This window comes from Plutella xylostella, chromosome 20, assembly GCF_932276165.1.
Source record: "Plutella xylostella chromosome 20, ilPluXylo3.1, whole genome shotgun sequence".
Lineage (NCBI taxonomy): Eukaryota > Metazoa > Arthropoda > Insecta > Lepidoptera > Plutellidae > Plutella > Plutella xylostella.
The window spans coordinates 8279831-8335766 of NC_064000.1; the positions used below are offsets into that span (position 1 = coordinate 8279831).

A 55936-nucleotide genomic window follows, 5' to 3' on the forward strand; every position below is an offset into this window, starting at 1 on the left:
TACCTACCTATGAAGAAGTTTTTATTTCTACTGCGTTTTTTGTTTTATCTCAATTTATTTGAAAGTTGAAAATATATTCAGGAAAACCGCAGCAAGATTCATTGCAGAATTCTCTTTCCAATATCTTGTAGAGCAACTGAAAATATGAGGCTTCGTGTTTGGTCTTGAAAACGAGACGGGAGCAAGACAAAAATAACTTACGAGTACCTATCTACGAAGAAGAAAAAGAATCATAAAATTTCCTGTAGTAAAATTCTATGATGTGGATAGGATCTCTAAGATTAACAATGAAACATGTTTGATATTCAATGCATTTTTTATAATTTAAAATACAATAGCAATAACTTAACTTCGTAAAATTATAACTTTTATTTACCTATCAGCATAAATAGAATCATAATCAATAAAATACACATTGTATACGAAGAACTCACCTAGGTCATCGATTTTAGTATCAGTTAACAAAACATCATTAATTATTTACAACCCTAAAAGGCCTCCCAATATTCCATCATTATTGTTGCCTTGCACTTCTGCCTCCACTAAACCATCATCTTTCTTACAAACAAATTCATCAACAGGCTTCCCGTAGTCTTGTTTGATCATGTCAGCGGCTTTCTCTGCGATCATGACAGTCGGAGCGTAGGTCTTGGCACACGGCTGCACGGGTATGATGCTGGCGTCCACCACTCGCAGTCTGCTGATACCGTAGACTCGGAGTCTACTGTCTACCACTCCACCTGAAAGCAGATTTGAAGTTAATGAAACAGAAATTATCATTCGTAACGTTTGACTACTGGATACATGGATGAATGGATACAGTGTTTACCTCAGGGTAAGACATTTTGAATTCATACGAGAAAGGTAGGTAATACAAAAGGCCTCATCTCGGAATTATACATAAGAGTTATCAGCTTTTTGCTAACAATTTACAATTACAAACCTTTATCTCTTGCCGCCAATTTGCAAGTGCCCACAGGATGGAATGTGGTCCCAACAGTTTGCTTCACATAGCATCGCAAGTAATCGTCGCTGCCCTTTTTATGCTTCTTACAAACTTCTATATCTGGTAGAATAGCTTTAGAAGCTTCTTTTGCAAACGGGCTGGTGTCCTTCAAAGAATACATTTTCTTGAGGCCTGCAATAAGTTTTTCAAGATCCTCGTCTTGTTGCAAGTAATTATGGTTTATGGTCGGTGGATCTTGGGGATTTGTACTCTGGAGCTTCACATAACCTTTGGACGCTGGTCTCATCAATTGCACCAAAGAAAACACAATCTGCCGGTCAGACGTACTCTTAATAAAGGCGTTAGTCAGTGTCATATTAAAATTAAAATTGACGAACAAAAAGTAGAAGAATAATGGCGATGACGCTCCTCCTATTGCTGTAATATGTTGTATGTCTGGGACTGTGCCATTGCCTGATAGACTGAAAGCGCCGTTGACTACAGGCAGTGGAAACGTGGTTAGGTCCAGCAATGATAATGCTGACTCAACTGTCGTGAACAAGTTTCGTTCACCAGTGATTACCATCGGCACGAAAGCATGATCTTGCAAATTGAGTCCAACAGGTAAATTCGCTTTTACTGTTATGTTCATTGATTCCAAATCATCTTTTGGTCCAACACCTGATAGGAGCAGTACTTTCGGTGTGTTGTAAGTACCAGCTGATACAATCACTTCGATGTTAGCAAACAATTGCATTTCGTCACCGGAATCGGTTTCTACTTCAACTCCCACAGCAGTATCGTTTTCAATTATAACTTTTTTCACCAAACAGTTTTTAAGCACATACAAGTTTGGCCGATTTTGTATGGGTTGCAGATAATTCTGTGCTGTGCTAGCTCTAGTTTTATCGCTATTAATCGGAAAATCTTGAATGGCGCTGCCCATTTGGTCTTCTCCTATAAGATCTGGAAGCGTTTTCATTCCAATTTCTGCAAATCCGCTCAGAAGTTTTGCCTTATTTTTTCTAAATTTTGCATTTTCCTTTTGTTTTTGGATTTTTATTGGACCATTACTACAGTGTTGCTCTGCTGTTGGTCTGTCAAAGATCGTTGTATCAATTACTCCTTCCAGTTTCTTGAAGTAATACGTGACTTCATCCCATGACCAGCCTTCGTTGCCAAATGACTTCCAAGAATTGTAATCATCCGGGTTACCTCTGCAAGACAAACATACAGCGTGTAGCGGTTGGATAAAAAATGCGGACAGAGTAGGTATTTAATGATTGAATCGATCGAATTGATACCTGATAATAATATAATATCCACAATATTTGTATACTAATTCTTTCTAGTAATATAAAAGTAACTAATCGTCAATTGTAATTATATAGTCTAATAATATAATAATTATATTTTACCTTTCATAAAGTAAGTGGTTAATGGAAGAACTCCCGCCCAACACTTTCCCGATGGTGAGAGAAGCCTTCTCCAGGTTCAAGGCATGAGATGTGTCGTTGGTGCGTTCATTGAAGTAGTTCCAGTCTTCAGCTGTGTGCGTGATGAACGGAAACGTTCCAGGAATCTGAGCATGATTAAAATACAACTAACTAGTTACAAGTAAATTTATAATGTTAGTGGACAAACGATTCGATGGAAATCTAAGCCTCATACAGCCACCACCGTGTCGAAGGTTATTGGTCCAACGGGCTGGGGGGCATCCCACGCTACGCTTGCCTGTTCATGGTCTCGACTCGAGAACGAGAGTTTTATGTCTTTAACCTCCTGAGACCAAAAATTTCGTTTGCTTTGTCTTAACCTTGTCGTGGGTCTCCACATTAAGTCATCGTATGAGGTCTCTGGGTTTCTAGAGGAATTAAAATACATATAATACCTATAGTGATGTAGAGACTTACAACACTAAACAGCGAAGGGTCCCCGCCAGCCTCCACGACTAGCACACGCCAGTTCTTGACTTCAGTAAGTCGGTTGGCCAGCACCAGCCCCGCAGTGCCGCCACCAGCTATTATGAAGTCGAAGGTTTCACCATCTGAAAGCAAAAGTATTGTATTTAAGGTTATAAAGAGAGATGGATGAAGTTATGCTGATAATCCTGAGTTCCGACTCTCATCTTGCCTCCTTTCTTCTGAGCGTTACTCTAGCCAGATAGTGGTAGAGGGTGGCCGGTAGCAGCTGGTTCAGAAAAGGTGAGGACGGCACTGCAGATACCCAAAATATCCATAACTGAGGTACAATTATCTACTATCTACATATGATATTTTGGTGGTTGGTCTGTCACCTCGAAAGTTAATGGAGGGCGGCAGATGTACACTCATATCACGATCTTCACTAGGTAGGTACTGCACATTGGGAGATTGGAATTGCATTAGCATGGATAGGGCGTAAAACGTGGCAGTTTTGGAAAAAACGCTCTCAAACGGAAGATTGTGATTTATTTATTTTCAACTGGTGTGGCTCAACTAGAGCTTGCGTTCTAACTACATAGATGATGTGCTGGTATGCTCTCACCTCGCACACTGGCGGAGGGCGGCCAGGGCTGCGCAGTATAGTTGAGGGTCGCAGCCAGGAGTTGCACGGTGTGCAGGATGCTGGTCACTGACAGCGACGGAGCCGCGGTCAGAGTGCCGCCCAGCTCCCCCAGGAGACTCATCTTCTAGAGTAGGAGGCGTCAGGTTAGAAATGTGACCCTTGACACCCTGTGGCTAGGTGACCACTATGGACACATTAACAAATTGAAAATCCTTAGGCCTAGTTTCACCATAGTCTGTTATGGACTGGTGAACTTAATATTAAAACATGTCTTCCTGTCAACCCGCAGAGTTAATCGATGTTGTACCTATCCATGAATCGACTATTTATAAATTGAATAAATTTAAATAAGTAAGAACCTATATCTTAGAAATATGGAAGAAGAAAGAAGTTATACGTATTTTCTCAGTAATTTGAAACAAAAGTAGGTTTCAGAAAAAAGAGAGATAGCTTAGACAATACTTACAGTACGTACGGGGATTGTGCAATGAAAAAGTGCAGAAAGGTAAAAGTAATATTTATATATCAGGTACAAACGTAAGTTACTGCAGTTTGATAATTAACATGATTTGTTTGTGTAAACGAGAAGTACAGATATTATGTCATTTTTAATATACAGGGTGCATAATAAGGCACCCTACAGTCTCTTATCAATAAATCATTACCTTTTAGACCTAACCAAAATACGAAACCCTGGCAGAAAATAAATCATCAGTTCCTGTTATAAATTCAAATTCAAATGTTTTAATCGACGTAAAATTTGTCGATAATCATAACATTACTCTACCACCACTCCACAAAGGCTTCATCATTAATGAGAAAAGAAATGGCGATATAACTAATATACATGTAGATAGGTAATGGTTAAATAAACATTACAATAATTTACGGACACTGAAAGTTCCGTGCTGTTGAACTCCACCAACAAAATATAATATCAGACTCGTCATCAGTCACCCAGTAATTTTTAATACATACCGTATCGTTACTGTGCCTCCAGCATGTCATATTGGTATATTTGTTTTTGTTATTAATGATAATAAAAAATAAATTGCAGTATTTAATATAAGTGTACATAATGAAATTATGTCACAGAACGAATAAAAACAAGGATTTGTAGGCTTAGATAGTGTCAACAATAAAGATAAGTGAGCACCTTAGTACAGTCTGCCAACGCAGATATCTGACCCCTACCTAATACAATGTATGTACTGGAGAGGGGTCAGATATCTATGTGGCAGAATATACAAACAGAGCACAGCCACAATCTTGAAATAGCGCTGCTACGCTTGGGTACCTTAAAAATCTATTTTGTTGCTTTAAGGTTGCCTGTAAGAGATCATAAGCGATAAGGCCGCCTATTGTACATTCTTTCTAGTTAAGTATTATTGGTTTTTGTACGTCGGATTTATGTGGTGTTCAATAAAGTAATATTCTATTCTAATCTATTCTAATTGTACTTTAGTACCTACTTCATAATTTGAGGGTAAGCTAGAGTGAACCTAAAACTCTAGATTTAATATTTACTGAACAAAAGGTGAAAACGTGCCGTCGGTACATTTAGAGAGCACTCTATTTGAGTACGGTGTGAAATAAAAAAAATATGCATCACACAGCCTCATACTAATTCAACAGGTAGTTTATAATTTAATTTAAGTACTGAGGCAAAAACAGTAAGTGCTTAATAATAAGTCCTCTTTTAGGTCGTTTATTTTTTTACACTTATGCTAAAGGGAAGATCTCACTGAATTTTACGTAAGTACTTATACAGCATATTATGAAAAACAGAGGGTTGTGGTGCTCCTTAAAAGAGGGCTATGTCCAGTGTAAAGTTAAGCTGACTAGTTTATCAAATAGATACAGATTGCAATTACAGTCTACTTTGAAAATTATGTAAGTAGGTAGATCTTAGGCTTCTTACAAGAATGATATTTGAGATAGATCGGAGATAAGCGGTTCTCACACTGCCCCGCATCACGATGCGTGTTGCGTGAATTGTATGCACGCATTTATAGGTATGCGTTGAACTGTGCGTGTTTTCTATACTAACGGATATACTTACAAGCAACGTTCGGACACGCATTCTCACCCACGAGATAGCGTGAGAACCGCCTTATCAACCGAGAACAAATATTTTTACATTTTTCAAGTCACATTTCCAAACAAACTAAATCAAGTTAAGCTTCCCGTTCCCGCATACAACAAGTTTATCACGGTGTTTTTTTTAATAAAAATTAAACTGCTTCTTTCAACAATTCTTCGTGTTAATAGCCTCGGGCAGGCCAGCGCCGGGCGTCCCACATTAATAAGACTTTATCTAGTTTCCTAGCGAGAACGCTCGTTTTATCTCGCTTCTGTGTTGGTGCTTATTTTTCTCCAAACAAGAAATGTTTTAGGTGGGGAACGGCTTAGGAATTTATTGCGGTTTCAACAACATGTTTAGATAGGGTACGAGTATTCACAAAACAATGTTTAGTGCCGAATACCTATATCTGAGTGCTTAAGCATGTTGTTTCCAGAATACATTAGTACTTACTTATTTTTTAACTTTTAAAAACTACCTACTACTACTACTACTACTATAATAGTTTAATACTACTAGTATAATAGTCACGATGGGACTGTCATCGTCACTACATAGTGTACAAAAGTCCCTATAAATAATTAAGATAAAAAAAAGTTGCCAAAGTTATCACATTTTTTTTTTTTTTTTTATTTTTTTTTTTTTATTTAATGATCGGTTTATTTTAAAACAATTTAAACGAAATAATTTACAATTACAAACTAAACTACCTATATATTATACAAACTAAACCTATGTACATAACTAAAACTATATATAGAAGAGACCTTCTAAGCCTGGTCCCTGTGGGAGGGTTCCCAACACGCTGGCGACATTGCCCCGCTGGATCGCCAGACTCAGGCGCTGGCGGAGGTACGCCCCGGCTCGTTTGTCCCCTGAGACGTCTGCGAGCCGGGAAGAGATCTCTTTAACCAAACTTTTGGCATCCGGACCCCATGGCCCCATCGTTTCGACGCCAAACGGGAGAAATAGGTATGTGCTGTCGAGCGACCTGTATTTCTCCCGTTTCAGGTTTTCAGCAGTACCAGCCGCCGCTCCCGCCGCCCTGGATGTGTGTGGGACGTGTGACGCCGCCAGTGTGTCGACGCACGTGGCATCCCACACTAGCGGCCTCCCGTGTGCCCAGGGAATGAGCGACATCCCGTCGGGCCTCTTTCCGTCGTCGCGGATGACACCGGCAGGTTCCAGCACCGCCGGGGTGTTGACTGACACAAGGGCCCGGCGCAGGATGTCGTTCAGTGCGGCGTGGCGGGACAGGCGGTTAGTTATCACATCAGAACAATTTAATGGACCAGCGAGCTATCGGCTAGGCATCTGACCTATATTATTTAGACATACAAATATTTTAGGAATTCCTGAAAACACTATTAAATTAATTTGTAAGTTTCCAGAGTTACTTATTCCCATTTACGTTGGTTCGTTTAGTGCTTAGTGAATTTGTAGTGAATAACTTTTTTCGTTATTTGTATGGCCATGTTTGGAAATAAAATAGATATATGCGCTGGTCCAATACGTTCTGACGTCAATAAGATATTTTACGATAAGTTTCTAGGTATAACTATAAAAAAATACGTGACTGCTTAACTGCATTTTCGTGATGCTAAAAATAATTAATAAGTACCTACCTACGAATAAATAGTATTCTATATAAATCTATCTGCAGTCAATTTTCACCTTTCCTCCCTAACAGTAGCAGCACCATGGTGCTTGGAGACGCCCTGGATCCGGTGGCTCCAGTAGCTTCTACCTTCACTCTGCTTCAGACTGTCCAGCTGCTCGCCTCGACAATGAACTACACCAGGCAGAGAGGACCCGACAGTGCCAGTGTTACTAGTGAGTAAATAACGGTTCATTGATAAAATAGAAAGCAAAGAGGAGGTGGGGTTGGCACAACCGAACATTAGCGATTTACTTTCCTTAAGAAGTAGGTACGTACCTTGTAGGCCGTGCTCAAACCAAAGTGACTGTAAGCCGCCGAATGTGAGCAGGCTTACTATGAAAATAAAGTTATTTTTCGTTCACAGTATACTGACAATACGCTTACCTTGCCTAACAATACGACGCCAATCGGCATTCGCGGAGCGTAGTGGCTATGTATATCAATCAGCCGCCGAATGCCGCAGCGTCTACGCGTACGTCTAGCGTAATAACTTATTGTAGGTTATGTGAAGAAAAAAGCGAATATGTATGGAAACAACAAACTGCGTAACGTTCGGACACTATCGGCGGCTTACAGTCAGTTTGGTTTGAACACGGCCGTAGACTGGATGTTTGACCGGCGAGCGACGCTGCTAATGTTGGTGGCGATACGGTAGCTGACATTCCTGATGACTGTTCCAGACGGGTCCACCTTCGACATCATAATCGTGGGCGGTGGCACGGCGGGGCTGGTGGTGGCGAACAGACTCTCAGAGGTGCAGGACTGGAGAGTGCTGGTGGTGGAGGCCGGAGACGACCCGTCGCTGGTTTCTGGGGTACTTCACTGTATTAATTCGTCTCTTGCACTGTATTGCAGAAAGCGACTATAAGCTTATGTCTACCTCTGCTTTGCTTTGACAGCATATGGACGTAAAGAAAATGATATTTTAATGCCGACATTAGCTTATTGTTCCTTTTTGCAACTCAGCATTAGATGATTTTCTTTTTTTTTTTGTGTTGTCGTTTTTCGATTGTCCTTCGTTACACCAATCTTCACCAGTCAGTCGTTAGGGCGCACTACGATACAAATCTATGTAGTCATTTCATCATATTTTTTGTTCATAAATACAGATATGGTAGCCATTTTGGTCTTGATTTACTTATTATAATATTTTTTTTGTAGAAGTTATACATGGTGTTTCAAAAGTATAGTATACAGAGTTTCAATGGAGAAGAATTTACTTTCGAGAATTCGCAAAAATCGCAGACCAAAAGTTGTTCAGATTGACCCCCCGAGTCTCCCCCTTTCGGCTTAGTATACCACTTTTGAAACAGCCTATATAAAGGCATTTGTTTCCAGATCCCCGGTCTGTTTCCCTTCCTCATCCGGAGTGGCGAGGACTGGGGGTTCCAGAACGTGTACGAACCGGAATACGCACAAGGACTCAACAATAACACCTCTTATTTACCGGCTGGGAAATGTCTGGGGGGCAGTTCTAGTATCCACGACCTGTTGTACGAAAGGTTAGTATTTTTTTAACCCCTGGCAAAAATTTGGGGTGGTTATATGTTTAACGTATCTGTTTATGTGTATCTGTATGTGGCACGCTAGAGATTTGTAAATGTTTTGCTGACACGAATATCGGAGACGGTGTCACAATTTTAAAGACATTATCCTAATCCTAATTAATATTATAAATACGAAAGTAACTGTGTCTGTCTGTCTGTCTGTTACTCTTTCACGCCAAAACGAATGAACGGATTTGAATGAATGAATACATACGGTCTAGACCCTGGGAAAGAACATAGGCTACTTTTTATCCCGGAATTCCCGCGGGAAAACTTTTTAAGGCGAAGCGAAGCGCGCAGGAACAGCTATTTTACTATAATTCTCAAAGTAATAAAGCACATTATAGGTAAAGGCTATACTCTCTCTCTCTCTCTCAGCCTTCCGTAGTCCACTGTTGGACATAGGCCTCTCCTAACGATCGCCACCCCAAACGGTCACCCGCCATCTGCATCCAGCGGCTTCCCGCTACCTTCCGCAGATCATCAGACCAACGGGTTGGGGGGCGACCGACACGCCGTTTGCCGACACGGGGTCTCCACTCCAGAACCTTTCTACTCCAGCGGTCGTCGGCTCTGCGGGCTACGTGGCCAGCCCATTGCCACTTCAGCGTGCTAATCCTTTTGGGTATGTCGGTAACTTTAGTTCTCCTGCGGATTTCTTCATTACGAATCCTATCTCGCAGGGACACGCCTAACATAGCCCTTTCCATAGCACGCTGAGCAACTCTGAGCTTGTGGATAAGCCCTTTGGTGAAGCACCACGTCTCGGCTCCGTAAGTCATCACTGGCAACACGCACTGATTGAAAACTTTTGTTTTCAGACACTGAGGTATGTTTTCAGTGAAGATGTGTCGTAATTTCCCGAACGCTGCCCATCCGAGTTGGATTCTACGAGCTACCTCTTTATCGAAGTTGGATTTACCTAATCGGATCACTTGTCCTAGGTAGGGATACTGATCAACAACTTCGATGGTGACACCTCCTACAGTTACGGGCGATGATGAAACATGTTCGTTCGACATGACCTTTGTCTTGTCCATGTTCATTTTCAGCCCAACTTGTTTAGAGGCATCATTGAGGTCTGTGAGCATTTCGCCCAACTCCTCCAGCGTTTCCGCCATAATAACTATGTCATCAGCAAATCGTAGATGAGAGATATATTCGCCATTGACGTTAATGCCCAGTCTTTTCCACTCTACAAGCTTAAAAACATCTTCCAGTGCACAGGTGAACAGTTTCGGAGAAATAACATCTCCCTGTCTCACGCCCCTTTGCAACTGGATCGGTTTTGTGCTATGTTCGTGTAATCGAACTGACATTGTGGCAGCATTGTACACACATCTCAACACCTCGATATAGCGATAGTCTATATGGCACCGCTGAAGGGATTGAAGCATCGCCCAGAGCTCAATAGAATCAAAGGCTTTCTCATAGTCCACAAACGCTAGACATAAAGGTAGATTATACTCCTCGGTCTTCTGTATAACCTGCCGAAGCGTGTGTATGTGATCTATGGTACTATAGCCTTTTCGGAACCCGGCTTGTTCGGGTGGCTGGAAGTCGTCGAGTCTTTGCTCGAGACGATTCGTAATAACTCTCGAAAACAGCTTGTACACATGGCTCAGAAGTGCAATGGGTCTATAATTCTTCAATAGGGCTTTGTTGCCTTTCTTGAAGAACAAAGTCACTACACTTCTGCTCCATGCCTCCGGGCTTGTGCCTTCGAGTATGACGGAATTAAACAGCCTATAAAAAGGCTATACGCACATTAATAATTTAACATTAGAATGCCTAGCACGGGGCGCTAGACGCGCACTTCCAGACGTGACAAAAGTTTAGAACAGAATAGAATACCTATATATTCTTTATTTGTACACAAAAACATGGAAAAATTACAAAACCCGTCTCCCGCTCTCTCGAGCGATGTCAGTGAAAGCGACGCAAAACTTTTGTCCCGTCTTGGCGTGCGCTTCTTGCACCCTGTGCTAGGCCTTCAGATTATGTATCTAACATAATTTTATTCACAGAGGCAACCCAGATGACTACAACGAATGGGCAGCTCTCGGCAACCCAGGCTGGGATTGGGACAACTGCCTCTATTATTTCAAGAAACTAGAAGGAGTCGTCGACCAGAGAATCCTTGAAAGACCCACGGCTACAAATCACTGCACCAACGGCCCTTGGAATATCCAGGCCCAAAAAGTCAATAGTCAGTTTGAACAAATTAACTCGATTCTTCTAAGCGCCTTCAGAGACATTGGTTCTCCTACACTCTCTGACCTTATTCAACTACCTCAAAACGGCACTGCCGTTCCTGACTTTACTATCACTGCCGAAGAAAGATTAAGAGCCAGTACTTTCCAAAGCTATTTGATACCAATTAAAGATCGGCCAAACCTATCTGTTCTGAAAAATGCCTTCGTCACACAAATCATTATTGTAGACAACATTGCAGTGGGAGTAAAAGTAGTTCTTGATTCTGGCGAAGTCATAATCATAAATGCAAATATTGAAGTTATAATAAGTGCCGGAGTTTACAATACGCCAAAACTACTTCAGCTTTCTGGGATTGGACCACGGGAACACCTGGAAAGGCTCAACATTACAGTAAAGGCTAATTTGCCTGTAGGTTCTAATCTGACAGATCACGGGTTTGCGCCTTTGGTCATAACAGGCAATGACAATGCTCTGACTGCTGCCGAAACAGTCCTGTCTCTTATTGATTTAACCTCTTTCCCTCTGCCAATAGTATGCGGAGCTTTTTATTTTTCAGAAGAAGGCACTGTACCAGATATCCAACACATAACATCGGCAGGAGGTGCCGCTTCCCCACTATTCCTGTATTTATTTAATGTTAAATTCAATTACAACTTAAAGGTTACGCTTTCATTCATTAACGCTACTAAAGACCGACAATTAATATACTCACTTGTACAGCTGATGAAGCCAGATTCCACCGGATATGTCAAGATAAGGAGCACAGATCCTTTTGACGACCCGATTATATCTCATAATTATCTCAAAACAGGCGATGATTTGATGAAGCTTACGGCTGGGTTGAAGAAAATAGCAGAATTGAGAAATGCGCCATATTTTAGTAGGACTGACTCAAAGGTAGTCACACCAGATTTGGATGAATGCAGAGCGTTCGAGAAAGGAACTGATGAGTATTGGGTGTGCTATGTGAAACAATTAGCGAGTACGACTTACCACGCGGTCGGCACTTGTAGAATGGCTCCACTAAGTAATGGTAAGAACCACAAAACAGGTGGTAAGAACAGAGGGTATTTTTTATAATCATTTGACGTAATTCATTCATCTAGAGTGGCTTACACCAAAAAGTTAATTTAATACTCATACTCATTAAATGCATTACTTTCTGTAATTTGTAATTTATTTTCTATCCAATTTGCGAAATTCGTAGAACAAAGTTTCAGCTCTCAACTCAGCTCACTATTTCACTTTTACAACAGCCTGTATGAAATGTATGTAATGACCCCTGCTAGCCTTACATATGGCGTAAGCAAACGTCAAAGAGTGACAAAAGTTCTTCGTCTTGACATGCGCTTCTTGCGCCCCGTGCTAAACCTTCAGGGTCTCATTATTGTTAGGTAATAATTGTAGACAATTTGTTTCCACTACCTCAGATAAACAATTTAATGTTTATCTGAGGTTAGATTATTTACTGCAAAATATATTTATGTATGTATAATATAGGCTTCTGACCACCTAAATCACTCTCTTTCAGCTTACTTTTACACTTTTGACACACCCAGTAGGTACACCAACCGCACTAGGCCAGCGTGGTGGAGGCCTAAAACCCTTCCTTGGAAGGAGACCCGTGTCCCAGCAGTGGGGACGTGATGGGTCGTGATGATGGACACCCAGTACAATGACCCCTGATTGTTTCAGGCGGCGTAGTAGACAGCAGCCTGAAGGTCTACCACCTGTCCCGTCTCCGGGTTGTAGACGCCAGTGTCTTCCCGACGCAGCCGTGCAGCAAGACCTGCGCCCCCGTTGTGATGGTGGCTGAGAAGGCAGCTGATATCATCAAACTGGATCACGGGAAGAGGGTCGATGAGTTCGTCTGTTCACAAACATTGGATTAACGTGTTCACAGTAGCCAAACTGTTAGCCCGTTTACAGTGAAAAATGTTGTGAGCGCAAAGCTAGCAAACAACACTCGGCATACTAAACCGACACGCTGCTAACTTAATCGGCAGCAAACAGCTTTCTTACTGGGCATTCAGTTTAGATGTTGTATACCTACTGTGTTAAAAAAATATGCAATCTTTTGCCTGTTCCAAAGTTGGCGTTGCATTTTAAAACTTATTTTTCAGCTCGTGCTAATGTCACATAACATCATAAAAAAATAATATAATTATAAACAAAAGAAACCCGACTGCACGCTAAAAAGATGAAAACAAGTCTTAATGTTAATGGAAAGTATCGTAGGCGGGGACCAGCAGAGGGTTCACCATTTAGCTGAATGTTACTTAGAAAACGGCCTTGTGTGGCGGTCAAGTTGGTCCCCGCCTGCGATACTTTCCATTAACATTAAGACTTGTTTTCATCTTTTTAGCGTGCAGTCAGGTTTTTTGTTTGTTTATAATTATATTTTTTTATTTGTAACTTTTTAGTTGTTTTAATTTTATGAAATTTTACGTCAGTAGTTGGGTTTTAGTTCATGAACATTTTTTATTTCAATAATTTTGGTGTTGTTATTTAAATACCTACAATATGCATATTTTTGTAATATGCAAATCAAGTCCTTTCATTTGATACCCCACACGGCATAGTTGGTTTTTTTACGATAATCACGTTATGTCCTCTAGAGGGCGCTATGTTAATTTTAACGTAACGTCACATAGCCTGTAACCATCGCGCCATCAATACGCTTCTAACGATACCTCATACATCAAAATCTATCATGCCGAAACAGACAAACATACATACATACATACATATTACATACATACATACATACATACATACATACATATTACATACATACAAACATACATACAATCGAAAAACTTTACCCTCCTCCTTCGGCAGTCGGGTAAAAAGAGTTACGATAAAAATAAATTTACTCTATTTTACAATGAAATTTGATTCAAAAGTCTTTTTGGCAACCTTACTTAGACAGGACCCGTAGTATAGAGCTGAAAGTTTCACAACAAATGTCCCCCAGCACAGTGTAGTTAGTCGGTTGAGGAACAAAACTATATGCTAATGAACCGCAATTGCTAGTTGAATACGGAAATTAATTACTGCACTGACTAACGGTCGCGGATTTACAATCCTTCATGAGACATCCCTTTGAATTATATTATTTGGTTGTCTGGTAGAGATTGCTATGAGCAATAAGGCCACCTTTTTGTACTGTTCTTATTTTTAAGTTTTATTTTGTATTGTTTCTGTTTTTTTTGGTCCAAATAAAGAGGATTGTATTGTATTGTATTGTATTGTATTTGTTATAATAATCACTGGCATTTCCGCATAAGCTTTGTTTTGATTTTTAAGGGATTTCCGGAATAAAAAATAGATAGTCTGAAGACCTCATAAGTAACGGAACTTTATAATTTAACTTTTTCCTTTTTTTATCTGTAGGTAAACTTTTTTTTTGTCATTTTCTTTAAGTACCATTTAATATATAAGTAATATCTTTATAGTTAATAGTTCAATAATTTTCTTTATCGGTTCTGTAGTTATGCTATTTCCAAAGTAGGAAGTTACTGATTTGGGTGCTAAACATAGGTACTCTTACTTATTTATCATGTTTAAAACATTCTGCTCTGATCTGCATCAATTCTGAATATTGTCTAAGTACTTTAGGTCTTTGGGTCCTTCGCTGCTCGGCTAGGTATACAGTGCAGTTACTTAACTAATATATACCTACGTAATAAATGTTATGTTTAAGCACCAATTCGTGGTTTCAGAAATACGCTGCGAGTCCGACTGTTGAATGTAAAGGGTAGAAATTCTGGGAATAAGCCACTGCGACCAATGCAATGCACTCCTACACAGGGTGTTGCAAAAAGTAGTCGGTATTTTTAGCCGAAAGTTCAGGATGACCCCTAAGTTACCCTTTTCAGGGGGTTTTCGTGATTGATAAGTGAAAAATATTGCGCTCTTGGTTGGAGATAGGCCTTATTAGAGTTACTACAAGGACATAATATCCTCGGTCCAGTGGGATAAAAGGTGTCACGCACATGTCATCATCATCATCCATTTTCAATAGTTATGTACAGTTCTCCCATATTAATAATGCGCATGCAAATCTTCGCAAACTGTCGTATTCCCGGAAACACCCGAATCAGTGCCTTAAACAAAGCACTTGCATTTTGATCCTTGTTCGAAAGAAATAGTAGTCATTATCATGTGACACATAATCGAAAACAATTTGGGCGGTCGGTGGCTGTCACCGATCAGTCAAAGGTCTCAAGGTCAAGATCAGTATTACTTTTGTGGAATTATAAAGAGCTGCAATTACACATCGTTCTTGTTATTTTTTTCAAATGTGAATTTAATTTCAACTTTACTTAATTATTTTTGACGACGCCATATTATGAGGCACATTTAAGAATAAAATATACGTCACATTGATAGGCTTCACTTTGCCAATAAAGCCACACCCAAAAGACCAAGTTTGTAATTGTAATATTATTGTGAATGATCAGCGCTGTAAATACTTTTGAACTGAGATTTTAATGTAAACCTGTGTTTGAAATCCATATTTCTTCTTCTAACATAAACCTTGTGTTATTCACATCTTATTTCATCCATATTAACACCAGCTTGAGTAAGACATTTGAAAAGTACTGTAACATTTTCGAAGTAAATTTTAATATTTTATGACAATATTATGAATTATTGACTCAAATTTCGTTACTGATTAATCAATATCTCTTTTAGCACCAAACACATAAATCTTAAAAAAATGCATGAAGAAAATGCACTTAACCACTCTAAATACATATCGTTTTCTGGCGCTCGGGAAAACGACCGTTGCCGAACAAGTGCGAAGATTTCTATGCGCATTATCAATTTTGGGGAACTGTAAGTAATCACTTTCCCCGTTTTGCTACATTCATAGATGCCCATAGGTTAGGCTTTACAATGGCACCTTTACATTATAATAATGGGCAAAAGGTCCTATTCAGATTTTGACAGTGAAAAACATCCACAATTTATTATAAGTAGTGAAAACCCTTACGGTGAATCCTGTCCATACTTAGTACCTACATACATAATATTTTATATTGAATATTAATACGAGGTATAAAAACGAATAGTATAACATTCACAAGGTATACGCCCATATGATATAAAGTTATTAAGTATAACGATCACTGTGCATAACAGACGAAAGGTATAATTACTAAATACATAATTTCGTAAAGGATAACGTTCAAAAACTATAAATTCAATTGATATATCGATTAAAATGTATAACGTTCATAATATATAACGTTTATAACATATATTATTCAACGGATATAATATCATTATGTATAACGAACAAAAAAATATATTATTATTGGAGCTATGTTGGGAGACGCTCCGCTCCGCTTCGCTGCGCTCCGCTTTGGTTTCGACGAACATGTGCACCTAACACGCTCCTCCTCGCTTTGCTCGTCGTCGCACCTATCTTTAGGTTTTGGTGCTAGGGGGTTTGACGGCGTTGGGTAATTAAACACAGATTATGCGATATGAGAAGAACTTTATACAAAATTATAGTATATATTTTAATTGATATACGTAATGTATGTTATACGAATTGATATTAGTCCTTGTGAGTGTTAGTTATTTTGATTTTATATGAAATGTACGTTATACCAATTGAATCTTATACCTTATGAAAATATAGATGTTGTTGTTATACGTAACGTTCATTATATGTTGTGAACGTTATTAATGTGAAATTATACATTTCGTTTTTATACGTCGCAATACGCACCCAATCAGTTCAGCCCTTTCTGAGCTACGCTAACACACACAGTTACACAGACACACAAATACGTTAAACTTATAATACCCCTGTTTTTTGTCGGGGTTAATACCTAGAAGGCACGTACGGGTACGTACATTACCGTGTCTGTTTTCACTCAATCGTGTAAATCTTTCACCAAATATTATCAGCAAATCTGTTAGAGTGTAAACATTTACACACATCCATTTTAAAAGTGTTTACTGATGCGTAAAATATCCGTTTTTTAAACAAGCCACATACAGTACCAACGGCAAGTACCTATGCACCGTCGTCGGGTGCAGGAATATCAAATACTTATAATTAGGTATTTGGTCAGTCTACAGTCAGCAAAAGATATATTTTATACGATAAGACCGCCATTAATTATTTTGTGTGTGTGTTCAAATAAAGAATATTCTATCTATCTATATGTCGCAGGCATCTGGTTGAATATCTTTTTTGGTTGAATGACTAGCGCGTTCATTGGATGGCGCTATTCAGTTGTATGCTAAAGGACAACTCGTCAAGTGGTTGAACGTAACATTCGACGTCTTGACTGAACGTCATTCAGCGAAGTCGTTGAATGGGATATAGCCGAGTGATTGAACCAAAAAGTAGATTCAACCAGATGTCTGCTACAGATACATTATAGTTAATCATTTGTTAGTCGTATACCTCGAAATCAAAAAATCCTTGTAGCTTTTCACCTATTCGCATTTCGCCGCGATATCAAAATTTCTGAATAGATTTTTACTCTTGTAGTATAATTTTTGATCGCTACTGACAATTGTCTGAAAAAATCATAGTAGATTTACTTTCCTGCCTGCCTTCACTGTAGTCGCTTTTCACCTTGATAGATATTTGTTTGTAATGCATTATTAGGTACATATCGCGATATTTCTTTTACACTACAACAATATGCGACCCAAATAAGATGCGACATAAAATACTTACTTGCTATTCAAAATATATGCAGCTTAATAAATAAGCTATTGATAATACATGCTACATAAAAATTTGCTACTGTTGTAAAAATCTGCTAAAAATATATGCTAGTAACAAAATATACTACCGATATTATACGCTACAACAAGAAATGCTATCGCGGCGAAATGCGAATAGGTGAAAAGCTACAAGGATTTTTCGATTTCGAGGTATACGATTAACAAATGTAGTTAATGTACCTACCTACTTATTGCTTATCACGATTATTGTAATTTTACCTAAAGATGGGTATGAGACAGATTCAAGGACTTTTGTCCCTTTGGGGGGGATAGCTTCCTGCTATACCATAACATCATTACTTCAAACTTTGAACACCCTATATAGTTATAATTATATCGACCCTTCATGCACAGTAAACCCGGCGGTCTAGTAGTTAGAGTGCTGATACAACTCTAGTGCGGAAGGTTCGAAACCTGAACCAAAACCACCTAAGTTAGTTCTCAATTCTTGAATAATCATGTAAGTACCTACATACCTAAATGCTGTGAGTCGAGAGACACAAGAGATAGTCATCAGCATCACTAGACTTATTATTTGCTAGAAAATTGCTTTCGGAGACTTTCGTGGGAATGAATCCAGTTTTACGGTTGTATAATGGTTTCAAAACTGTGTTTGTGACATGAGACTCTAAGCTCTGGGTGCATACAACAGGAACAGGTGGTACTTTTATTCTATTCTATTCTATTGAGAGAAAGAGAATAGGTGGTGCTTCACTCGAGTATACTCGTTTTGTGCTCTCCACTGGATTTTCAATGTGCGTGTTGTTTGTGTCACGTGCCTGTGAAAAGGTATCCTTGAGTTTGCTACTTTTCATAAAAGTATTGTAACATAATGAACTGATTTTAATGAGGTCTCTTTGTCTCATACGTACCTTCGTTACTGGTGTAATTAGTAATTACTAATTAGCCATGTTGAATTTGTTATTCTTGTGGTTGTTTAACATCGCATCGGTTCGAATATAACTTAATTTGTTGAACCAGATGTTTTTAACTCAACATCTAAAATTGCCTTTCCCGGGTATGATAGAGGGAACGTCCTGACCAAAACCCGATTCTAGTAAAACAACATACTTATCATATATTCAACACAGAATACAGGATGCACACCTAATTTCACAAAGTATAGAAATACTAAATAAGTTATAAAATGTTAGTTTTGCGGTCAGTTTCATGCCGCAGTTTTACCCTTTAGGTACAAAACCCTATAAAAATAAACCATGTTGAACACAACATGAACCAATAACAGAATATAATAATAATAATATTAAAGTATATGTGGGGAAATCTCACGCGGGCATCCGACCCCAAACTAGCCAGAGCCTGTAATATGGGTATGACATACCTATTTTATAAGGCTTTTGGCAGTCTCTTCATAAAATATGGAGCATGAACGTGTGTCTAAGATTTAATGGAGAATTGAATTAAGTTTAGGGTTGTTATAAATAAACCATTTATAACAACGCTATAATGCAAAATACCCATTAAGCGATGTTTATTTATTTTTCTCTGTATACAAATAGAGTAATAAATGTTTGGTACACGTCTTTAATTAGCAGAACCGTGTCAACCACAACCACTGCGTCCCGTTTCCCATTATTCCAGTACAATGCCTCTTTGAAGTTAACACATTCCAACTGGGAACAGACAGAGCAACAGGGTCCGAGGTCTTCTGTGTTTACACACGTATGTGTAGCGTCACGTTACAACCCTTGGGGAGAAAGACGGGTGTATAGTAACTTCAGGTGTGTAACGACGTTATTACGTCTGTAAGGGCCAGTTTTTAACTCAACCATTGGTAAAAAATCGTAATGAATTATTTAATCCCGAATTCTAATTTTTGCGCTTATTTTTATCTCTAAAAACGGGGGTTTTAGTATGTGTTTTCAAAATTTACAATCAAATTTCAATTCTGTGATGACTCGACACGTACTAAAGATGCGTCATGTCAAAGCCTGAACTTACACTATTATAAATTCTATTACAAGATTAGATGGCAGACATAACAATTAGGTACTGACTAATTCGCTTCTTACTCCTCAAACACTACAGAAGAACCAATTACGATGATTAATTGTGCCAAAATTTCGTACCACGAATCGCGTTGACTTATAATTATTAATTAAGAGCGTTGTTCTACTGACAGTACCGTGAAATAATAAGAAGTTGAGGCGCTCTATTCAGGGCTTGCGGATACGTTTGCCAAGCGTTTTCAATGCGATCGTAATCAACTGATAATGCAACCAGATTGAGTTGTGGTTAGCATTTTGTTATTCCGAAGCTTCGGAGCGCTGCGAGATCAATATCTCGTTGTTTTAAGCGTACCGATTGCGTGAACTTTTTTGTTAGTTCATACGCCGATTAATACCCGTTTTTTCATTACTCGGTTAGATCGTAACGAGGGAAAGGCTGATCAATTATACGTCATCTTCATATTGAATTCTTGACAGATGTGTCAAAGGTCAAGCAATATTCCCAGGTTATGCTCTAACCCACTATGGCGAAATTGGCTCTTAGAAAGGGATACCCTAGCGACTATGACATAACATTGTTTACAACGTTATATCCAGCAAGCTAGCAAGTACCTAGTGCGATTCACTTTGAAATCGCTGGGTTTTCACGAATAGTAGTGTCGTGATAGTCAATTGTTTATTAGATTTGCACAATGCCGTTGTCGCTGTGATGACAGAGACCTAGCGGTGCATTATTAAGCAGGGGGAATGTTTAATGCAACAGGATAGAGTCGTGGACAGAGGAGTAGTAGGTATTCAGAAATATAGTTTTCGTGAAGCTAACACAATACAATCGCAGTGGCACTCAATATTCGGGATGAATTTTGATCAGTGATTTACGAGAAGTATGAATTCCCATCCTGAACAATAGCAGTATCAGTCTACTAGCTCGTGGTGCTTTTAAAGGTAGATCAAAATAAGAAAAAAAAGGTTCAAATAATAAGGTACCTATATTTTTATAAAAAATATTGTTAACTTATTAAAATCATACATTACATTGGGCATTTGAGATATCATGATTGAAAATCACTTAAATGTAGGACACATGACAGATGAATCTACGTGCAAACCAGACTAATTAATTAGTAATTATACACATAAAGGACGCAAGAGGTAGATAAATGCACGTAATTATTTAACCGTTATATTACTTTTAAATACTTCATTATCTTCTTCTAATAGAGAGTAATATTGAAACTTAATGTGCTAATTCACTAGAGTTATTAATTACTTACACTCAATACCTCTGGTCATCATCAACCTTCATCCCATTCCCACAACCCTCGACCTCTTGTATCGAGTTCGCCAACACCAGATCCTTGGTGTCCGGCAGGAAGCAGCAGAGAACAGCCGCCAGAACACCCATACACGAGAACACGAGAACAGATATCCACTCCACGCCCACATTCACGACGAACGGGGAGATGATCGCGCCACATCGAGCCAGCATCGAGGCGAACCCTAGAGCTGAGTTTCTGATCACCGTCGGGAATAATTCGGAAGAGAACATGTACATTTGCATGATAGCCGTAAAAGCCCCGACTTCGCCTATAATGGCGAAGGCGAGAGTCAGAGATCTCTTACTGTGGAGCACTAAGAACAGCAGTAGAGAGACAGCGGATGCGCATATGCTGATGATGACTCCAGCTCTACGGCTGAAGAAATACGCTCCGAAAGTGCACAGAATCAATCCAGGGCCCAATGAAGCGGCTGACAGCATCACATTGATGTGAAGGTTTCCGTGCAGTCTTCCGATGTACTGGTTGACGCCAAAATACACGTGAGCTATGCAGAGCCAGATCAAACCGGTCAAGATGGTGTATTTACGGATCTGAGGCGTCTTGAATAGGTCAGCGTAGGAGCCCCGATGGTTTGAGGATTCTTCGTAGGATTGTCTCTCTGCTTGATTTATGATCTCGTTGATGTTTATCGTTTGCATGTCGTTCCTGGAATTGAAATAAATTCACTGTAAGGATCTAGAGGAAAACGTAGCTTGGGATGCCCTCTGGCTGGACCAAGAACCTCAGACAGGTAGCTAGTAGTTGCTGGATAAAGCTGCTGACTTTCTCGACACCACCAAAGGTTAACTGGTAGAGAATGCTACTAGCATTAAGTTCGCCTTTGTACAATGTTTTTATGTGCAAAAAAGAATTTATAATAATAAAGAGAGGCTTATGTCCAGAAGTAGACGATTACGGGCTGATAAAGGTGAAGCGTTTAGTATCTGACTCACTTGCTAGCGATATGCATAAGCACATCGATGGCTTCCTGCCTGCGTCCCATCGTGATCAGCCATCTTGGAGACTCTGGCAGCAGCCAGTGAAGCGCCACCGCCGACACCCACGGAACTGACGTCACCAGCTGAAGATACCTCCAGTCCCTCACGTAGTACGCCACAATCGGTACCACCATGTAGCCCAAAACAAAGGAAACCTCTTGAAGACCCATGAGGTATAATCTGAAGGACTTCCCGCTGAGCTCGACGAGGTACACGTAGGTGCAGACCAGGGTTCCTCCGACGAAGACTCCGGTCAGGAGGCGGAGTACCAGGTACAGCCAGAAGTAAGGGACGGCTGCTGATGAGGCCACGGCCAAAGCTTCCAACGTGAGGGTGATGACGATAGCGTTTTTGCGGCCGTATCTGGAAGGTGTTGAAAAAGACAATTAGGTGTAGAGTCAGATGTCTCATTTCTCAGAGCAAGGGACGTTTTTTAGAGGCAATAAAACCCTATTGTTATTTTAAAAATATTAAACAGACTTCGAATCAATAGCAAGAAGGTTTAATGAATAATTTATTAGATAAACAACAGCATCTCCTCACCTATCAGAAACATGGCCAAACACTATACTGCCAACCAGCATGCCCAACTGCAAAGCCGAAATAGCCAAGCTGGCCCAAGGTTGGCGGTCGCATATCAGATTCCATGTAGTCGTTACTGAGCTAGTAATGTCTCTGGTGTCATACTCTGGGTTGCTGCATGGACAAACATTTGTCAGGTTGTTGTCCAAACATCTGTAGTCGACACCAGGGATGAGGAAGACCACGTTGTTTAGTTGAAACTCCGTTGGTAGTCGACTCAGACTCACTATGAACAAGAGCCAGAACTGATAGCGACCGAACCGCCCGATCGCTTGCTCTACAGGGTCCAAAGATATGTTGAGATCTATAATAAATAATTATAATGAGTGGAGAGTAGTGGTGTTGGTACTTACCTACAAGACTATTAAGATTATTTATTACCTTTGTTCACGGTACCAATCACATCCATTGTTACAAGTTGTTGTTGTCACATCCGTTGTTGAAGGTTTGGCTCCTGTAGATAACTTTAGTTTTATTTTATTTAATTTAGGTTTGCCACCGTCTCAAACAACTACAAACTAATGTCATAAATTAATCGAACATTGCCACTTTATTGTACAAATTGTACCTAAATACCTACTGCTAACTATAAAAATAACCATTTAACAATACAAATGTTTATAAATTGAATCTTCATTGAGTGAAATGTTTAATAGATATGTTTGTGTACGCACATTTTGGCTAGGTAAAAGTAATAGACATAAGATTACATTTAATTAGAGATAAGTATTCATTAATTACAATACCTATAGGTGAAACTATTTCGGTTCTACCTTTTTTGGCATAAGATTTTTTTGCCTAATCTCGTATTGCATAGTAACGTTTGGTCAAAGTCTCGTTACGCCGAAAATCGTATGGCATAAATCTCGTTTAGTAAAAAGTTATTTCGCATAACATTGTTTAGCCTAATAATGGTATGGCCAAATCTTGAATAGCCTAATAATGCTATGGCATAGGTTTATACAAAGTAATAATATTCGTTTGGCTTTAAATTGACGGAGCGTCTCCCTACATAGCGCAAACTGGTGCCTTGTATTGTTTCCGCTGTTTGGAAAACGCTCCGCTCCGCTTCGCTGCGCTCCGCTTTGGTTTTGATGAACATGTGCACCTAACACGCTCCTCCTCGCTTTGCTCGTCGTCGCACCTATTTTTAGGTTTCGATCTCATGGGGTTTGTAATAATTATATTGGTCGTTAACTTTCGATTTTTTGATCATACAATATCGTGATTTTCGGGATGTAGGAGAAAAATACCACAATTTGTACATTTACTACATACTTAATATATTATTTATTAAGATAACATTAGGAGAAACAAGATAATACATAGATATAGACGAACATAAATTTGAGCAAACGAAACTTAGGTGTTTAAAGATTGTGCCTAAAGAGATTTAGACGAAACGAGCCTTATGCCAAATAAGTCTTGGCAAAGTGATGGTTCGGCCAAAAAAGTTTAGACCATACGAGTTATGCGAAATGAGTTTTGGTCAATAAAGATTATGCCAGATGAGCGGAACCCAACTATTTCTTAGGTTGCACCCACACGAGTCACACGACCGACTTTTTGTAGGACAGAAACATCGTAACCGTAGGTTAAGTACTATAACTAATTTAATATAATATACTTCACTATTATTTCTTAGCTCTTGAAAAACTGTTAATCTCTTAATAGCTGTTAGTACTTAAATTGTAAAATTTTGATTTATTTACAAAATAGGAAATCTTGGTTTGTCTAAGTAAAACACGGTCTACTATAGAAGTTTCTTCCTAGGTTGTGCAGATTGTATAGATCCATAATTATATGCATACAATATGATAAAAGTTATAACTTATTATAAAACAGAATATTTTAACAATAGAACAATCCTAATTACACCAAAACAGTAGCCGAATTCGACATGAAATTATAACCACGGTCATTTTAACAATAGAATACCTAGTTTTGCCTATAGGTGTAAGAATAAGGTATTGCAACAATAACCATTTTAGAGTTCCTGACAAGGAAATTTCAAATTAAAAGAAAATTTTAATGGAATCTTTAGTGCAAACGTTACTAATTATTACACTCACGGCCTCACGGGGCAATGAAAAGGTTCCACTGAGAAAAACACAAAATTAATCCTAAATGAAAAAGACTAGCTTAATGACTTCTTCTGCAACATTGAAGCACATTTAATAGAGTATCAGGATACTACCAACTAAAAACGGTAATATTGTATCTAAATTGTAAATCAATGTTTGAAAAAATTGGGTATTTTGTTGATGGCATTTTGTGAGTGGAACTTTTTCATTGCCTGTGAATGTATTTGTACAAGCTGTAACAAGCGGGGGGAACATTTTCATTGCTCGATTGTGTAAGTACCTAATATTCCTTATAACATTCGAATAAGGGAAGTTTTTGTTTGTATCAGATGTCTTTCCCCGTGAAACAAGGTATAATACCACTACTATCTTCGTTTGAAAAATTGAACTTTTCATTGCTCGTGACGTGAGTGTAGTAGAGCCGGCGAGTTCTCGAAAAGCTTGTAAACTCGCTCCGTGTCGTTGAGCTTTTAACTAAGTACTTGTAAATCCGATTATTGTAGAAAAGCTGCTCGAAAATAGAAAACTGGGCTAATTCACAAGCCATTTTCTGGTGTATTGGCCTGTAAGCAATGTGTGATGTGACATCATCGCTGCCATATTGAACTACATACTGTTGCGAGCATCTTTGTGTTTTGGCATTTTTCATACTCGCATTATAGCGACATCCCTATTGATTGAGCAAGTTGGAAGACTTTCCGCGTCTGTCACCAATAGAGCCTTAAGTGCTTAGATTTTTTTATTAGAAAACTACATATTAGTAAGGGCATAATTCAACAACGACTGATTTCACCATCATTTTAAAAATATTTGTTGAATGCGGAATGTTTCTCCGTAGGAAATGGTACTTACGGAACCTATCGTACGTGAGTCTGAATCGCACTTAGTGTAGCCTTACTTAGGTACTTTATACCTATCACGTGACTCAGCCCTGACTCGTGAGTCTCGTGACTAAAGTACCTATCTATAGCAGTATTAGCAGTTGGCAGTAAATGAAGTAAAAGTATATAAATACTTAAATACGAAATGAAGATACACACATAATAATCAAGCATATTATTATTACTGAATTTCATCCACAAGTTTTGGTAAATGACACAGATATAAGTGGAAAGTATAAGTTACGAATAAAGACACGGTAAGTAAGTAATATAATTCAAAATCATACTTCATTGAGAACTCAAGTGATAATGTGTAATGAAATGATTCTTCTTACATGAGCTTTTATGATTTTATAGAAACTGTTGTATTTAGTCAAGTGTTGTAGGAAATGGATAGCCCGCGCATAAACTTTCAGCTTAACATCGCTATTTTCCAAAAACCTCATGCTTGGTAACTGCGTAGTTACATTCCTAAAACATTATTATTTCATAATTATTATTCCAAAGGAAATTTCCAATATTTTTTTACACTCCTTAATTATAATTTCAATAGCAAATGATTAAATATTATTCCTTCACACTGAATTAAGTAGGTATATTTGGCGGCCAAGGCTGCGACATCGGAAGTAAATTTAGAAAATATATATAAATACGACCTCCGCTTTCATCTTTCACAATCAAATATCTTTTCACTTCTGCGTATAGAAGACACCTTTTACTTCCTTACACTCAATCTGTAAGTATTAATTTCAGATACTTATTTACAAATTTAACAACCTACTTATTCTTGTGCAATAGTAACGAAGACACGATTGATGGCGTAGCAGTTATGTACTTACTGATTCGCGTGCCAACCGTCGTCCCAGGTTCGAATCCCTGCCAGGGACTGCGATCATGCCTCGAACCCTGGGTAGTCGTAGTCAGCGACTGATGCTTATCTGACTGGCTAATCCTGTCACCGGCTCTAGTGTTTGGAAATTACAAAACGTGCTGCAATACTTAGTGCCAATTTCACCATTCTCTGTTAGAGCATAACCAGGGAGTAGTGGTTAACTTTTGACACATCTGTCATGAATTTTATATGGAGATGACGTTTAATTTATAAATCAATCCCTGTCGGTTAGATAACCGAGAATGGTGAAATTGGCACTTAGTGAAACATATAAGTACCGGTCAAAATCATAACCCTCCTTTTCGCTTCGCCGTAGTCGGGTAAAATTAAAACATACCTTCGTGTCTCATACTATAAATATCTTCTTTACAAAAATATTTAAGAAACCTGCTTATTACGATGGTGCTAATTTACTGACAGGTATGTGTATGTGTGTTTATACACATACCTAATGAACATGAAAGTTAAAGCTCCATGTTCAGACAGGCAGTAGGTACTTAATTCAGTAAGTTACCATGATCATCAGTCCTTAATAGGCTAGTTTGTAACTATACAGTTGAGTTGTAGCCTAAATGAAGCCTTCCCGATTGAGACGTTATTACCACCTAAGACATTGTAATGGTTACGCTGTTGGTTTCTCAATAAATAGACATGTAGGTACCTACCCCCGAACAATATCCGCCTCGCTTTCTTTGACCGTAACTAACCCTGGGTAGTCATAAGTACTTATACGAAGTACCTAAGTATTAGGTCCTTACATATGAAATTGGCGTTTTGTCGTACTGGCCACTTTGATCTCAAATATTACCTTTATGGTTAGGAATTCCAAATTCCAATTCATACAGCTATTTACTCATGCATTTGTGTTTCAAACCCCCTAATTCATTTGTTCTTTCTTCTTTTTTTTTTTTCTTTGTGTCACTCTGTTTACAAAATGGAAAACTTGAAATATCGCGTTATTTACGAGTATGAGTTCCACCGTGGCACCAGTGCTGCAGAAACGGCTCGAAGGATTAATGATGTGTATGGTGACGGTGTCGCAAAAGAAAACACAGTGCGTGTTTGGTTCCAACGTTTTCGTTCTGGAAATTTCGACCTGCAGAACAAGCCTCGTGGACGGCCGGAGACCAAAGTTGATAATGAAGAATTGAAGGCTATTGTGGAAGCGGATCCATCGCAAACCACGTCCGAGTTAGCTGCAGGCTCCGGTGTTAGTGATAAAACTATTCTAATCCACTTGAAGTAAATTGGGAAGGTGAAAAAGCTTGAAAGGTGGGTACCTCATGAATTGAGTGAAGCAAACCGACAAACGCGCGTCGACTGCTGCGTTACGTTACTCAATCGGCACAATAATGAAGGAATTTCAAATCGAATCATTACCTGTGATGAAAAGTGGATCCTCTATGATAATCGGAAGCGCTCATCGCAATGGCTGAACCCTGGCGAACCAGCCAAATCCTGCCCTAAGCGAAAATTGACTAAAAAAAAGTTGCTTGTAAGTGTTTGGTGGACTAGTGCCGGTATCGTTCACTACAGCTTTCTTAAATCTGGCCAGACGATTACGGCAGATATCTATTGTCAGCAACTGCAAACCATGATGGAAAAGCTAGCTGCTAAACAACCGAGGCTGGTCAATCGCTCTAGGCCACTGCTGCTTCAGGACAACGCTAGACCACACACTGCACAACAGACGGCTACCAAATTAGAGGAGCTTCCATTAGAATGTCTTAGACATCCACCGTACTCTCCGGACCTTGCTCCAACAGATTACCATTTTTTTCGCAATTTGGATAACTACTTGCAAGGAAAAAAATTCAACTCCGATGGGGCAGTCCAAACCGCCTTTAAAGATTTTATTGATTCCCGCCCGAATGGTTTTTTTTGTAAGGGGATCAATGAACTACCTATGAGATGGCAAAAGTGCATACATAGCAATCCCAACAAACATTTTACCCTCAGTTACAGCTATTTTTATAACTTTAACCTGTATAACTGTGTTATAATTATCTCAGTTCTAACATAAAGCGATAAATATGAGTTAACAAATGAAATTAGTGTTAACAGCAGGTTTAAGTGTTAAAATGGTATTAGTCAAAGCAATTATAATGAAGATGTTATAGGTTTAAACTGTTTCTAGAACCTAAAGCTATACAAGAGTGCTCACTGACACCTGTTAACACTTATGGTTGTTAAGTGGTTTCCTTTAATACTCATATAAATCTTTAGGTGTCATATTGAATTTAGGCTGCAGGAATTGGTTATAAAAGAGATTTTGTCAAGAGTGCAGTAAGACAAGATTCTTACAGTGTTGGAAAACTCAACAATGCAGTTTTAATCTTTAAGGTTAACTTAACTTACGCTTATTGCGTTAGGCAAGTAGACTGTAAAAGTAACGGTGTTAAGCAAGACTGTGCGGATCGACTAAGACTGCATAATACCCTTGGCTAAGGGTGTTCTATTTCAAAAAGTGTAATAGATGACTTAGGTGAGTCTATATGTCTTAAATGTAAGTTCGCCATTTGCATTGACGACCTAACCTATAAATTGCTGGGATAAACAATATTTTGCTTTAAAATACTTACTTATTTATGTGAATTTTGTCATTCCAGTCATGCCAATCGATTTATGAAACTAATGGACATACAGCAAGGATACAAAAAAATACAAAATTGAGTCGTCTATTTTATATTTACTTATGTTTCATTTGAAATCCTTAATAAATTCGGAGCGCATTAAAATTGAGGTGGGAAATATGGTATACATTACAGTAAAATTACAATGGCATGTTATTTTCAATTCACAAAACATGTTAAGTCAAGTAAATATATTATATTTACTGTTATTTAGTAATGATCAATACTGTCACTCTAATACTGTCGCGTATGATTGCTGTTGACACTATTATTTTCAAAGACATACAACTTGTATGGTAAAAGTGTATTCGAAAAACGGTAACATACTCACTTAACCCTTTTTTACCAAACAAATAAGAGTTAGGGAGTCAAATAACCATTCAACAACTACAACTATACCAGTAAAAGTTCTAGCTGAGAGGGATTAAACGCTCTTCTATAGTAACTTTAGCACTTCAATGACACCGTACTACAGGCTTTCTATAACTTAAACACTTCAATGACACCGTTTTACAGACTTTCTAAAGCCTTTACTCTCAAAATCGTGGGCCTCTTTCGTGGTTATAAGTGAGTTAGAGCACTCTCCTACACTCTTATACAGCTGCGGCTGTCCCATTTTAAAACACAGTAACAGCCATGAGACAAAATGTTCAGGAGAGCCAAAAAACGTTTTGGTCCCTTCATTTCAATGCCCTGGTAAAACTATGATAGATATCTGAACAAATGTAAACTTAAAAGAAGCGGCAGAACCTAGGCTTTACATACAATACTATTTCATTTAAATATGACTAAAATTGTTGCTGCAATGCACAAAAGAAAACACTCACTAGGTTTTATATGGTTTTCTCACCCTAAAACCACCCTCACTGACCATTTCATAACCTAGTAAGGGCCATTATTTTTGTCATTTAAGACAAGTTAAGTATATTGAAATTGCAATAATTGCGTAATAATTTCATTTTTTATATGTTTGGGATCCTTCACATATTATAAATCCAATTTTGCAGCACTTTTACACGACGGCACTATAAGTAATAGCTGAAATAGGGGCATATTTTTATGTTTGTTTTTTTGTTTTATGTAAATGAATTAAGTAGCCATATTAAGAAGGCTCTAACATGAAAATTATTTATGGCTGCCTTCAATTAGACAATATTTGCTAAATTTCTATCTAAAAATCAGTTTTCTCTTATTTATAACTTGTTTTTTTTTGGTTTATGCAAAATAGGGCTAGTAGAAAAGGTTCTGACGAGAAAGGTCTCTATGGCTTTTATAAAGAAGACAAAATTTGCTTATGTTCTACTTTTAATTCAACTCTCTAGGTCTCATTGGTGCAAAGATACAGGTTCTGAAATGTCTGATATTTTGTTCGAAAAAAGTGTTAGTAATAATGTATGCCATTTGTGACTTACTAAAATTAACGGACGAAAATTGTCCTTTGCTGACCATTTCAAAACCTAGTAAGCGCCATTGACCATTTTAAAACCTAGTAAGTCATTTTCACTTACTGTGTTTTAAAATGGTTGGTGGCTCTTACTATGTTTTGAAATGGTTTTCGTGGCATTTTTGATTTCGCAGGGTGGAGTTACTAGGTTTTTAGAAATTTTATTTTCGTTTCTAAGCGGTTTTTTGATATTCTGACAATGCAGTTTTGTGCGGAATAGCCTAAAATAATGTATAAATCAAAGACCCGTTTTTTTTTAAAGTTGGCGGTTACTGTGTTTTGAAATGGGACAGCCGAGCTATGTCTTAACACTTTAATTTTCGAATGGAACCATTATACAAGTTATATGAGAGTTTTTTTAACGCTACGATGTTAGTTGGGATGGTACATACTTTGATTAATTTAATACATTTCATTAAAAAAAAAAACGACTTTATGTTCCTCCTATAGAAAACGCCAATTTCATATAGTAAGGACCTAATACTTATTACTTCCATGCTAATTTGCCTGGCTAATCCATTCTCCGTAGTTTTTTTGTAGATGATGTTATTGCAATACAACATCTGGTAAGGAATTAAAATAAACTGCGACGTAAATACATTTAAACTATTTCCGTATAACATTGTATGTCATTGTTATTGCAAGAACATGAAGATCATAATATTTATTGCTAATTCCTTTTTTGTACGCTATCGTACGTATCCGTCCATTGGGAACTATTAGGTCTACATAGGTGTTGAAGTGGTACGACTTCACGAATTTACAAGGGTCGTAGAACAAAAGTTGTTCAGACAAAGGGGGAAAGAGAAAGGGGGTGACTGACTCAGGGTGACCCCCTGAGTAAGTAACCCTCTTTAGGCTTAGTATACTATCAGCCTATAGCAGTCCACTGAGGACTAGGCCTCTCCCAAGCGCGCCACTGGATGCTATAATATATATTGCTATCCACATCCATTCATTACCTAACAGCCATCTTTAGCAAGTCGTCACCCTATCTACCCGGAGGGCGTACGATTGCCTAATCGTGGTCTCCACACCAGAACACGTTTACCCCATCGGTTATCGGTGCTTCGACAGATGTGACCAGCCCACTGCCATTTAAGCTTACTAACTCGGTCAGCTATGTCGGTGACATTAGTTCTCTGTCGGATCACTTCGTAATTTTGTAATACCCTGTATAATTCTAAGGTATTTAATGACTGTATCTGCAGTAGGCACAGCTGCAGTATTATAATTAGAATAGGTACATTTCTTACACAAATTTTCGTTACGGTACTACGCGTTACCATAGGGCAAATATACTTAGATACTTACGTCCTTTTTTTAATTACGTTTAAAACTTTTTATTTATTTTGTTTACTTACCTATGTTTGTGTTATTTCTGTGTGTGTTTGAAATAAATGAATTTTCTTTCTCTCTATCTTTTTCGTTCAGTGAAAATAAAACACGTCTGTCGTGTATAAGTAAAGCAGACCAGCAGCTACAGGGCTACAGATAGGTATAATTTTTTTGTTCAGGTACTAAGAAATTTTCTACATTAAATTGCGGTATAGATGTTTCTTCGTAGTCGATAAGCCAGTCGTCGGCCAACAGTTTGTCTACTGGGGATGCTGTTTTACTAAATTAAGGAAACATGAATACTTAATACCTAAAATGATGCAATAACGACTATAAATAGGCTGATTGCTACGCCAATTTTCAGTACCAAATCATATTCTGTGCCTGTGATAAAGTTATTAGTGTAAGTTTGTGAAAAAAAATCATATTAAAAATAACTTTACTCTGCCATTGTCTACTAGTATTTTATAGCGCGAAAGTTTGTAATCCTATCTTAATCCTATAGACGGATGGATATTTGTAACTCTTTCACGTAAAAACTACGGAACGTATTTTGATGAAATTTGGCTACAGCTAACTAGTATCGGCTTAAGTAGGTACTTATCGTCATCATCAGCCTATTATAGCAGTCCACAGCTGGACGTAGGCCTCTCCCAAAGCACACACTGCGATCTATACCTTCCAGATTACTGATGTATTCCTTATTGTTTCTCCTAGACAATGGGACTCCTAGGAGGCGCACTGGCCCCGGTGGCTCCGGTGTTCTCGACCAAGACCATCCTGCACACCGTACAACTGCTGGCCGCCACCCTCAACTACACCGCGCAGAGTTGGCCGCCCTCCGCTAGCGTGCGAGGTGAGAGACCAGCACATCATCTACTATGTATACTAGACTGTACCAACAGCAACCATCACATCATCTATGTAGATACATACAAACCCTAGATTGTTTGTCACCGACACGCTACGAAGATGTAGTTAGATCGTGCTACAGTACCTACTTGGCCACCAGCATACTATTACAAAGTGAGTTATACATCATCAGCCTGCAATAGCCTCTTCACTCTAGACACTCTATCCCTAGCTTTTACCTTAGTTGTGGGTACCAGCCTTTTTTGAAACAGCCGCTACCGGGCACCCTCTACCACTAACTGGCTGAAGTCGTCAGCTCAGGAGAAGGCATACGAAGCGAGGATCTCAACCGATAGTAACATACTTTACCGTTTTACGTCTCCCTATATCATCTTAAATATCATCTTTACTTTCAGATGGTGAAACCTTCGACTTCATAATAGCTGGTGGCGGCACTGCGGGGCTGGTGCTGGCCAACCGCCTCACCGAGGTGGCGCACTGGCGCGTGCTGGTTGTGGAGGCTGGCGGGGATCCGTCGCTGCTCAGTGTGGTAAGTGTACTTTTTTATACTAGAAGACCATTAACTATATGTAAAAAAAAAACACGCACTCACGCCTTGTACTAATGTACTCCCTTGCGGGGTAGGCAGAGGTGCATTGCTGCACCCACTTTTCGCCAGAGTGTCATGTTAGTCCCAATGTAATAGGGGGCCGGCCTATTGCCATTTTACGGGCACATCCAAGACCCGAGAACAAATATCTGTGTTTAAACAAATATCTGCCCCAGCCGGGAATCGAACCCGGGACCATCGGCTCAGTAGTCAGGGTCACTAACCACTATATGTATATGTGTTTTTAACTGAACAGCTCGAAGGAAAGTTTCTGTACCCTATATCGGAGTCCATGAAAGCTTCTTCAGCTATTGCTACACCCAGGCTTGCTACTCCAGTTTTCTCGGGAGCTAGGCTGGCTGAGCTTAAATCAAGGGGATATGTACAAAGGTTTCACTCGAGAGAGCCACGTACAGGAACTTCGCCCCCTCTCAGAATAGAATAGAATAGAATAGAAGGAGCTTCCTCGAGTAACGTATCTGATGCTCCCAGGCCGGTTATATAGTGATTAACGACTAAACTGGTTGGCCAATCTTAGCTAGCCAAGTAAATAGTCTAACTGTAGTGTTTGAAACCAATAAGCTAAGAAAAGAAAGAATGCTCGCAGCGAAGCCTTTTCTATCGTAATAAATTAACGTTCTTGTAATCCTCAGATACCTGGCACGTTTCCCTTCACCGCACACACTCCTGAAGACTGGAACTACTTCAATGAGCGCACCAACGACACGTCTCATGCGTTGAACCTGGAGAAGGCTTCTCTCACCATCGGGAAAGCTTTGGGAGGGAGTTCTTCAATCAACCATTTGCTTTATGAAAGGTAGAGTATATTTTTTTATGTATTAGCATTAGTTACTTATAATTTTATTACATTGAGCCTGCTTGCCACGACGAAATAAAGATATCTAGGAGTTTGAATTTCTAGTAGTTACCTTTGGAGTTTATGTATGTCGAGTCTCGACTCTCGACGATGAAATCTAGATTCAGTCCATCTAGCTCGCAGTGGAGTAGCGTGGTTTGAAATAGCTAGAACTTAAGAACGGTGCTTAGACCGTAAAAACCCTAGAAAGACCGTTTCAAAATCAAAATACGAAAAAAACATTTTTCCTTTCTTTTGCAGAGGAAACCCAGCGGATTACAACTCATGGGGAGACCTTGGCAACGAAGGCTGGTCCTGGGACGAAATCACCTATTACTTCAAGAAACTGGAAGGAGTCATTGATAGAAAGATCTTTGACAGACCAACAGCAGAACAACACTGTAGTAACGGTCCCATAAGTGTTCAAGAGCATAAAGCTAATGCACAATTTCAAAGGGATAATGCGAAACTACTACAAGGATTTGCCGAAATTGGAATGAAAACGCTCCCAGATCTTATAGGAGACGACCAAATGGGCAGCGCTACTCAAGATTTTCCAATTAATAAAGACCAAACAAGAGCTAGTACGGCACAAAATTATCTTCTACCCATTAAAAGTCGACCGAACTTGTATGTCCTCAAAAACAGTTTAGTGACACAAGTTATCATTGAGAACGATACTGCTGTAGGTGTCAAAGTAAAAGTTAATTTGGGAGAAGAAATACAATTATTTGCTAATGTCGAAGTGATAGTATCAGCTGGTACTTATAACACACCAAAAGTTCTGCTATTATCAGGTGTTGGACCCAAAGATGATTTAGAATCAATGGGTATACAAGTTAAAGCGAATTTACCTGTTGGACAAAATCTGCAAGATCATGCTTTCGTGCCGATGGTCATCACTGGTGAAAGAAACATATTCACGACAGTTGAGTCAGCATTGTCATTGCTAGATCTGACTACGTTTCCACTGCCTGTAGTTAACGGCGCTTTCAGTCTATCAGGAGAGGGTTCTGTCCCAGATATACAACACATAACTTTGATTGGAGGAGCTTCATCTCCATTATTCTTCTACTTTTGCCTCGTCAACTTTAATTATAATTTGCAGTTGACTACTGCATTTATTACAAGCACTTTGACCAGTCAGATCGTGTTTTCTTTGGTACAATTGATGAGACCTGCATCGAAAGGTTATGTGAAGCTACGGAGTACAGACCCTAATGATGCGCCGATAATTAATCACAGATACTTAGAAGAAGAAGAGGATGTTGAAAGACTTGTTGCAGGGCTAAAGAAAATGTATACTCTGAGGAAGTCAAGTCCTTTTAAAAAAGAGCGCTCTAAGGCAGTACTGCCACGAATAAAAGAGTGTGCGAAGTATAAGAAAGGGAGTCACGACTATTTTAAATGCTACGCAAAACAAACTGTAACGACCACTTTCCATCCGTTGGGTACTTGCAAAATGGCTGCTAAAGATAAAGGTGTGTATAGTATCAATACACTACTTTCAGTTAACTAATACAAACTCATCATCATCAAATCAAAATCCATTCCATGGCCGTCAAACATACGGCTCCGTAACCAAACTCAGAAGCGTCTGAAAACACGATTCATCCAATAGTTTCTACAACAACCATCTAAATACCTGAATCCACTTTATTAGTTTTAACACAGCGATTTATCTTTCAGGTGGAGTAGTAGACAGTAGACTCCGAGTCTATGGCATCAGTAGACTGCGAGTGGTAGACGCCAGCATCATTCCCGTGCAGCCGTGTGCCAAGATGTTCGCCCCAACTGTCATGATCGCAGAGAAAGCCGCCGACATGATCAAACAAGACTACGGGAAGCCTGTTGATGAATTCGTTTGTGTAAAAGCTGAAGGGTGTAAAGGTGTTGTGGAAACTGATGATGAAAATAGTCATGAGTCAGTTTTACGTGGCCTTTTCGGGTGAAATTGTTGGTTTTGTTGTTAAGTTGTGTTCGTTCTAAGTTTAGGAGCCATTAGTACAAAATAATGTAAGTGTTAAATATTTTTAATATACTTTTAAAATAAAAATGTAATGAATACAGGTATTGTAATAATAAATTATAAGTGTTAAATGTTTGAATTTGTTTGTATTAAGTATATTTAAACGGTATTCATAAGATTCCGACCACTCTACTTACTTAATATAAGTAAATAAAATGATTATAAAACAGTTAATAATTGATGTTTTGTATCGGATACGCTCCGAAAACTAAAGTATTGTACTGATTCCTACAATTATTTCACCAATCTATAATACTATCATTGAGTTCTATAGGCTACTTTTTATCGCGAGACTTCTTGTCGCTAGTCTTCTTGCTCCGCTTGAGGCACGATTTGAGGTGCACCTGGGCCTTGTTTCGACTGAACGATTTTTATTTAAAATTAACAGTAACATTGATTATGAAGAAGAATAACAAAACAACTCTCCCAAAATTCGCAAGGGGAATCAAGTCGATTAAAGAAAATCTGTTGCGCATTTAGTACCGTAAGTAACTGTATTCAGCTAATAGCGTCAGTGTTCTTGTCTTGTGTCTTCTTGCTTCGCTTGAGGCACGACTTTTGGTGCACTTGCATGTTGTGTCGCTGCGTGAACCGCTTGTCGCATAACATGCGACTGAACGGATTTAGATGAAATTTGACAGTAAAATTGCTTATTAATCAGAATATTACAAGGGCAACTTTTTGTCCCGATACTCGCACGGGCACACCTTTTATCGGAGCTGCAAAGTTCGCGTAAAACCCGGTCGATTAAACAAAATCTTGCGCATTTAGTTCCCTACGTAACCGTATTCAGCTGCCAACGTCAGTATTCTTGTCTTCTGTCTTCTTGCTTCGCTTGAGGCACGACTTTTGGTGCACTTGCATGTTGTGTCGCTGCGTGAACCGCTTGTCGCATAACTTGCAGACGTAGGGCTTCGGCTGGCCCGTGTGTCTCTGTGGGGGGAGAGAGAATGGAAATATTATAACATCATGTTATATAATATAAATGTATACAAGAAAAAGCTTGAAATAATGTTACAAGAGTTTAAACAAAAATTTACAGATTTATCAGGTGTTTGACAGCAGTTTAAAAACTGTCTAAGGGTGTCTTGCACAACAAAGTTAATTAAAATTAAACATATGACCTCTTCCTCTGACATACTGTTTAAGTTTCTATTCTATTCTATTCTCTGTGGGGGTGTAAGTACCTGCACCTGGCTCTCTCGAGTGGAACCTTTGTGCATATCCCCAAGGTCTAAACTGCTTTCCTAAGCTTGGACCATTTCCCACCACGCTGGTCCACTGCGCGTTGGTGGGTTCACATATCTAGATGTGCTAAATCTAGATATGCAGGTTTCCTCACGATGTTTTCCTTCACCGTAAGAGCGATGTTATACATTGTACTTAAGTTAAAAGAACTCATTGGTACATGTCAGCGCCGGGATTCCAATCCGCATCTCTTGCGTGAGAAGCGGGCGCTTACCCGACTGAGCTACCACCGCACCCCGACGGAGCTACCGCCGCACTGTTTAATTTTAAAGGACGACCGATTATCGGTTCCTCGACAGACACAGACTCACCCGGACGTGTATGGCCCTGTTCTGCGCGCTCTTGAACACCTTCTCGCAGGAGCCGCACGGGAAGGCGCGCTGCTTCTCGCTGAGGTGGTTCCTCATGTGGAGGGTTATGCTTTTGGGCTGAAAAAATAATAATAATTTGTGTGAAACATAGGTCAGGCAGGGGCCATAGTCCTTCCATAGTCCTAGTTACCTAGTCCATTTAGCACCCCCTTCCATAACCCTGTTATTAGTTTTCTCCGTATCCTACAATAGTCCTGCACTAACCGGGGATTTTCCTTGGATTTACTTCTATAGTCTAAGGCCTAATTTCACACCATTCGGTTAGGTTAAAAATACCTCGGTTTGGTTACATTTTGGACCGTTAAGGTTAGTGAGTGTCCCACCATGCTAAATCACGGGGTTAACTCCCTTGATCGGGTGATAAACTTGATTGCTGCTGTGGGGTTCCGCTAAGACTTGGTTAAGACCGGTAACCAGGCAACGGGTTATTTACTTGTCACTCATTCTGTCAAGATTCAAGATGGAAAAATGAACAGAACCTTTGATAAACAATATACGAACTAGATGTTGTGTGACAAAAAAATGAAGCGAAATACTGGCTGGATTTTATATAATGTCAAACCGAGATAAAAGTTTAAATTTAATGTCCTAACCTAACTTGGAACCGCAATATAGAAACACAAATTGATGGCCCTACCTGGAAATCGAACCCGGGATCCCTGGGTGATGAAGCTGAGCTTCTACCACTAGACCACAGAAATAGATATAAGAAGTTAAACCTAATGACTTAATGAGAACTATTGAATTAAGTGAAAAATCTTCTAACAAAATATTTTAAAATAAGACCTTAGTTAGAAATTGAGGTGTTATTTGTTGAGTCCTTTCTTTTGCACTGACACTCCATTTAGTTCGTTGTATTGTTTTTCAAAGGGCATGCCGTAATGATATTATTTTCAATGACGGATGTCAAAAAACAACCTCGATAGAAATAGTAACCATGGCAACCTCAAAACCAAAAAGTTTGATTGTTTGAGTTTGTTTGATATTATAGAGACATAGACACCAATTTCAATGAATATGACAGAATATTGAATGAAGTGTGAGTGAATGATTCACATAATGCTTGATTTATGAATGGTCTATTAGATTTTCGTCATGGGACTCATCCAATTAACAAGGGTAATAATCCTTAAACGCGTCGTCAGCAAATTCGTTATTGTGACTGTAACTAACAGAATCATGAAAAACCAGGTCTAAGGCCTAATTTCACACCATTCGGTTAGGTTAAAAATACCTCGGTTTGGTTACATTTTGGACCGTTAAGGTTAGTGAGTGTCCCACCATGCTAAATTACGGGGTTAACTCCCTTGATCGGGTTATAAACTTGATTGCTGCTGTGGGGTTCCGCTAAGACTTGGTTAAGACCGGTAACCAGGCAACGGGTTGTTTACTTGTCACTCATTCTGTCAAGATTCAAGATGGAAAAATGAACAGAGCCTTTGATAAACAATATACGAACTAGATGTTGTGTGACATAAAAAAATAAGCGAAATACTGTCTGGGTTTTATATAATGTCAAACCGAGATAAAAGTTTAAATTTAATGTCCTAACCTAACTTGGAACCGCAATATAGAAACACAAATTGATGGCCCTACCTGGAAATCGAACCCGGGATCCCTGGGTGATGAAGCTGAGCTTCTACCACTAGACCACAGAAATAGATATAAGAAGTTAAACCTAATGACTTAATGAGAACTATTGAATTAAGTGAAAAATCTTCTAACAAAATATTTTAATATAAGACCTTAGTTAGAAATTGAGGTGTTATTTGTTGAGTCCTTTCTTTTGCACTGACACTCCATTTAGTTCGTTGTATTGTTTTTCAAAGGGCATGCCGTAATGATATTATTTTCAATGACGGATGTCAAAAAACAACCTCGATAGAAATAGTAACCATGGCAACCTCAAAACCAAAAAGTTTGATTGTTTGAGTTTGTTTGATATTATAGAGACATAGACACCAATTTCAATGAATATGACAGAATATTGAATGAAGTGTGAGTGAATGATTCACATTATGCTTGATTTATGAATGGTCTATTAGATTTTCGTCATGGGACTCATCCAATTAACAAGGGTAATAATCCTTAAACGCGTCGTCAGCAAATTCGTTATTGTGACTGTAACTAACAGAATCATGAAAAACCAGGTCTAAGGCCTAATTTCACACCATTCGGTTAGGTTAAAAATACCTCGGTTAGGTTACATTTTGGACCGTTAAGGTTAGTGAGTGTCCCACCATGCTAAATCACGGGGTTAACTCCCTTGATCGGGTTATAAACTTGATTGCTGCTGTGGGGTTCCGCTAAGACTTGGTTAAGACCGGTAACCAGGCAACGGGTTGTTTACTTGTCACTCATTCTGTCAAGATTCAAGATGGAAAAATGAACAGAGCCTTTGATAAACAATATACGAACTAGATGTTGTGTGACATAAAAAAATAAGCGAAATACTGTCTGGGTTTTATATAATGTCAAACCGAGATAAAAGTTTAAATTTAATGTCCTAACCTAACTTGGAACCGCAATATAGAAACACAAATTGATGGCCCTACCTGGAAATCGAACCCGGGATCCCTGGGTGATGAAGCTGAGCTTCTACCACTAGACCACAGAGGTAGATTCAAGAAGTTAAACCTAATGACTTAATGAGAACTATTGAATTAAGTGAAAAATCTTCTAACAAAATATTAAAAAAAAAGACCTTACTTAGAAATTGATATGTTATTTCCCGAGAAGTTTCTTTTGCACCGACACTCCATCTTGTTCGTTGTATTGTTTTTCAAAGGGCATGGCGTAATAATATTATTTTCAATGACGGATGTCAAAAAACAACCTCGGTAGAAATAGTAACCATGGCAACCTCAAAACCAAAAAGTTTGGTTGTTTGAGGTTGTTTGAAATCACAGAGACATAGACAACAAATTTCAATGAATATGACAGAATATTGAGTGAAGTGTGAGGGAAATGAGTGAATGATACACATAATGCTGGATTTATGAATGGTCTGTTAGATTTTCGTCGTGGGACTCATCCAGTTAACAAGGGTAATAATCCTTAAACGCGTCGTCAGCAAATCCGTTATTGAGACTGTAACTAACAGAATCATGAGAAACCAGGTCTAAACAGGGAAAATTCGCGGTTTGTGTCACATTTCATATAGATTAATGTTGTCAAACGGGCCTCTACATGTTGGCTTCGGCCCCATGCACGCCTTCCAAATGCCCGGGACCCCATGGTCCCGAGATGGTAGCGACACAATATAATAATAATAATATTATTAGGTAACAATCATTCACTGCCAGAAATCTCTGAAATTAAGAAACTAGTACAAAGAATATTGCAAAAGTGGTCAAAGTTCAGCGGCTAATAAAATTTTGAATAAGTTTTGTTGCTTAGGACTTTTTGAAATAGGCGATGCCGATTTTTATTAAATATAGCTCTTACTAAGAACTCTCGGGTAACATTACCTATGACCCTAAACAAACAAAACGACGTTTGACGACCGAATGGCGTAGTGGTTAGTGACCCTGACTACTGAGCCGAAGGTCCCGGGTTCGATTCCCGGCTGGGGCAGATATTTGTTTAAACACTGATATTTGTTCTCGGGTCTTGGGTGTTGATATTTATATTTAGTATCTATCTATCTATGTATTTGTGTAGATATATCAGCTGTCCGACACCCATAACACAGGTTCTGCCTAGCTTGGGGTCGGATGGCCGTGTGTGAGATGTCCCCACATATTTATTTATTTATTTATAAAACTAAAATCGGATAAGATAAGCCGCTTGGAAGCTACGCTGTCACAGACAGATAGACACAGACACGTCAAACTTATAACACCCCGCTATTTCCGTCAACGCCTATCTCGCAGTTGTACCGCTTCAGTAACGAACACTTCACTACACTGCGGAGAAAGAGAGAGAAAACTTCGCTAAACTGCGGAGAGAGAGATAGTGAACACTTCGCTATACTGCAAGAGAGAGATAACATTTCGCTACACTACGGAGATACCGAGTGTGTGTATCTCCTCTCCTCTCTCTTTGTCTCTTTCTCTCTCTCCACAGTGTAGACTAATAGCAAGCGCTGCGCCGCATATCTCGCAGATGTACCACTGCAGTAGAGAATACTTCGCTACACTGCGCAGAGAGAGAAAGAACACTCCGCTACAATGCAAGAGATAGAGAAAGAGAGGTGCGTGAACACCCACACCAAATAAGTGTGTACTCAATATAGACCATCTTCTATCGTCATAGCCTTAAGCACTACCAATCACTTTTTCAACATCACCAAAGGTACCAACCAATTTAGGTACTACTCGTATGTGCAATAAAGACTTTAATAATAACTAGCTGTTCCCGCGAGCTTCGCTTCGCCTTAAAAAGTTGCCCCGTGGGAATTCCGGTATAAAAAGTAGCCTATGTTCTTTCCCAGGGTCTAGACCATATGCATACCAAATTTCATACAAATCCGTTCCGTAGTTTTGGCGTGAAAGAGTAAAAGACAGACAGACAGACACCGTTACTTTCGCATTTATAATATTAGTTAGGATATTTTTTTTTCTGTGTATACTATTATAGCCTAAGACACCAAAATTCTGTTATAATAAGTCATATATGGCTGCTAGTTCCTGAGGAGTGGAAGCCAGTGTCTATAGCACAGGTCTATTCCTATTATAGGCAATGGCTGTCACCTTTTATGTCACCTATAAATTGAAATAGCCAACTTGTAACGTAACTGATATGTCTTACAAATTTAATTGTAACCCAAATATTGGCAAATAAATTATTATTAAATAATAAGTGTGTTTTCTTTCTTTCAATACTGACAGCGAGCGCGGCGCCGCATATCTCGCAGATGTAGCGCTGCTGCGGCCCGCGGCGCCCGTGGACGCGGCCGGAGTGCATCCGGAGGGTCATGTGCGAAGAGAACACTTCGCTACACTGCGGAGAGAGAGAGAGAGAGAGGGGTTAGATGTATAATTTAAGTCAGTCTAAGTACCTAATTATCTTATCTAGTTTTAGTTAACTGGTTGTATTTATTAAGTACAGATATTAGTGTTTTAGTATTAGTGTGTGTTACAGCTGGTGTCGTGTAACGCCTAGGTATAATTAACTAAGGATTGAGTTCTGGAACCGGTCTCAGCGCTGAATAGCGAAGAGATGGGTTCTAGAATGCATGCCTTACCATTGGAACCATATGTGGGAACTTGTAATCGGCTAGTAGCTGTTTACCTGATATGTTCATATTGTGTAAGTTCTCCAAATATTATAAAATAAAATAAAAATATGAGGAGAGAGAGAGAGGAATAATTAATGTGTGACATGAAAACTTTATTAAATTGTTAAGTCAATCAATGAAATCGATTGTTGAGACGGCTATTGTAGATGCAGATAAGTGTGGTACAAACCATATTTACTTTCTATTCTAATATACAATTCATTATTGTAGTTTAAAATTTTATTGTAAATAAAAAATATAACAATAGGCAGGTAGAAGGCATCTAAATAAGGTACTCTACCTTTTCACAAGTGAATTGATCGTTTTCGCCCGCTTTAGGGCACATTCCCGGTTTGTAAAGTTTCGGGATTTCTTCAGAATTTGTTTCAAACCTGAAAGTAAATTGTTAAATTAAAGTGATTTTGTCTTAGTTGTAAAATATAGCTATTGCACTCTAAAACTCCAATCTTCAAAGTGGTTAATTACTCATTTGACGACCGAATGGTGTATTGGCTAGGGACCACTGCTGTGCCGACGATCTCCGGTTCATATATTTGTTTAAAAACAAATATTTGTACTCGGATTGTATTATATTGTATATTTATTCAGAAACAAATTACATTGTGTTTGAATTTTAACTTAAATGCAATAACATAAAATTTTATGTTCATAACAATTTACAAGAAATTTACAATTAAATATAATTGATATGGGGTGTTAATATGTATCTATGTATGTATCTGTTTAGCTATATCCGTAGTCCGATACCCATATTACACCTAGCTTGGTGTCGGATGGCCGTGAGTGACATGTCCCGACATAATATATTATTATTTAAAAACATAGAAAACTCACGCATCATTTTGCTCAGCGTGCATAGTGGAATTCTTCTTATGTTCTTCGAAGGCGACTGTTGACTCAAACGAGATGTCGCAGCGCTCACAGTATATGTGCGTCTGTGTGTCTGTCTTCGTGTCTGTTCCCTCACTGTCGGATGGCTTCTGTGGCGTGAGCTGAAAGAAGATAAATGTGGATTTAGTTATAAAAGAGCATACATAAGGCACAACGAAACAACTCTGCCATTTCAAAACATAGGAGACATTTCAAACAACAGGAGACATAAATATAAATTGAAGAATAGGGAGTAGGGCGACATAGCGTAAGTCTGTCCGACATTGTATCATTGTTTTTTTTATCAACGTTAGAGTTGTATTAAAGCGCAGCTTGTTCACTTATGATAATTTATAGCCGCATTTTTTACAGTCGTACATAAGCCCAGTAAACTAAGTTCTCGAATAGCATAGGTAATCAATCGTCCACTGTTGGACATAGGCCAAAGGGCGCCACAGCACTCTTTCCTCTACCTTATGATATATATCAAAAATCACTTTCATCCCTATGAGCTGAAGCATATCTCATGCTACATTTGCGTATTTATTCCTTTAAGCAAAATATCTAACGTGAAACATGTCAACTAACCTTCTCCATATGTTTCATCAACAATTAAATTAAACGTGAAATATGTGAACTAATCTTCTCCATAATGTTTGATCAACAATTAAATTAAACGTGGCGAGCGGTTGTGGCGTAATGGATAAGGCCTCGTCCTCTCAATCGAGAGGCCGTGGGTTCAAATGCTGGCTTGTACCAATAAATTCTTTCAATTGTGATTTCAATTAAGGATTTTAAGTACAATAATACCACGTGCTCTTACGGTGATGGAAAACATCGTGAGGAAACCTGCACATCTAGATTCTAGATGTGTATCCTAAGTGCATTGTACTTATTTCAAAACTGCGATATGGCTCGCAACCTATCACGTGAGTACAAATGTGCTGCGAAAAGTGGGTGGCTCGCTTGTGAGCCACCTCTGACTACCCCTTCGGGGATTACAGTCGTGAGTGCATATGTATGTATATATGTAAATTCAAACGTGAAATGTGTCAACTAACCTTCTCCCTGTGTTTATACTGCATGTGTTGGACCAGGCCGGCGCTGCTCACGAAGGACTCGCCACACGCCGCGCACACGTGGCTACTGCGGTGCTTCTCGCGGACGTGAGTGTAGAACGACGTTATCTTACTGGAAAGAGAAAATGTAGTAGTAGTAGTAGTATAACTTTATTGTACATAAAACACTTTAAATTACATTTAAGACTTAAAACTATAATACAATAAGGGCGGCCTTATCGCTAAAAGCGATTTCTTCCAGGCAACTCGAGCTAAGAGACAATTTTGAATATAAATGAGGAAGTTGTACAAAAATATAAACAATAAAGAGAAAAACTAAAATCTATATCGACGAATGTTACACTTTGTTTCTTTGTTGTCTCCTTCCAATGAAGGAAGGGTTTAGGCCTAGTCCACCACGTTGGCCAAGTGCGGGTTGGTGGACACATATCTATTATATTATGTAAACACTTCCTTAACTATTTCTCAAGGTGAGTTCCAAAAGTAATAAATGATGCTATGAATTTGCTGAGTCTTTGATTTACTTACACAAATGTAGCTTCGCAGTATTTACACTGATACTTGTGCCCTTCGTGAGTCTTTTCGTGCATTATTGCACTGGGACTGAAATAAAAAAAATGATAGGTAAGCTAATATAAATAATCATACTTTAAAGAAAATTTTCTCAATAAACCTATGTTTGAGCTTTCAATGCAATGCCGTCGGACCATTTGATTATAATTCAATAATAAACTAATATTACTGAACGGATTTGAATGGAATTTGGTATACATATGGTCTAGACCCTGAGAAAGAACATAGGGTACTTTTTATCCCGGAATTCCCACGGGAAAACTTTTTAAGGCGAAGCGAAGCTCGCGAGAACAGCTAGTAATTCAATAAATTATTCAATTTTGTTTTTATGGCTCTCTGACTGTGTGTGACTAACACTGTCAATTCCGCCAAAAACATGCGTTTGGAGATTGCACGGTATTTTACTTAACCTTATTTACAAGTTGATGTATTACAACCAGAGAATGAGTGGTCTGAAACAAAACAACACAAACAAAAGTTAGTAGGGTTAATGTTAGTAAAACAATCACATGTAGGTATTTACAGTATTGATTTCGGAGTTAAAGTGTAATGTTATTAGTTTTAAGAAAAGCGGACAAAATATTTACAAACGAGGAATGGACATAAGTTAGAAGACACTTCATATTAACAGGACGAGGAATTGAAGAAGGTAGGGAGTCGTATAACGAGGATTGGAGGTTCGGACAACTAAACAGTAGGTGTTCTACTGTGCCCTCGTCCGTCCCGCAGTCGCAAAATGAGTTATCACGGACTCGGATCTTGGCCAAATGAACTGGGCTACATACGTGACCTAATCGTAGTCGACATATTGTAGACGTGGTGCGTTTGTCAACATGCTTGTACTTAAAAAACCACGGTCTGTTGGGGATTGTTGGTTGTATATCAGCATAATGCTTTCCTTTTATGGTTTTTGATAAATCCCAGGATTTTTGCCAAGATTTTTCAAGTCTTGGCTTGGCAAGTGAGGCGAGGTCATGGGCATAGTTAGTATAATGCGTAGACATTCCAGTTTGGACAGCATCCTTAGCATATGAGTCTACGCGCTCATTACCAACAATTCCGCTGTGGCCTGGAATCCAAACCACAGCTACATTGATGCCACGGGTAACGCAGCGGTGTAAACACTCTCGTATTTTGAATATAATAGGGAATTTGGATTTACTCCGAAAAGGAAATGAAATTATGGCGTGTAAGCAGCTCAATGAATCAGAAAATATTACAGATTTATGAATATTATGAGACTCTACATAAAGTAAGGCCTCATAGATTGCAGTTGCTTCACCTGTGAAGACAGAAGACTCAGGAGGGCGTTTGAAACTAAGAATAATCTTGAATTTGGGGATCCATACTGCCAGGCCAATGTCACTAGTGTCTGAAGGTTTGGATGCATCTGTATAAATGCATAACCAATCTAAGTAGTTTTTACTTACCAAACAGTTGAAGGTTTGGTCAGCGTCAGGAGAATCTTTTTCCACGCCGAAATCGGTGATGACATTTGGTTGGAAGGTAAGGGCGTCATAAGAGGTGCTAAACATAGGATTAGATAGAAACGTCACTGTCGTGTTGGAAAGTCTAGAGAATCTGATGTAGCTTCTCAGTAGAAGTGGGACTGTTAATGGGGATTGATTAATTTGAGCAGTAGATAAACGTTGAAGGGTACCGAGTTTGTAAAGGAGAGGGTGAGAAGTAAATTGACAGATCTTGTAAAAGAATCTGTCGCATAGATATTGTCTGCGGAGAGAGAGGGGAGGTTCCACACACTCCACTTGTAGAGCGTTGGTCGGGGAGGACTTCATGGCGCCAGTTATAATGCGCAGACATTTATACTGGAGTTTATTTAATTTTTCTGAAGCAGCCTTATTGCAAGGGTCTAAGATAAAACTCGCATAGTCGAAATGGCTGCGCACCACGGCGTTATATACAAGTTTTTGAGTATAGGGGTGAGCGCCCCACCAAACGCCAGACAGAGACCTCAGGACGTTAACGCCTTTTTCACATTTCTGGGCGACATAATTTAGATGTGGAATACCTGTAAGGCGGGTGTCGAGGATAACACCGAGAAATTTTACCTTGTTGTCAACAGGGATTACATCGTCACCTACAACGATTTCAATATCTGGAACATACCGTTTCCTGGTGAATACCACGCTGGAGCACTTGGCAACAGATAGTGAGAGGCCATGCTCGTGCAACCAGTCATTTAGATATCTCATAGCTAGGTTCAGAGACACATTAGCTTCGCTTATTGATGGACTAGCAAAGTATAAAGCTATGTCATCGGCATACTGCAAGATTTCGCAAAAACAGTTTACGGACTGTTCCAGGTCATGAGTGTATATGTTATACAGGAGTGGACTTAATACTGAACCTTGGGGAAGTCCTTTCCATACAAGTTTAGGATTGTCAATGGATGAGCTTGGGCACTTAATATAAATAAGTCTCTCCGCGAGGAGGTTGCATATTAAACGGGACAGCCTCTCAGGGATACTCAGATGTTGCAGTTTCTGCCTGAGTATTGGAAGGAGAACGTTATCATACGCAGAAGCCACGTCGAGGAAAACACCTATCAGATATTCTTTCCTTTTGAATGTTGTTTGGATATCTGTGACCAGAATACCCAAACTGTCTAGTGTACCCATACCCTTTCTGAATCCGAACTGAGACTTAGCTATGATGTTTCTATTTTCGACGAACCATTCCAATCTAATTTTGATCATATGCTCCGTGATCTTAGATAAAACAGACGATAGGGCTACTGGTCGTCTAGAATTGGGATCATTTGGGTTTTTACCGGGTTTTAAGATAGGAATGACAATCTGTTTCTTCCATGAATCAGGGAGAACCCCGTATTCAAGGAAATAATTTGATAACTGTAAATAGAAATGCTTGATTCTGGAGCTCGACTTGGAAATAAAGGAATATGGAATGCCATCAATGCCCGGAGAAGAGTCTGTCAAACCATGTATAGCAGATTCCAATTCCTCAATTGAGAATGGGGAGTCTAAACTATGTGAAGATGGGAGAACAGAAGGAGGTAGGGGAAGAGAATCAGAGTTTGGAACAAATGGTGGAGCCAGTCTGTCCGAGAAATCATCCAGCCATACTGCAGGGTCGTTGGACAACACATTCTGTGCATTTATGGAGCCACGAAATATCCTTATTTGTCTCCAGATGATGGAAGCAGGAGTCATAGGGGAAAGGTTTTCGCAGAATCTGAACCAGCCTTGTTTTTTTTTCTTTAACAATAGCCTTCTGGTGCGGGCTGCACAACGTTTATATTCAATAAAATTTTCTGAGCTCATTGCAGCCGAATAAGCATCTTCTGCATCATTCCGCTGATTAATTGCTTCCGTGCATTCAGAGTCCCACCAGGGAGGGGAGACCCTTGAGCTTCTTTTTGATTTTTTTGGTTTTGCAGAAGATGTTAGTGCTTTTTCAAACTCTGAATAGTTGTTCATATAGTTGTCTGGAGAACAAGGGGGGATCAGATTGACTTTATTTTCCACAGACTCCACAAAACTCTGCCACTCTTTTTGGTTCACCTTGTATCTTGGGAATGGGTTAAAATTTGAAATAAAAGATGGTCTATTGGATATAGTGATGTCGATTGGGAAATGGTCGCTACCATAGGTATTCGGGAGGACCCGCCAGGACATTAACGAAGCCAGGGAAGGAGAACAGATAGATAGATCGACAGCACTCTTAGGATTCTGAGATGGGAGAACGCGACGAGTAGGAGATCCATCATTAAGTATACAGAGGTCAAGGGAGTCAAGCATTTCTATTATGTCAATTCCAAAACTGTCACTGTGATAGGAGCCCCATGATACATGGTGTGCATTGAAGTCACCCATGATCAAGAATGGCCCCGGCAGAGAGGAAATAATATTAAAAAAGGGAGGAATAAGGGAAGGATGGGGATATGGGAAATACACGGATACAAATGTAATGTTTAAGGCTCTAAGAGCCACCACATTAAATCCGTACCCATGATCAGGGATGGGGAGAGAGGAGAAGATAATGGAGCGCTTCACAAACAAAGCGCAGCCTGCATATCCATCATCCCTGTCGTCCCGCAGACAGGAGTACCCTGGCACCCGGAATCGGGAACCCGGCAGAAACCATGTCTCCGAGACGGCAGCTATGACAGGTTGGAATTTATCTATAAGAAATAAAAGTTCGGATTTTTTACGATTCAGACTCTGGGCATTCCATTGAAGGATTGGTGTCAGAGCCATTTGTGAATTCGTATAGGAGTTTGAGTTTGTTGGCGACGTTGGGCGGTAGGGTTGTGTCATTGAATTTTGACACGATGCATATAATTGAGGAAATTAATACCTCTAGGAGGTTATCATTAGGGGTTATTGGTAATGTAGAAGGTGAGATAGAGGACAAGGGAGAATCATTATTCAGGGCACATCCATTGGGAAGAGAAGATGAAGCATTAGCGATTAGGGCATTGTGAGCTTGCTTGTCATAGCTCTTACCAAGTGGGGCATGGGGACGTCTTTGGGTGAAAACTGTTTTCCTGTATGAGTGGGTCTGTGATGGGGGAGAGGCTGGTTGTAGATTTTGTGTAGAGGATGGAGATTTGGCAACTTCTGCGTATGGTTTCCTACTGCTGGGGACCTTGGCATTTGCTTCAGAGAAGGAAATGTTGTCTTGAGACATTATCAGTTTTACCATTTTTTGTCTAGACTGCTCAGGGCAGTTAAGACTAGTTGAGAAATGTCTGCCGGAGCAGTGTAGGCATGAAGCATTTTCTTGAGAAATGGTGCAATTTTCACCATCATGTGGTTGGGCACAACGATAGCATCTGGGTTTTGAACGGCATTGTGCCTTCACGTGACCAAAGCGGCAGCACGCTCTGCATTGGATGGTGGGGAATTTATAAGGCTCTACCAAGACTGTAGCTTTGTAAGAGTAAATCTTTTCTGGTAAGATTTGACCTCTAAAGGTGATGACTACAACTTGAGTTGGAATCCAGGAGACCTTTCCATCACTGTCTCTATTCTTCCTACTAAATCTCCTTGCTCTTAGTACATGACCGCAGCCTTGGGGGAGATCAAGTGAGTTCACAAATTCATCCATTGACATGTCCCGTGGAACATCCTTACATACACCCATCCTAGTGATGCTGTATGTTGGGATGCCTACCTTGTATCCATTTTCAGTGAGCAGTGGGTCTTGCATAAATTTGTTTGCGTCAGCTGCAGTGCAGAATTCGACAGCTACTCTGTTTCGACCTACTACTTTAACTCCATCACGGGTGATATTGGCAATTTTGTTTTTGTGTAGAAATTGGCCGAATTTGATGGCTTTTAGGGAAGTGCCTTGAGAGGGAGACGACTCTAGCCTCGAGACGTGGACAATAAATGGTCCTACATCTTGTAGTTCGTACCTTTTGTTGTTTTCGTTAAGGCTAGGGTGCGTATACATCGACTGGATGGATGCAGACGCAATTTCTGGGTCCGTGATAACTTTTTTACTTGAGTCAGTAATTGGCTCTTCATGAGGACGCTTACGGCTTGATTCCTGGGGGGTTTCAGGGAAGAGCGGGGGAGAAGGAGGAATAGGAGCAGGGCCGGGGTCCGGCGGCGGGTCCGGGGGGCGTTCTACGTCGTGCTCCATCTGGAATTATCCAGATGGAGCAAAAACAAGTAATAACTACTACTTACCCAGACACAGGACACACAAACCAACACCAGAACAACACAATCTCGGTCAGAAAACAGTAATTATGGCTGTAATTTCAAAAAAATCCAAAACCACGTGCAGTCAACAAAAACACGAAAGCGAGAATCTGACTCTTCAATAAATTATAGAAAGAAAGGTCGGATTGTGATACTTACGAACTGTTGCATACTTCTGGACATCTCAAACAGTGGTATCTGATCTGGTGTGTCTTCACGTGAGTACGCAACTTGCCTTCCCATTTAAACCTTCGTTTGCACAGAAAACATTTGTGTTTGCCTTTTGCCTGAAATTAAATGAAATTTTTCAGCGTCTGAAGGATACGGCTAAAGGATGGCAATAAGTTTAGCCCCAGTTTCATCAATTGGAACTAAATATAACACTCACAAAAAGTGGGTATAACAATACATCTCTGCTTACAAGTATTTTTATAATCATACAACGTGTTCACTATAATGTGGAAATTATAGGAACCATATTTATTACTGAGCTAAATAGTACTTGAACTATACTTTGTAAACTGGGTGTGGTGGTAGCTCAGTCGGGTAAGCACCAGCTTCTCACGCCAGAGATGCGGGTTCGAATCCCGGCGCTGACATGTACCAATGAGTTCTTTTCTGAATTTAAGTACAATGTATAACATCGCTCTTACGGTGAAGGAAAACATCGTGAGGAAACCTGCAAGGAAGGCAGTTTAGCCCTTGGGGATATGCACAAAGGTTCCATTCGAGAGAGCCAGGTGCAGGTACTGATACCCCCACAGAGAATAGAATAGAATAGAATACTTTGTAAACTATGAAGAACCCTATGGCAGGCAGCCAAGTCGATACATTTTATCAGTCAGTTTGTTGGTTTACGTTATTCCCCAAGCATAAGCTTCTGTCAATCAAATGTCATAGCGCTATTCAAAGGATAGGATGTAGACATACACGTTAAAAAAAACAAACACTCACACCTTGTCCTAATGTACTCCCTTGCGGTGTAGGCAGAGGTGCATTGCTGTACCCACTTTTCGCCAGTGTTATGTTAGTCCCAATGTAATAGGGGGCGGGCCTATTGCCATTTTACTTGCACATCCAAGATCTTAGAACAAATATCTGTGTTTAAACAAATATCTGCCCCAGCCGGGAATCGAAGCCGGGACCTTCGGTTCAGTAGTCAGGGTCACTAAACACTACACCATTCGGTCGTATACAGGTTAAAAGTAGGCTTTTTATATGTATGACATTGAATACTAACCACATCATGTACTCGCATGTGACGCCTCAAAGTGTCTTCACAAGTGAAGTTTTTCACGCAACTGTCGCAGCGAAATACGGAGTTCTGATAGCTTAGAGTGTCCATGCGCTTTCTGTACTCTTTGAGTACTTCTTCTTCACTCAAATGTACAATTTTCCATTTCTCCTCAGAAAACTTGTAAGCTTTTTCTCTTTGTGTAGCGTATTTAACCTTCAGTTTTGCTGTAATGTCTTTATTGTCGGATTCATCATTGATATGATTTAATCTTTTGTTCCGTAATGATTTCTGATTTGATTTTCTTTTTTCTGTTTTCTTTTGTTTGAAATTTGCAGATTTAGATTTTTGACCGACTTCGTTTTTTCTCATTTTAATTTTACTAATGTTTAATTCACTATCATTAATGTTGCTGAGGGGTTTCTCTGATGATAGTGGTTCATCATCAGATTCAGTGAATGGCTTCAAGTTGAAGTCATCAAGACTATCATTAAAAGTTTCATATCGGTCTTCATCAGGTTCCTCTTTAACAGGTATTTGAATGTTGTCTACAAATATTCCTTCACAACCTTCGTTAAGGTCGTATGTCGCAACTGTATGACTCGGTAATAGTTCCTCAAATGAAGATTCTAAGTTGTGTTGACTTCTATTTACATTCAATATTGAGACCTGTTTAGAACAAAAAGATTATAAGGTGCTGCGCAAGGATTATTGCAGGACTTATCTTATTTTAGAACCTATAATTTATTCAATAAAAAAATTAAATTGTTTTATTTCCAATGTTCACCATTGTCCATGGTAAGAGAAATATAGCTAGACCTACAATAATATTGTGCAATATATTTATTGTGCAATAAGATTGAATTGCGTTTTGAATCCAGATGACGCTTGTGTAATCTTCAATATTAACGCTCTTCCTGAGGAAATATGGCGTACACTATTTGTATAAGGCCTATGATGCTGATAACGTACCACGAAACATGAGTTTTTATGCTTACCTACTTACAGTACAGTACTTAATACCATTTTCATATAAGAACATACTTTAACTTTTAAAATGAATTTTGCCACGAATGTGCAGCAACATCCCCTAAAGTTATTCTTATTACTACTTATTTTATTATTTGTAACTTTAACGTATTTTAAAATTATTGATGTTGACTTAATTGCGTATTATATCAATATAAATAAATTGCATGAATTAAAATTGTGTCCATATTAACTTTGAAATTGTATTTCGCATACTGACTGCTCTGTGAAACATGGTCTCTCTCTCTCTATAAATTGTACTTGAAGAACTACTGTAAGTATACCTTGTTTCTGGTGAATAAATGAATTCTATTCTATTTACCTGAGTATCTTTTGTTTTTACTTCTCTGCTAGTCTGTGCTGAACTATTAATATTCTGGTGATTTGAATCATCCTCATCACTTTCAATATTTATTACTACAGGATCAATATTAGATGATGTTTCTTTTGCATTGATTTCGTTTCTTTTATTCTTCCTATTCTGTTCGGTATTATTTAGTGTGTGAATATCTTCTTTCATTGAGATTACCAATGTTGGCACCACTTTTAAGCATGATTCTAGATCAAGTACCTTGCGGTCAATACTTGTGATTCTTGAGTGTGTAATCTGTAAATATAAATAGCATAAAAATATTAGGAAAGCTAAAAATAGTTTTACAAGTTAACATATTTTTTATCATTTTAGCTGCAGTCCTAAAATGCTAATTTGTAGCACTCATAAACTTTTTTCGATGTTCCTGCAATTGTTTCTGCTGCAAAGTTACCATTCTCAGATCCTTATGCCGTTAGGGATAAGAAACAGAGTTATATATAGTTATAATAAAAAACTCACAGGGCCAGATTGTATAAGGGACTCCAAAACATTCTGCGCTTTGAGGCATTTTCGACGAAACACATTGAATTTCCACAAGTATATGAAACATTCATGGCAGTAATAGTTCTTTATGTTAGGATAATATATCTGAAAAAAAATAGGTAAATTTGTTTTTGAATGATAGTCTGCCTAACAAAGCAGAGTTCTACAATATTAAAATGATGCCTCCTTTTGTTAATTGGTAAGTAGATAGATAGTGGATCGTGATCATTCTCCTTTTTTAATCCCTATAGTACCTGTATTTATAAATGTTTAGACATCTTTACTAAAGCCAGGAGTGGAGCGTAGCTTTTTACTAGTTTAGGAGCCAGGGCGTCACCTATAGGCTAAGTTTATTGCACAATAAAGTTATGTTTAAGTAAATAAAATATAATAATTATAATCTTACGTACAGCAGCGTCGAACAGTTGTTCGTACAAAACTTGCAAATTGAACTGATTTTCATGAAACAGTTTCCCACGGGTGTTCAGACATATTTTACAGAACTTGACTTCTTCCTCCATTTCTTTTCAATAATAAATTAAAATACAATCCACAACTACGGTACCTAAATAAAATCAAATTCTGTTTGATGAAGATTCGACTCGACGCGACACTTCAACTTATTGTTGTGAATTACTCTGTGGTGTTAACTGTCATGTCTATATCACAGAGCGAACAAATATTTGTTCTGAGGGCAAGTACCAGCACTTTTTCCCTACACCATTCCACCAATGTATTCAGTGAAATTTTATGCGCGGCTCACCCTGGCTAGTCAGAGAAATCCCTACATTGTCTATGCGGGGGCGCGGCTGGGGGCCAGTAGAGGTACAAGAACAATAAGAGATATTCTTTTGATGTTTAAAAGTTCCAAAATCGACCAATAGATGGCATCCGGCCTGCCGTTTTTTATGAGCTGCATTCTTCTGAGGGGACGGAAGATGTCATAAATGGTACAGTGAAACTATAAAGTTCTGAAATTAAATGAGGGCACTGCTATCTTTCATGTAGCAACCCTATATAGCGAAACATAACTGACTTTGATACTTGAAATTTTGCCTGTTAACTTCCTACCTATTTATGTATTTTAAAAACAACTTACCATCCACAAAAAAGCTCTTATACAAGCTAGAAGGTGTTAATATGAAGGCTAATAGTGAAACCAATAAATATTTATTTAGATAACGTTATTACAACTGTATAAAAAACTGGATCTGTTGACGAAGGGCACACATAGTAAAGACATCAATTTCTCTTTTTGGACGGCCAGTTCTGTTTCTTCCAGGAGTTAGAAATATTCCATATTTTGCCCTCTTTGGCACGCTGGTCCGATATAACTATAAAATAAAATAAAAAAAATCTTTTTGAGTTACACAATGCCCCCCAAATTCACACAATGTGAATTTAGTAAGTAAACAAAAAATATATCTTCAAGTATCAAAATGTTAAGGTTTGACTCAACTGAAATCAGTACCCGTATCACGAAAATTCGAG

At 38.9% G+C, this 55936-nt stretch overlaps 6 protein-coding genes across 7 annotated transcripts; 2 read left to right on the forward strand and 4 right to left on the reverse strand.

Annotated features, from left to right (window-relative positions):
- Positions 1 to 304: 304 nt before the first annotated feature.
- LOC105394899 (ecdysone oxidase) lies at positions 305 to 3629 on the reverse strand. The gene is made up of 5 exons (XM_048628369.1): positions 3473 to 3629; positions 2860 to 2993; positions 2365 to 2528; positions 944 to 2163; positions 305 to 740 (listed from the first exon to the last, which is right to left on the reverse strand). Exons 1-5 carry the CDS (start codon positions 3612 to 3614, stop codon positions 481 to 483), a joined length of 1920 nt encoding a protein of 639 aa, XP_048484326.1. The 5' UTR covers positions 3615 to 3629; the 3' UTR covers positions 305 to 480.
- A 3612-nt stretch (positions 3630 to 7241) lies between these two features.
- Positions 7242 to 13178, forward strand: LOC105394904 (ecdysone oxidase-like). Of its 2 annotated transcripts, XM_011566827.3 has the most exons (5): positions 7242 to 7409; positions 7917 to 8050; positions 8575 to 8738; positions 10811 to 12033; positions 12696 to 13178. In XM_011566827.3, exons 1-5 carry the CDS (start codon positions 7277 to 7279, stop codon positions 12890 to 12892), a joined length of 1851 nt encoding a protein of 616 aa, XP_011565129.3. In that variant the 5' UTR covers positions 7242 to 7276; the 3' UTR covers positions 12893 to 13178. The 2 variants fall into 2 exon arrangements, with proteins under 2 accessions (XP_011565129.3, XP_048484238.1); XM_048628281.1 differs by lacking the exon at positions 10811 to 12033 and having other exon boundaries at positions 12696 to 12826.
- Positions 13179 to 20609: 7431 nt separating this feature from the next.
- On the reverse strand, positions 20610 to 23040 carry LOC105394903 (organic cation transporter-like protein). Its single transcript, XM_038109665.2, has 4 exons — positions 23013 to 23040; positions 22593 to 22935; positions 22005 to 22412; positions 20610 to 21717 (listed from the first exon to the last, which is right to left on the reverse strand). Exons 1-4 carry the CDS (start codon positions 23038 to 23040, stop codon positions 21009 to 21011), a joined length of 1488 nt encoding a protein of 495 aa, XP_037965593.2. The 3' UTR covers positions 20610 to 21008.
- A 9744-nt stretch (positions 23041 to 32784) lies between these two features.
- LOC105394896 (ecdysone oxidase) lies at positions 32785 to 36173 on the forward strand. The gene is made up of 5 exons (XM_048628104.1): positions 32785 to 32827; positions 33172 to 33305; positions 34019 to 34182; positions 34483 to 35702; positions 35911 to 36173. Exons 1-5 carry the CDS (start codon positions 32785 to 32787, stop codon positions 36171 to 36173), a joined length of 1824 nt encoding a protein of 607 aa, XP_048484061.1.
- On the reverse strand, positions 35893 to 43473 carry LOC125490108 (zinc finger protein 182-like). Its single transcript, XM_048628274.1, has 4 exons — positions 43392 to 43473; positions 42700 to 42813; positions 37810 to 37926; positions 35893 to 37183 (listed from the first exon to the last, which is right to left on the reverse strand). Exons 1-4 carry the CDS (start codon positions 43434 to 43436, stop codon positions 37040 to 37042), a joined length of 420 nt encoding a protein of 139 aa, XP_048484231.1. The 5' UTR covers positions 43437 to 43473; the 3' UTR covers positions 35893 to 37039.
- A 468-nt stretch (positions 43474 to 43941) lies between these two features.
- On the reverse strand, positions 43942 to 55092 carry LOC105394895 (zinc finger and SCAN domain-containing protein 26). Its single transcript, XM_048628105.1, has 8 exons — positions 54856 to 55092; positions 54422 to 54550; positions 53912 to 54196; positions 52567 to 53229; positions 51486 to 51613; positions 45589 to 45663; positions 45043 to 45172; positions 43942 to 44103 (listed from the first exon to the last, which is right to left on the reverse strand). Exons 1-8 carry the CDS (start codon positions 54964 to 54966, stop codon positions 43942 to 43944), a joined length of 1683 nt encoding a protein of 560 aa, XP_048484062.1. The 5' UTR covers positions 54967 to 55092.
- Positions 55093 to 55936: the final 844 nt, after the last annotated feature.

Bases quoted from the DNA above. Each gene is read 5' to 3' on its own strand.
- LOC105394903 (XM_038109665.2), bottom strand. From the start codon at position 23,040: ATGGATGTGATTGGTACCGTGAACAAAG. The intron at 22,936-23,012 runs GTAATAAATAAT...TATTTATTATAG, and splicing joins GATTGGTACCGTGAACAAAG to ATCTCAACATATCTTTGGAC. The intron at 22,413-22,592 runs GTGAGGAGATGC...AACACCTTCCAG, and splicing joins TTTGGCCATGTTTCTGATAG to ATACGGCCGCAAAAACGCTA.
- LOC105394899 (XM_048628369.1), bottom strand. From the start codon at position 3,614: ATGAGTCTCCTGGGGGAGCTGGGCGGCACTCTGACCGCGGCTCCGTCG. The intron at 2,994-3,472 runs GTGAGAGCATAC...TTTTGCTTTCAG, and splicing joins GCCCTCCGCCAGTGTGCGAG to ATGGTGAAACCTTCGACTTC. The intron at 2,164-2,364 runs GTAAAATATAAT...TTTGTCTTGCAG, and splicing joins AACCACTTACTTTATGAAAG to AGGTAACCCGGATGATTACA.
- LOC125490108 (XM_048628274.1), bottom strand. From the start codon at position 43,436: ATGTGCCCTAAAGCGGGCGAAAACGATCAATTCACTTGTGAAAAG. The intron at 37,927-42,699 runs GTCAGTATTGAA...TTATTTTTTCAG, and splicing joins TATGCGGCGCCGCGCTCGCT to CCCAAAAGCATAACCCTCCA. The intron at 37,184-37,809 runs GTGAGTCTGTGT...CTCCCCCCACAG, and splicing joins ACAGGGCCATACACGTCCGG to AGACACACGGGCCAGCCGAA.
- LOC105394904 (XM_011566827.3), top strand. From the start codon at position 7,277: ATGGTGCTTGGAGACGCCCTGGATCCGGTGGCTCCAGTAGCTTCTACC. The intron at 8,051-8,574 runs GTACTTCACTGT...ATTTGTTTCCAG, and splicing joins ACCCGTCGCTGGTTTCTGGG to ATCCCCGGTCTGTTTCCCTT. The intron at 8,739-10,810 runs GTTAGTATTTTT...TTTTATTCACAG, and splicing joins CACGACCTGTTGTACGAAAG to AGGCAACCCAGATGACTACA.
- LOC105394895 (XM_048628105.1), bottom strand. From the start codon at position 54,966: ATGGAGGAAGAAGTCAAGTTCTGTAAAATATGTCTGAACACCCGTGGG. The intron at 54,197-54,421 runs GTGAGTTTTTTA...TTATATTTACAG, and splicing joins CCCTTATACAATCTGGCCCT to ATTACACACTCAAGAATCAC. The intron at 45,173-45,588 runs GTAAGTAAATCA...TTCTCTTTCCAG, and splicing joins TACTGCGAAGCTACATTTGT to TAAGATAACGTCGTTCTACA.
- LOC105394896 (XM_048628104.1), top strand. From the start codon at position 32,785: ATGTATACTAGACTGTACCAACAGCAACCATCACATCATCTAT. The intron at 32,828-33,171 runs GTAGATACATAC...CTTTACTTTCAG, and splicing joins GCAACCATCACATCATCTAT to ATGGTGAAACCTTCGACTTC. The intron at 34,183-34,482 runs GTAGAGTATATT...TTTCTTTTGCAG, and splicing joins AACCATTTGCTTTATGAAAG to AGGAAACCCAGCGGATTACA.